We start from the raw sequence: 65,674 nt of genomic DNA, 5'->3' as shown, positions 1-65,674 counted from the left end.
CTATTCAATCAGTTCAATAATTCATTAAATGTCTCTTAGAACTCAAGAGCTTCTGTACTTACAACAATAGTTCTATTATAGCAAAAAGTTCTAAATCAAATCCATCCAAAGGGAGAAAGGAATAGATGAGGTCAGGAAGTGTCCCCATCAGGAAGCTTCCCTTGTCTTCAAGGATGGTTCACACTCCTGGCACATCAATGTGTAACAATATAAAGAATATTGTCAACCAGGCAAGATCACCTGTATTTGGTGTCCAGAATATTTATTGGAATTTTGTTACATAGGCATGATTGATTGAACCAAGGCCACATGATTGAACTCAAAAAGTCACCCTCCTAGTATCATGTGAGTCAAAACTCCAAACCTCTGATCACATGGTTGGTCTTACTGGTGTGGTCAGCCCCCATTCTGAGTCATCATATTAGTCTAAACTACCAGGTGTGGTTCCAGGGGGCCATAAGGAATAATAATGGACATTCCAAGGGTTTAGAAGCTGCTTCCAAAAAAATTTTTTTTTCCCCAGTAACTGGAGACATATACTGATCAAATTCTTTGTTTCACGCCTGATTTTCACATGTGGAATACTATGCAGCCATGAAATTTGTTGAAATAGATAATAATTATGATAATTATAATAATATGTATCATTTATTAAGCACTTATTCTGTGCCACACACTTTTACAAGTGAGATATATTTTTATGTGTGTATGTATATATGTATGTATTTCCTTTCTTTTCCTTGAAAGAAATTTGTAATGCATGTTTCAATATACAGACTGGAAACTAAGGTATATGGAGAATTAGTCCATGGTCTTCTGACTAGCAAGGGACAGATCACTGGAATATGCACTCACACATGGTAGCTACATCTCATTTCATTTAATGTTGGAATTCATGGATGTGAGGTGTGCCTTGAGAGTTCAGGGGAGGTAGTACATACCTGTCCAAGATAGATAAACAAAAGCTTATTAGTTTGGCAGACATTAAAGAAAAATTTTTACCAGAGTAAGAGTGTTTGATAGGAGGAAGGGGGGTGGTATCAAATACTGTTGAAATTAAATTGGTAAACTTTTCTTAGATGATTGGCAATGTGAATCAAAAAGTAAACCATGTGTGTCCCAACACGCAACACTTTGAGTTCTAGTAGATCACTCTCTGAGAACACCAAGTAAAACACCCAAACCCAACCCCAGCGTCGCCGAGTCAATTCTGACTCATAACGACACTAACAAGGGCTTTAATTCATTGCTGCACTGTCCATGAAGCTATGTCCATATATGACACTGGCAGGATAGAAGGGGAAAGGCTGGGAAATCTACACATTGACTCATGTTCCGCCAAATCTGGAACAACTTCCCCCCATCCTCCCAACCTTTTCAAGTGGGTGATAGTTCTAAGACTGGGCATTCTTGCGCTTGATGTTGTAGGAAGCAGTGACATTCAAGGGCATGGTTGTGGTCTTCACTGAGGAGGAGCTGAGGCTGCTGGACTCTGCCCAGAGAAAGTTGTATAAGATGTGATGGTCGAGAACTTCAGGAACCTGGTCTCTGTGGGTGAGAATAACAACCCTCAGGAGTGTCCCTAAAATGCTCAGATTTTCAAGGTTTCGAATGGTCATGGAGTGGTCACCTCAGTTTGGAGGACTGGCTGTCCTACCAAACATTTAAGAAGTAAAATAGAGTAGAAGGAAGGAGCACATTGCAGCCCAAACTCTGGCCAATTGCATGAGTGGTGTGAGAGCCAGTGGGAGAAAGGGGTCATTGGTTTAGAGGTAGATCGACCTATGCTTTAGTAATACATATTCATGCATACGTGTCTGGGTCTTGAAATAAATGGTATTACTTAAATATTGTCATCTTAGAGAAGTGTTTGAGAAACACTGCTTCTTATTACTTGATGAGTATGCAGTAGGAACCCAGATTTCCAGCAAATTGTACATTATGGTGTGTTCATTTTACATAGGTGACTTTGAGTGTTCACAGGCCTTCAACCCTTTAAACATCATATATGCCACTTGGAAAGGGCAAAAAGGCTTTTGATGATGAAGACACCAACCCAAAAAGAAAGGGATTCAATTCAGAATCAGCCACTGAGAATCCTTGCAGATTATTGTCCATCCGTTTTGCTTTCTACCTCTTCTATTGCCGTCGCCCTGACCCAAATTGCCAAACCTCTTTTCTGGATTATTGCAATTCCTATGTACTGATTGCCTACTTGCACCCTTCCTCTCCTAAATCCTGTTTGCCGTTTAGAGGTCAATGAGATCTGTGAGAAATATAAGTCCAATTAAGCCACTTCCATATTCCAATCCTTGATGGCTTCTTATGTTAGCTAGTAGGTGATTCGTAAACCAGAGTGAACAATGTGTTGCAGAACATTTGTGTCTTCGGGTGAACACCTAACCAAGTTCTACTTTCTTAGCTGCCCTTGCAGTGAGTGCATGATTGTGCATGTGCACTTGACTCACATCCTAGGGAAACATTTAAGCATCGTGGTTGTGATCATGCTGAATAATATACTTCAAATCTGAAGAGTGTGGGAAGAGATTTTCTCAGAAATCACAAATTTAATGTCACTAGAGAGTTTGCTCTAGAGAAAAGCCATACTGATGTGAAGAGTGTGGGAGGGGGTTCAGGTGGAGAGACAGTCTAGATAATCATCAGAGAGTCCACTCAAGGGAGAAACAAAATAAGCGTGGGTACTGTGTTAATACAGTCATACCTGAAGTCTTCATCAGTGTCCACGCTGGAGAGAAGCCATGCAAATGTGACATGTGTGATAAAGTCTTCCACTGGACGTCAAAACATCAGTATTGGTATAACATTCACAGAGAAGTAAAATCTTACAAATGTGAGACACATTGTAAACACTTCCAGTTAAGTTCATATCTGATAAGACATCAAAGAATCCATGATGATGATGTATTTTATGAAAGTGATGAGAGTAGAAAGAACATAAAGAATCTGCAGAGTAAAGAAATTTTATAAGATGATATTTTATAAAAATTCATTTGTAACCTGAATTTTGTAATCATCAGTTTTCATATGAGAGACAATATTTGTGTCATTAAAGTAAGTGTTTTAGCCATAGCTTACGAAATCCCTGTAGTCAAGAGATCGCACAACAAAAAACCCATTGTAAGTGATGCAGTAAGGCTTCAGCCAGAACCTTAAGAGTTACCAAATATCACTCAGGAGAAGGCTGGGACTTTCTTGATGAATCTACACAGCCATAAAATGAGTAGCAGTTCTGAGGTGTGCTCAGTACTTGTTTGTTAAAGAATGAAAAGGAAGAAATGTAAAACGTTTGAAAATTTTATCCAGAAGGAGAAAGAGGAAAAAAAAAATCCTGTGAAATGATCATTAGGTGCTATGTAGAAAACTATTTGGTACAATGATCCTCAATATTATTTTGATGTTAACCTAATTGGCTGCGGTCCTCCTCCCAGCCTCTGTTCTCAAGGCATGTTATTATTTGTGCCACCATCTAGTGCAATTTATCTATTTTCTCATGTTTTTGGTGTCACAGCTAAGAATCTATCGCTAGAAACTAGAACACAAAGTATTATCCCTATGTTTTATTTTGAGAATTTTGTGGATTTATTTTTTACATTTAATTTGTTGATGCATTTTCAGTTAATTTTCACGTGCGTTGTGAGGTACAGATTCAGCTTTATTGCTTTCCTTGTGGAAATCCAGGTATCTCTGTACCTTTTATTTAAAGAAAATATTCTTTCCCCCCTCTGTGGAAAGAGACGATGGAAAAGCTCAATATCATCAGTCAGAACAAGGCCAGGGGCCGACTGTGGAACAGACCATCAATTGCTCATATGCAAGTTCAAGCTGAAACTGAAGAAAATCAGAGCAAGTCCATGAGAGCCAAAATATGACCTTGAGTATATCCCACCTGAATTTAGAGACCATCTGAAGAACAGATTTGACACATTGAACACTGGTGACCGAAGACCGGAGGAGTTGTGGAATGACATCAAGGACATCATCCATGAAGAAAGCAAGAGGTCATTGAAAAGAAAGAAAAGGCCAAGATGGATGTCGGAGGAGACTCTGAAACTTGCTCTTGAACGTCGAGCAGCTAAAGCAAAAGGAAGTATTGATGAAGTAAAAGAACTGAACAGAAGATTTCAAAGGGCAGCTCAAGAAGACAAGGTAATGTATTATAATGACATGTACAAAGAGCTGGAAATGGAAAACCAAAAGGGAAGAACACGCTCGGTGTTTCTCAAGCTGAAAGAACTGAAGAAAAAAATCAAGCCCCAAGTTGCAATAGTGAAGGATTCTATGGGGAAAATATTAAATGATGCAGGAAGCATCAAAAGAAGATGGAAGGAATACACAGAGTCATTATACCAAAAAGAATTAGTCGATGTTCAACCATTTCAAGAGGTGGGATATGATCAAGAACTGATGGTACTGAAGGAAGAAGTCCAAGCTGCTCTGAAGGCATTGGCAAAAAACAAGGCTCCAGGGATTGATGGACTATCAATTGAGATGTTTCAACAAACAGATGCAGCGCTGGAGGTGCTCACTCATCTATGACAAGAAATATGGAAGACAGCTTCCTGGCCAACTGACTGGAAGAGGTCCATATTTATGCCTATTCCCAAGAAAGGTGATCCAGCCGAATGTGGAAATTATAGAACAATATCATTAATATCACACGCAAGCAAAATTTTGCTGAAGATCATTCAAAAATGGCTGCAGCAATACATCGGCAGGGAACTGCCAGAAATTCAGGCTGATTTCAGAAGAGGACGTGGGACCAGGGATATCACTGCTGATGTCAGATGGATCCTGGCTGAAAGCAGAGAATACCAGAAGGATGTTTACCTGTGTTTTATTGACTATGCAAAGGCATTCAACTGTGTGGATCACAACAAATTATGGATAAAGTTGCAAAGAATGGGAATTCCAGAACACTTAATTGTGCTCATGAGGAACCTTTACATAGATCAAAAGGCAGTTGTTCAGACAAAACAAGGGCATACTGATTGGTTTAAAGTCTAGAAAGGTGTGCGCCAGGGTTGTATTCTTTCACCATACCTATTCAATCTGTATGCTTAACAAATAATACGAGAAGCTGGACTATATGAAGAAGAACGGGGCATCAGGATTGGAGGAAGACTCATTAACAACCTGCATCATGCAGATGACACAACCTTGCTTGCTGAAAGTGAAGAGGACTTGAAGCACTTACTAATGAAGATCAAAGACCACAGCCTTCGGTATGGGTTGCACCTCAACATAAAGAAAACAAAAATCCTCACAACTGGACCAATGAGCAATATCATGGTAAGTGGAGAAAAGACTGAAGTTGTCAAGGATTTCGTTTGACTTGGATCCACTATCAACAGCCATAGAAGCAGCAGTCAAGAAATCAAAAGACACATTGCATTGGGTAAATCTGCTGCAAAGGACCTCTTTAAAGTGTTGAGGAGCAAAGATGTCACCCTGAAGACTAAGGTGCGACTGACCGAAGCCATGGTATTTTCAATCACATCATAGGCATGTGAAAGCTGGCCAATGAATAAGGAAGACCAAAGAAGAATTGATCCCTCTGAATTGCGACGTTGGCGAAGAATATTGAATATACCATGGACTGCCAGAAGAACGAATAAATCTGTCTTGGAAGAAGTACAACCAGAATGCTCCTTAGAAGCAAGGATGGCGAGACTGCGTCTTACATACTTTGGACATGTTGCCAGGAGGGATCAGTCGCTGCAGAGGATATCATGCTTGGCAAAGTACCAGGTCAGCAGAAAAGAGGAAGACCCTCAATGTGGTGGATTGTCACAGTGGCTGCAATAATGGGCTCAAGCATAACAATGATTGTAACGATGGCACAGGACTGGGCAGTGTTTTGTTCTGTTGTGCATAGGGTCGCTGTGAGTTGGAACCGACTCAACGGCACCTAACAACAACAACACAACATTCTGTCCCCCACTATATGTCTTAGCACTCTTGCTGAAAATCAGTTAACCACAGATGTATGAGTTTATTTCTGGACTATGAATTCTATCCCATTGACATGCAAGGCTATCATTTTTCCAGTGTCAGACTGTTTTGATTACTGTAGGCTTCCAGTATGTTTTGAAATTGGGAAATGTGAGTCCTACTTTCCGGTTCTTTTGAAAGATTGCTTTGCTATCAGGGCCCCTTGCAGGCTATGCAAATTTGAGGATTGACTTCCCATTTCTGTAGACAGCCTGTTAGAATTTTGATGGGGATTGCGTTTACAGATACTGGGAGTTAGAACTTCAACAATTCTCTTCGGAGGACACAATCAAATCATCACATCACTCAGTGGGGTAAATAATTGTCTTTTCAACAAATGTTGGCAGGACAACTAGATATCAACATGAAAAAGAATGAATTTGGGCTCTTACACCACACCGTATAAAAAAAAATTAACTCCGAATAGATGAAAAACATCATTGTAAGAGCTAAAATAATAGAACCCTTAGAAGAAATTATACAGGTAAATCTTCATGAGTTTGGATTTAGCAATGGCTTCTTACATATGACAGCAAAAGTAAAAGAAAAAATAGATACACTGAACTTTATCAAAATTAAACTTCTCTGTGCATGAAAATGAAAAGAGTATGATAAAGACAACCCACAGATTGGAAGGAAATGTTTGTGAATCATTTACCTGTTAATTTCCTAGTATTCAGAATATATAAAAAAATTCTTGCAACTCAACAACAAAAATGGTAATTAAAAATGGGCTAAGGACTAAAATACATATTTCCGTGAAGAAGATAAGTAATTGAAATGACAAGCAATTGAAAAGAAGCTCAATGTTATACGTCGTCATTAAAACCAAACTTGTTGCCGTTGAGTCGATTCCTACTCATAGCAACCCTATAGGACAGAGTAGAACCGCCCCATAGAGTTTCCAAGGAGCACTAGGGAAATGCAAATGAGAAATCACTTTATATCCACTAGGCTGGTATTATTAAATTTCATAATTGAAAATATGGAAAATAATAAGGGTTTAAGAGGATGTGCAGAAATTGGAAACTTCGTGTAAAATGGTACAGCCATTGTGGAAAACAGTGTGGTGGTTCCTTAAAAAACTAAAAATAGAACTACCATATATAAAACCAAAAATATGGTCCATTAATTCTGGTCCTAGATATATACCCCAAGGACTCGAAAGCAAAGACTTGGAAAGAGACTTGTACACCAATGTTCATTGCAGTACCATTCATAATAGCCTAAATGTGGAAAAAACCTAAATGTTTGTCAACAGATGAATAGATAAAAGGTGATACACAAATACAATAGAATACTACTTAGTCCACAGGAGAAATGAAGTCTTGATACGTCCTCCAATATGGATGGAGCTGGAAGACATTATGTTGAGTGAATTAAGCCAATCCTAAAAGGACAAATATTGTATGACCTCACTTACATAAAACGACGAGAAAAGGACAATGTATAGAGACCAAAGTTTATTAGTGATTACCAGGGATGGGAGGGAGGAGGACAAAGGGGGTTTACAGTGATGGAAAATTGCAATGATTAGGTAGAGTTGCACAGCCAATTATAGTAGTTGTCAATAAGTTGTACATCTGTAAAAACTTGAATTGACAAAAGCATGATAAATATATTTACAAAAACAATTTTAAAAAAAGAATGACTGTTAAGGCTGCTTATTTACAATCAAACACCCCAGGGGATTTGGTTCCTTGGTTTGGAGGTTTAGGGTCGTGGTTTCATGGAGCATCCCATTTAATTGATCTAATAATGTATTTTAAAAACCTGTTGTCGTTGAATCGATTTGGACTCATAGTGACCCTATAGGATAGAACAGAACTGCCCCACAGAGTTTCCAAGGAGTGCCTGGTGGATTTGAACTGCTGACCTTTTGGTTAGCAGCTGTAGCTCTTAACTACTACACCACCAGGGTTTAGTGCTTCTATTCTACCTTCTAATTCATTGTGTTGCACCTGAGTTCTTAAAAGCTTGCAAGCAGCCATCCAAGGCAGAACAATTGGCCTGTATTTACTTGGATCAACAGAGGAAGGAGAGTCAGAAATAGGACAAGGATATGGAATGTGTGTCTAATTGCCTCCAGGAACAACTGCCTTCTTTGCCACAAGACCAGAAGAATTGGAAGGTGCTGGCTACCATTACTGAACATTTTGATCAAAGATTCCATAGAAGAATCCTGATCAAAAGGACAGAATTTCAAATCCTCATGAACTTTAGACTTCCTGGAACCACGGAGGGTGGATGAACTCCTAAACTATTGCCCTGAGATAATCTTTAAACTGTGAACCAAAAAGATACCCTAAAGTCATCTTAGAACTGAACAATAGTTTAGCTTAACTAGTAAAAAATGTCTGCGTTGAGCATTATGCTCTTTTAAGAACTATCAATACTGAATCAAATTGACAACAGCAAGTCAAAAGATCAGATAGGAATCTTAGAGGGCAGTGTATGTTAATGTGGGAGGAGCAACTCAGAAAAGGAGGTTGTGAATGGTTGCACAACTAGAAGAATTAATCAATGTCACTAAATTGTACATGTAGAAACCGTTGAACTGGTGTATCTTTTCCTGTGTGTGTTCTCAACAACAACAACAAAATAGATAAAACTTAGGAAAAAATCTTAAGGGATAATAATAAGGATTGGCGAGGATGTGGAGAAATTGGAGCCTTCATCCACTGTAGATGGGAATGTAAAATGGTGTAGCTGCCTTGGAAAATAGTTTGTCAGTTCCTGTCTTAATTTCCTAGTTGGTGGCTTTGAAGAACAGAAATGTATTTTCTCACCGTTTAGGAGGCTAGAATTTTGAATTCAGTGTGTGGATCTAGGAGCTTGATCCTTCTTTGTCTATTCACCTTCCAGTAGCAGGCAATCCTTAGAGTTCCTGCACTTGTAAATCCATCTACCTCCATCTTCATCAGCTAGTGCCTATCTTCCCCTGTGTCTGGGTATGCCTGTGTCTGTGCTGCTCTTTATATAACTGAGAAGTCGTTGGGTTTAGGATCTACCCTGCACTGGTTTGACCTCAACTGATTGACGAGTTACATTACATTAGATGGCATCATGAAAGGCCTTTACATTACATCCACAGGAATAGCGGTTAGGATTTCAACAAGTATTTGGGGGACACAATTCAAACCATGACAGTTCCTCCAAAAGTTAAACCCCACAAAATTGATCTGAAAACAGATAAATACTTGTACACGAATGTTGATAGCAGCACTATTAACAATAGGTAAATGTGGAAACAACACAAATATCCTTCACTGGGTCAATGTTTAAACAAAATACAGTATATACATACAATTCAATATTTAACCATGAAGAGAAATGAAATACTAATACATGCTAAAATGTGGATAAACATTAAAAACATTATGCTAAGTTAAAGACTCTAGAAACAAGGTCATATATGATTCCATTTATATGCACTATCCATAATCGGTAAATCCATAAGTGTGGTAGCTACCATGGGAAACAGGAAGAGGGAAATGGGAAGTGACTGCTTAATGGATGCAGGGTTTTCTTTTGGGGGGGATATTTTGGAATTTAAGAGGTGGTTTTTCACAACATTGTGAATGTACTAAATGCCACTGAATTGTGGTTAATTTTATATGTGAGTTTCACCCTAATAAAAAAAAAAAATAGAAGAAAAAGACTGCATTAAATTTTTTCGCCAGATCAACCCTCTCCCAGAAAAAAACAAAATCAAATGATAAAAGACAAACTGGAAGAAATTTGTAATTTACTTAAAAGATAAAAAACTAAAACAGTTGCCATGGAGTAGAGTCACATAACAGATAAAGGGCTATGTGATAGTTACTGTTATGTGTCAACTTAGCTAGGCCGTAATTCTCAGTATTATGTAATTATCTCCCATTTTGTGACTGGATATAATTATCCTCCATTTTGTGATATAATGTAATGACCTCTATGATATGATCTGACGTGATCAGCCAATCAGTTGTAAGGGAAGTTTCATTGGGAGTGTGGCCTGCACCCAATATATATATGGACATTCTGGAAAAGCTTGTTTTCTTGCTCTGGACCTTGTCATCATCTGACCTCTGGTGTTTGGAACTTGCGCCAGCAGCTTGTCGTCTGACCTGGCCACTTTGGGATTTGCCAGCTCTGCAATCCTGTGAACCAGCAGCCTTTTTGTCTGGCCTGCTGATGTTGGGATTTGCCAGCTCTGTGGCTCTGTGAGGCAGCAGCCTGTTGTCTGCTCTCCTGACTTTGAGATTCATTGGTTTCTGCAGCCCTGGGAGCCTGCAGCCTGCTGTGTGACCTGCTGATTCTGGGTTTGTCAGCCCTACAACTACTGGATTCCAGAGAAACTTCCATTCAATGCCTAACCTACATACTTTGGGACTTGCCAGCCTCCGTAAATGCGTGAGCCATTTTTGTGAGATAAATCTCTCTCTCTCTACATCTCACTGGTTTTGTTTCTCTAGGGAACCCAGCCTAAGACAGGCTAATATTACTAATATATATTAAAGTAAAAACTTAGATATTGAAGGGGGGACAACAAACACCAATAGAAAAGTGAGCAACAAATATGCAGAAACACAAAATATAATCATGACCCTTGAAAATAGGTTCCAAGTCACTCGAAAACACAAATTAAAAATACAATGAGGTATCATTTCTCACCATTGGATTAAGAACACTTAAAAAGCTTAATATCACATTGTGGTTGGAAAATGTGAGCAAAAAATTACTCTCATACATTGCCAAGTGGAATGCAAATTGATTGATACAACCAATACAGAGAGGAATTTGAAAATGTGTAATGAAAGTACTTACATTTATAACATTTAACTCTGCAAACCTAGTTTTATGAATTTACTTTTAAGATGTATCTTCAACAGGGAGAAAATGTAAGCACACAACTTATTTATTGCAGCATCATTTGTAATGGGAAAATCTTGGAAGCAACTTCAAGCCCATTGTCATAGGTTGAACTCTGTCCCCCCAAAAATACGTGTCAAATTGATTAGGCCATGATTTCCAGTATTGTGTGGCTGTCCTCCATTTTATGATTGTAATTTTATGTTAAGAGGATTAGGGTGGGATTGTAACACCACCCTTACTCAGGTCACCTTCCTGATCCAGTATAAAGAGAGTTTCCCTGGGGTGTGGTCTGCATCACTTTTAAGACATAAAAAGAAAGGGAAGATGCAGAGAGTTGGAGACCTCATACCACCAAGAAACAGCACCAGAATCACAGCCTGTTCTTTGGACCCGGGGTCCCTGCGCCTGAGAAGACTGAGGACAAGGACCTTCTTCCAGAGCTGACAGACAGAGAAAGCCTTTCCCTGGAAGTGACACCTTGAATTTGGACTTTCAGCCTACTTTACTGTGAAGAAATAAATTTCTCTTTTTTAAAGCCATCCACTTGTGGTATTTCTGTTATGGCGGCACTAGATGACTAAGACACCCATAGATAGTTGCATTGTTACATAAACCATACAATGGAGTTTTATGCAGTTATAGAGAGAATGTACTTATATGGAGTGATTTTTCAGGCTATATTAAGTGAAAATAATCACTGTCAAAAGCATGCTACCTACCTGTTGTATAAGAACAAAAAAAAAAAAAAAAAGAAAAAGAAAATGCACATATACCAGATTATTTTCTGAAGAAAGAGCTATGGGGATAATAAATCAGACCAAGTCCACCAAACCCACTGCCGTCGAGTCGATTCCGACTCATAGTGACCCTGTAGGACAGAGTAGAACTGCCCCATGGAGTTTCCGAGGAGCGCCTGGCGGATTCGAACTGCTGACCCTTTGCTTAGCAGCCGTAGCACTTAACCACTACGCCACCAGGGTTTCCTAATAAAGCAGAAGATAATGAAATTGGTTGTATACAGCAGTTTGGCTAAGCAGGGAAGAGGCGCAGCAGGACTGAGAAAGGAGTGTAGGGGATGGACAGAGTGGGGCACTTCTCTAAAATCAAGAATGAGGATAAAGCAGTAAAACTAAAGTCACAGTAGCAAATTAACACATATGTACTTCAAATGAATAAAATAACCATCCTAAAGGGGGAATTTGGCATTGGTGAAGAATATCGAATATACCATGGACTGCCAAAAGAATGAACAAATCTGTTTTGCAAGAGGTACAGCCAGAATGCTCCTTAGAAGCAAGGATGACGAGACTTGGTCTCACATACTTCGGAGATATTATCAGTAGGGACCAGTCTCTGGAGAAGGACAACATGTTTGGTAAAGTAGAGGGTCAGCAAAAGAGAGGAAGACCCTCAATGAGATGGATTGACATGGTGGCTGCAATGATGGGCTCAAACATAGCAACGATTGTGAGGATGGTGAAGGACTGGGCAGCGTTTCGTTCTGTTGTACACAGGATCGCTGTGAGCTGGGATCGACTCAATGGCACCTAACAACAACAACAGCAGCAACAACAAAGGGGGAAGCAGAACAAATTTAAGGTCCTTTTAACTCAGTATTTTGACTATACGTCCTCATTGTGAAAACAAAAAGGCACATACTGAACTCTAGTTGGGTGGTATTTCAGAATGGAATGAGTTAGTAATTCTGAAACTGGTTTGTATTTTATGATTTAACAAATGAATATATATATATATTGGGTAATGGAGTTACAAATACAGAAAGGAGTATGCTGGATTGAATTTGGGTAAATCAGAATGAAAGCTATAGAAATTCAGATATGTGTCCATGTTGTTGTGTGTGTATATGTATACATCAGAGCTACATGTATTTGGTAGCTTTGACAGCTAAAAGGGTCTAAACCAATGACAACCCAGTAGCCATGATCACACCTAGCACACTGTTTTTGGTGCTAACTACATTTTCCTTCATTGAAACCAAGGCTCTTAGAAGGATTGGCTGATCTCAGGCTGAGGTAGGGCAAGACACGATGAGCCTGGGCCATATAGTATTAGAGTGTAAGTATTCGAAGAGCTCAAAGCATGATGAACGCAAGGCAAAATGACAGAGGAAGTTGCTTGAACAGGATTTCCCTAGCCAGATCTGAAACAATTTGAGTGTTATATGAATAATATTGGTAGTAAATGTGAATCCTTTAAATAAGAGTCATAAATTCATAGTGGCATAAACAAACAAGAGATGTGGAAAGCCCTCGGTTATAATAGAATGCCACCTAATACACATAGAATAAGTTGGAAAATCACCAGTTTTACATCCATAATAGTAATAATTTAGGCCAGAAATATCAATAAATGTTAAGGCACATAGATGAAAATTTGATGAAGAATATAATATAAATATACCCTGAAAGTATCTCCCCACAGAATTCATTGAAAGGGACTTTACAGTTGAGAATCCTGGAGGCTTAATCAACTGTTCAAATGTAACAGCACCAGTAATTGTAAACACTGACAGCTAATACATCCTGATAATGATGTCTTAAGAAAGACAATATCATTCCCATTAAATTCCTGCCAAAAATACATAATGTAAAATCTAATCATGAGGAAGTATCGGACAAGTTAAACTGAGGGATATCACACAAAATATTCAGCTTTACTCTTTAGGAATACCTTTTTTTAATGAGGAAAATAAAAGTTTCTTTAAATCTCCCAGTAGATGTTCTGTTATCTCAGTGGCTAGTTCTATTCATAGATGTCCCTGGGTGCAAAGAAGGTGGGAAGGTGCAATTTAGCTCTTCTGTGTAGTGGAGGCAAGTAAGAAAGAAGGGCTTTGTGATAAGCAGTTGGTTGACCAGCCTACAGTGTCTGTCCCAGATAAACATAGATCGATGCTGGTTACAGTTTCACTGAGAATAGTAAACCTACTACTCATCAGGTAGCATGCTGTCTTAGGCTAGGTTCCCTAGAGATGTAAAGCCAGTAAAGCGTACAAATATATAGAGAGATTTATGTCAAAGAAACAGCTCACGTGATTGTAGAGGCTGGAACATCCCAAGTCCGTGGATTGGATAGAGGCTTCTCTCAATTCATATAGCCTCAGGGGCTGGCAAACCCCAAATCGGCAGGTCGGAAAGCAGGGCTCTTACTCACAGACAGTGAATGTCAATGAATTCCATGATTGGCAGCCAAGACTGAAAGGCTTCTCCTGATTCAGGTAGCTGCAGGGGCTGATGATCCCAAGATCGGCAGGTAAACTGATGGCTCAAATCCTAAGAACCAGAGATCAGACAAACAGGAGGCAGCCGGCAGGATCCAAAGAGAGCAAAAAGCCCCAATGGCTGCTTATATTCGGATGCAGGCCACACCTCTAAGGAAACTCCCTTTAAACTGATTGGCTATTCATAGTAGTTTCCCTCATGGGAATGATCACATTTAAACACTGAGAATCATGGCCGAGCCAAGCTAACACAAGATCTTATCCATCACACATGCCAAGTATTTTTTCATTCACCCAAGAATAAGAGTATTCGAAAAAGTTGGGCTCATTACACATTACAGCACTGCTAGAGCTATTACAGAAATTGAGCTTTTGTGATTTTTTTCCAGTGATTTGGGAGCTGGGCTAAGGAAGCTGGGTTTCTGTCTCCACCGGATGTTGTCAAAAAGTGGGAGCAATTCTAAGATAGTGTACCTCTCTAAATGTTATCTATAGTGAGGACAGACTAGAGCAAAGATAAAGCTGTAATTGTACACAAGCAGTCATTCATTTAGCCAAGAGAAGAGGATATTTGGTATTTTGCGAAGGCATCTAAAAACCAAAATCCCATTGCCATTGAGTCGATTCCTATTTTGAGCAACGCTATAGGACAGAGTAGAGCTCTCCTGAGGATTTTCAAAGCTGTAAATCTTCACTGGAGCCTATTGCCACATTTTTCACTGTGCAAGGGCTAAACCCAAAACCAAACACATTGCAACTGTGTCGATTCCGACTCATAGTGACCCTATAGAACAGAGTAGAACTGCCCCATAGGGTTTCCAAGGAGCACCTGATGGGTTTGAACTGCTGACCTTTTGATTAGCAGTGGAACTCTTAACCACTAAACCACCAGGATTTCCAGGCAAAAGCTGGTGGGTTGGAAATGATGACCTAGCTCTTTAACCACTGTGCCACCAGGGCTCTCTTGTGAAGGTGCAGTGACCTTATTTTAGTCTGTGCTTAAATATTATGAAGTGGCCTTCTTTTGTCTCACTTTAGCATGGTCTTATAGAATCCTTGTCTGAAGTTGGTTTTCTGTGAGGTTGTTCATGTGCAATTAGATAATAATATGACCTACATGTGACCTCCAAGCCAGCTTTTGAATGTCAGAGGCTACTCTTTTTTTTTCTTTTTCAATCTGTTCAACACAGCGTTGTGCAGCCACTGATTGGGAGAAATTAGATTTTTTAGTGACTGACATTGGAAATTTTCTAGATTGTATTGAGCTTAGGAGGATAGAACACAACATGAGATCTTTATATGATTTCCTTTTTAAGAAAGAAATATTAGATAGGGAAATGTGTATTTTTGAAGAAAAAAGCATCTGATTAACTTCAAATAGTATTTAAAGTGAATTTTTTTTATCCTGCTTTATAGTATTTTTAATTCATTTCAACTTATATGTAAATACATCTATTATAATTACTAAATACACTGCAGATATTTTAGTCAAAATTTATGAAGGTAAAAATATGTTAGCACTAAGTCATCTTCTCTCACTTGCAGAATTATACTCATCATTCTCGCATCAAATCATAGGCTTTGGGGTTCAAGAATGACCGTAATGCCAACCTATTCAGCATTTACACTTGCTTGGAGATGTTGGATAATATATTAATTTCTCTGAAATTTGGTGTTTCCTCCTGCAAAGTGGGGAAGATGGCTTTTCTATGAGGTCAGTGTTTCCCCTTTGGTGATAACAAATAGTGGTTGTTTTCCCTGCCAAACTGGTGGTACCAAAGGGAGTTGATACCTTTGTTGCTCCTCAATGCTCCTGCAAACCATTCTAACTCTTCCATTCTTTAAACTGTAGCCTCATACTGTCAGATTATACCAATACTAATCAAGTATTGTTGTTGTGTGCCGTCCAATTTTCCACTCCTAGCAGTTCTACACTGTCTGTAGGGTCGCTATGAGTCGGAATTGACTCGACGGCACTGGGTTCACTGGGTTAGCGACACCAAGGAGTCAGAAATCTCGTCTGAAGTTGGTTTTTTGTGAGGTTATGCCCAGTTGGAAGCCCTGGTGGCGAAGTGGTTAAGAGTTCGGCTGCTAACCAAAAGATCAGCAGTTCGACCCACCAGCAGCTCCTCGGAAATCTTATGGGGCAGTTCTACTCTGTTCTATAGGGTCACTACGAGTCGATATCGCCTCGATGGCATAGGGTTTGAGCGACCCCATGTGATAGAGCAGAACTGCTCCATAGGGTTTCCTAGGCTGTGACTTTTATGGGAGCGGATCGCAGGTCTTTCTCCGCATAGCAAAACGGCTGCGTGGGTTTGAACCGCTAATCTTTGGAGAAGCAGATCAGAGCTCAAGCACTGCACACCCAGGGCTCCTTATATTGGGCGTTACCCTCCTCTTTTCGAACATTTACGAATCCCCGGAAACGGACATTCCCATTGAGTCCCGGCACTTCAGCCCAGGCAAGCAGGTGTGTGGAATTCTGGGAAATGTAGTCCAGAATCTGTGAGCATTTACGGGCACTTCCGCTCCAGGTACGGGAGATTTCTGCCATCTTTTTCCTCGTGGTGGGTATTCCGCCCTTCGTCTGGAGACAGTTCCAAGCTTCCTGGCCTTGCGTTTGTCACCTGCAACAACCAGGACGTTGATTTGGTGGAAAGAAGTTGAGGCGTAAGTTGAGGTTTGCAAGTCCAGGGCAGCGGTGATTTCCCCTCCTGGAGACTTTTCCTTTTGGGGCGATTCACGCGTCCCTGTGTTGGGGACGGACTCGGGTCGTGCCTCGTTTTATTTGAGGGTCCCTGGGGCTCTCATCCTCCCCAATTCGCTTTACTCCACCTTGCACATACGCTGCCAATTCCTCTGGGTGCAGCACTGGCGAGTTACTTCGCCTTTATGTCTCTGGTGCGCTTCTGTAAAAAGGGAATATTAGTAGTTTCGGGAAGGGGCCCAGAAGCACTGGTGGCGGGGTGGTGAAGCGCTGTGGCTGCTAACCGAAAGGTCGGCAGTTGGAATCCACCAGGCGCTTCTTGGAAACTGTGGGGCAGTTCTACTCTGTCGTGTAGGGTCGCTATGAGTCACAATCCAGTGGACGGCAAAGTGTTTGGTTTGTGAAGGGGCCCTGGTGGCGCCGTGTTAAATGCTCGGCTGCTAACCGAAAGGTAGGCAGTTCAAATCCACCGGCCACTCCTTGGGAGAGAAGACTTGGTGATCTGTCTGCTCTCATAATAGAATTGTTTTGAAGATTAAAAGAGGTAGTAAAATAAGTCTTAAGACACGTGACGAATGGTGGTTATCTCTTTGTTACCCATAAAAATCCCGTTGCGAGGACTTGTTGATTTCCACGCATGGCGGCCTTCTCTTTGTTAGTACTAGTATTTAATTTTCTGAGAAGCACTCCTATAGGGTCCTTTTTAATAAATAGGAAATTAAAGCCCAGATGGGCACAGTACTTAAAGTCTTCTTCACAAACGCCTCTGTGATAAAACATAGGTTAACCAAACCCTTGCTTAATGTTTGTGCAAAGAATTTAAGTTAACCGAAAAGTAAATTAGCCGTTGCTCTTGTTTCCTGAGGGGCCAGTTCTAAGCCTTTGGAATTTCATGAGCAGTTGAGGGGTTTTATTATTTTAAAAGGTCTAGACTATACCTGAGGAATTGTGCAAATGAATCTCCACTTAGTATCCTGCTGGCAGCTGTTCTCAGAAAGGAGGCGTTGTTCAAACAAAGGGATTAAGATTAGCCAGAGAACCTCATTGTAAAACCTGTAATCAGTGACAATGAATTGTAAATGTGGAGGTTGATGTATTGTGGAATGTGTTTATGTGTGTATTTTAACCACATTTAGAAAAAAAGAAACCTCATCGAGCGCTCCTGTTTTTCCTCAATAGAGGGGCCTTCCTCTGTGCATAGAGACTAACTGCTGGAATGAACTCTGTATGTTTTCATTTCTTTGTTCTTTATTTTTTTTAACTCTTTGAATCAGAGATACAGTCAGAGCACCTACTGCAGTGACTCTGTCCTTCCTTTCTTCTGAGTAGGACAGGAAGATGGATCTTCATGGATCCATTATGACCGCTTTTCTTTGGAAGGAAGAGATTGCTTCCAGCTGGTCAGGAAATGAAACCCATTGCCAATAAGTCAATTCCAACTCGTGGCCACTCTATAGGACAGAATACAACAGCCCTGTAGGGTTTTCAAGGAGCAACTGGTAGACTTGAACTGCTGCTCACCTTTTGGTTATCAGCTGAGCTCTTAACCACTGTGCCACAGGGCTCCAGCTTGTCAGAGTGAGGAGAATGAACAGTGATGTATAGAGGACAGTGGTGCAATCATTGTACTTCACAGTCTCCTTTCTTTCACCAGCCCCTACCTCTCCAAAAGGACTGCATGGAGGTGGAGGCAATGACTCCTTGGCTACTGGTAGGAGAGCCCCTGTGAGGAGGTCTTGGCGTTCTTCTTCCACAAAAATATTCATGTGTGTTGTAGAGTGTATAACATGTATTCTGGCATGGATTTTGATTTGTTGCTAAGTTCTATGCTAAGGGTTTTGTAGAAATTAGTACTGTCAAAGAGAAAAATTATTAACAACCACCTTGCTTTCATTTTAAGGTTTTCTTAGCCATGAAATCAAGTACTCACTGTAAAGAAATCCCCAACCAAATTTCATTCTGCCAGTGCCTTTTCTTTTATCCAGAGTTGCTGATGTTTTCTTTTCAGTTCCCAAACCAAGCTTACTAAGTTTGAATTTCAAAGGGCATAGCTGAAGCTGGGTGGAAGGCCTGAGACCACCTCCTGCCCTGATATCATTTGATCTCAGTGAAAGGAAAGGCCAGGGTTCAATCAGTTGAGATTGACCAATGGTTGATGTTCTGTTCCTCTCTCTTCTTTTCTCTTAATAAGCCTCATTGTAACTGACTTTTCGAGCCATTTACTCTTGGTGGAATCAAAATGATGTCTCTATATGCATATATAATAACTGCTCAGGGTGAACCTTATGTTTCAATTTCCTTGGATTTTGATTATTTTTAGCACTGCATGATTCCCTGCCAGGGCTCTGTGGTGTGGTACTGTTTTTTCTCTATTTTAAAGATGATTTATTTACCCTTCGAGCACTGGTGGTGCAGTGATTAAGAGCTAGGCTGCTAACCAAAAGTTCATAGTTCAAATCCACCAGTCACTCGTTCGAAACCATATAGGACAGTTCTTTTCTGTCCTACAGGTTCGCTATGAGTTGGAGTCAACTGGATGACAACAGGTTTTTGGTTTATTTGCCCATAGTCATCCAACTAGTAGGAGGTGGAGAAGGAGCTGGAAACTCAACAGTATGAGACCTGAGCACAAGGTCATCATCTCCTCAATATATTTTCCATGAGCCACAGAGAACTTGCTGGAATCAAATTGATTGTACCTTCAAAGCACAGCTGATGGCCTTGATGACTTCCCTGAGCTTTTAAAAACCATTCTCAACTATTTCATTTGATTCCAAAGAATGTTTTGTGTGTGTGTGTGTTTATATACTTTTTTTTTTTTTTCTCTCGAGAGACTTCATTACTATTTTATTAAAGGTCATTAGCAGAGGTTTACTTTTTCTACTCTGCGGATTCCTTGCCCCTCTTTCCGTGGATGCTGAGAGCTGAGCACTGGCATGGGCCGAGAAAAGACTGGCAAAGGCCATTAAGTCCTTATCTTCCTGGTGATGACCCGGAATTTCTCCTCCTAGCAGATGTTCTGTATGGACATCTCTGGTCCCGTCAGCTGAGTGGCCAGTTTGAGTTCCGGAGTAGAGCTGTCTCCCTTGTCGTGATTGATGGCTTCTGGGGGAAGAGAATGAGCTAGGAGTGATACTCCTTCCTCTGCTGCACGTTGGACCATAGGGAATCTGTGGACTTGTTCCGCTTATGTGGATCCATAGAGATACTCACGGTCTGGACCACCTGCTTGTGGGTGCCAGCCACCCTCAGCTCGTTCAAGCTGAACCTCCTGGCAGCTCAGACTTTGGTTTAATACTTCACCATGTGGTACTGCACTATGGGTGGATACATCAGGATGCAGGGTGCTGTGGGCTTTTCCTTGTTGGGCCTTCTGTCTGTGGATCTTCTGCACTGGCTGGTTGAACCTGTGGCCATGCGCCGCTGCCCATCCTTCTGGAAGCGGTGAGTCAGAACCATGCCATTCTGGCTGGGTGCCATGGTCGTCTAAGGCCCTCCTCCAAGTGAAATGGCCTAGTGGAAGAACTGTTTCATATTCCTATAAAACCATACTGTTTTGTGGAGACTTCAAAAAATAAATAAGCGTAGAAAGAAATATTTTTAAATACCTATTACTCTAGAATGACCAAAGACCAGATGAGTTGTAGAATGACATCAAGGAGATCATACATCAAGAAAGCAGGAGATCATTAAAAAGACAGGGAAGAAAGAAAAGACCAAAATGGTTGTCATAAGAGACTCTGAAACTTGCCGTTGAATATCTAGTAGCTAAAGCCAAACGAAAAAATGATGATGAAGTAAAAGAGCTGAACAGAAGATTTCTAAGGGCAGCTCGAGACGACAAAGTAAGGTATTATAATGACATGTGCAAAGAGCTGGAGATAGACAACCAAAAGGGAAGAACGCTCTCGGCATCTCTCAAGCTAAAAGAACTGAGGAAGCAATTCAATCCTCAAGTTGTAATACTGAAGGATTTTATGGGGAGACTATTAAACGATGTAGGAAACATCAAAAGAAGGTGAAAGGAATATACAGAGTCATTACACCAAAAAGAACTGGTCTATGATCAGCCATTTCAAAAGGTAGCATATGATTAGGAACCAGTGGTATTGAAGGAAGGAGTCCAAGCTGCACTTAAGACATTGGTGAAAGACAAGGCTCCTGGAATTGACTGAATATCAATTGAGATCTTTCAACAAACATATGCAGTGCTGGAAGTGCTCACTCCCCTATGCCAAAAAATTTGGAAGACAGCAACTTGGCCAACTGACTGGAAGAGATCCATATTTATGCCTATTCCTAAGAAAGGTGATCCAACCAAATGTGGAAATTATCGAATGATATCATTAATATCACATGCCAATAGAATTTTGCTGAAGATCATTCAAAAGCGCCTGCAGCAGTATACCGACAAGGAACTGCCAGTAATTCGAGCTGAATTTAGAAGAGGACCTGGAACCAGAGGTATCATTGCTGATGTCAGATGGATCCTGGCTAAAAGCAGAAAATACCAGGAAGATGTTTACCTGGTTTATTGACTATGCTAAAGTATTCCACTATGTGGATCATAACAAATTATGAATAACACTGCAAAGAATGGGAATTTCGGAACACTTAATTGTGCTCATGAGGAATGTACATGGATCAAGAGGTGGTCGTTCGAACAGAACAAGGGGATACCACATGGTTTTTAAAGTCAGGAAAGGTGTGCGTCACGGTTGTATCCTTTCACCATACCCATTCAATCTGTATGCTGAGCAAACAGTCCAAGAAGCTGGACTGTATGAAGAAGAATGGAGCATCAGGATTGGTGGAAGACTGATTAACAACCTACATTATGCAGATGGCACAACCTTGCTTGCTGCAAGTGAAGAGGTCTTGAAGCACTTACTGATGAAGATCTAAGGCCACAGCCTTCATTACAGATTATACCTCAACATAAAAAAAAATCCTAACAACTGGACCAATAAGCAACATCTTGATAACTGGAGAAAAGATTGAGGTTGTCAAGGATTTCATTCCACTCGGACCCACAATCAACACCCATGGAAGCAGCAATCAAGAAATCAAAAGACACATTGCATTGGGCAAATCCACTGCAAAAAGATCTCTTTAAAGTGTTGAAAAGTAAAGATGTCACCTGAAGACTATAGTGCACCTGGCCCAATCCCTGGTGTTTTCAGTTACTTCATATGCATGCGAAAACTGGACAGTGAATATGGAAGACCGAAGAAGAATTGATGCTTTTGAATTGTGGTCTTGGTGAATAATATTGACTATACCATGGACTTCCAAAAGAACGAACAAATCTGTCTTGGAACAGGTACAAGCAGAATGCTCCTTAGAAGCAAGAATGGCGAAACTATGTCTCACATACTTTGGTCCTGTTATCAGGAGAGATCAGTGCCTGGAGAAGGACATGAAGCTTGGTAAAGTAGAGGGTCAGCGAAAAAGAGCAAGATCCTCAACAAGATGGATTGACACAGTGGCTGCAACAATGGGCTGAAGCATAACCATTGTGAGGATGATGCAGGACCAGGCTGTGTTTCATTCTGTTGTACACAGGGTCACCGTGAGTCCAGACTGACTAGATGGCACCTAATAACAAGAACAACATACTAGATTCTTTTAAATGTTACACTAGATAATCATAGTTAATACTGTTATCTGTTAGATAATAGTAGGTAACACTGAATAAAGTACTGTTATGTAATCCACAATCCATATTTAAATGTGTTGTCTTGTCCCAAAATAAGTTTTCTATTAAGGTTTTCCTCTCAGTTCAAGGTTGAATTTACACATTATCTTTATTCCTCATGTTTCTGTACACTCGAATCATTCTAGAATGATTCCTCAATAGGTTTTTGTTTTTTTTTGAAAAGTGTTGGCAGTTGATTTTGGGAAAGGCCTTAATTTGGCGGTTATCTGCTCTTTTTCATGTTTCAGTTCAGATGACATATTATTGGCAGTGATACCACAGAAGCGGCAAGGTGTCCTTCCAGCGCAGCACGTCAAGAGGCCAGCGATGTGAGTTTGTCCCGGTATTGGTGATCTCATCTCTGTTCACATGGCTTAGGTGAGAATTCTCTTTTGAAAAGTTACTATTTTATCTTTTGTAGATAATAAATTTTGGGGAGGTACATTTATTATTGGCATTCTATTGTTACGATCAACTTCTCCTGTGTTTGTTTATTCATTCAGATATAAACTTTATATCATTTTGGACTCAGAACCCACTTTTCAGTTTTAGTCTTTTATGATTAATGCTTCTATAAGCATACGTATGCAAGTCTTAATATGGACAAGTCTTTAAGAGGAAATGTGCTTTCATTCTCCTGGGTAGATACCTAGGCAGGGAATTGCTAGGTTGAGTGGTGTTTTCGTGTTTAACTATTTGTGAAATCGCCAAACTGGTTTCCAGAGGGACTTCATTAAACTGTTGTTTCCAGAATACTATATTTTTTTAATTAAAATTACAAATGAATTATTTTATTCCTATTATGTTGATTTATTTTGTTCCTATATGTTTCAATTATTTTTATCAAGGAAGTGAAGCTTAATTGAAAACATTCAGGGATACTAAAAGATTTGCCATCATTTGTGTTGCACTTTTTTATGTCCATAAAAAGTCCTTTTTAGGACTTTTTTGTTTAAAGACAAAAATTCACTTGTTTTCTTACCTTTTAGAAAATAATTTGTCTACGCCAATTTAAAGATTAAGGCAACGATATTAGGGCGCACAGTAAAGCCCATTTAACATACTTTCACATGGGACCTTCACTTGACAGCAGTCACATCAGAAGTCCACATATCTGACCATGTTACTTTGGTAGAAATTAAATCTGTAAGGGTAATTGCCTCCTACAGAATATCATGTGATTTCCTATAGCTGCAAAGAGATAAGAACCTTGCTAGAGTTCTAATAGCGTTCCACCTTGCAACAGTCCTGTCCGTAGTGACTCTGTTCCTTCCAGTTTTACAGATGACAGATATGAAGCAATGAGTTGTTACTAATTTGCCCAAGGTGACACTGAGAAGTCAGACCAGGATATCAATGCACATGTGTGTATATTGACCCCAGAGCTGATTCTTATTCAGTGTATTTAACTGTCTGAAATGCTGTCGTACCAGAATCGTAGTGGCTACCTTGAGTACTGCAGGGCAACACTGGTGATGGGGCCACTCTGTGTAGCTGTGCAGAGTGTTCACTGAACCCGGACTGAAAGAGGCTAAGGTCATCTGGAGACCACATCGTGCTCTGTACATCAAGCCGTGTGCAGCTGCAGCCACCCAAAGGGCCTCTTGGCTAATTCACATTAAGCCTCTATGAAGATGAGTGACATCCCTGGCCACCTTTTTATGTCTTCTTTCTGCTTCCGTAGTTCGGCATTCCCAGGACTGCGTATCTCAGGACTCTACATCACCAGAAATAGGAAGAAAAATGAGCACATTCGTGGTGAGTGGGGCTTACCTTTTTGCTCTTAAAATTCCTTCTCAGTACTGAAGGAGAACCACAGCCATTTGCGAACCTGTTGCTTGCTGGGTACTTGCGTTGTATCTTTTTGGCTGACTTTGGATTTGTTTTTAGTCTTATTATTTGTTTATTTTTTGAAAATGTAACAGTAATAGAATAGGGGAAAAAAAAACCCAAACCCATTGCTATCAAGTCGATTCCAAATCATAGCCACCCTGTAGGACAAAAGAAGGAATTAAAAAACCAAACCCACTGCCGTTGAGTTGATTCTGACTCATAGCAGCCCTATAGGACAAAGTAGAACGGCCTCATAGGGTTTCCAAGGAGTGCCTGGCGGATTTGAACTGCCGACCTCTTGGTTAGCAGCCGTAGCACTTAACCACTACCCCACCAGGGTTTCTGAATGAGTAATTCTCACACTTTACTAATCCTTTATTCACTGATCAGCTGTTCTTATTTCCTCATATCCTTTTCCACTTTCGATTTTATAAATTATATTCATAATATGCATCTAATTTTAAATTGTCCATTTTTCATTTACTATTGTGAAACAGTTTTTTGTTGTTACATCATTTTCCAACTGAATTGTTACTTTTATATTTTTAACTGCTTCCTACTATTAGACATTTAAGTGGCCTAGTAATTTTGTTGTTTTATAATGATATTTTATTGTATTTTTGGTGAAGGTTTACACAGTAATTTATGTTTCTATTCAATAATTTCTACACAAATTGACCTGTAAAATTGGTTACATTCTTCACCATGTGAGCATATTCTCAGTATTTGTGTTTTGGTTGTTCCCTTTCCATAAATCACTTTCCCTGCCCAGTTACTTTCTCATCTTTGTTTTAAAGTAATCGTTGATCATTTGGCCTCATATGGACAATTTTTTTTTAAGGAACATAGTACTCATGGATAATATTCTATATTTTGTGAGTCATTCTTTTATTCAGCTAAAAGGTGATCTTTGGGGCTAATTTCCAGTTCAAGGTTTAAAGAATATCTCAGGAAGTCTTCAAGTCTCAACCTGTCCAGTAAGTCTTTTTTTTTTTTTTTTGAATTTGAGATTGTGTTCCCCATTTTTCTCCTATTCTATCAGGGCCCCTCTACTGTGGCCCTGAATAGAAGAATCAGGGCACTGTCTAGTTTTTCTGGTCTTGGAGTGGATGAGGCTGTGACTCTTGAATACTGTCAGTTCTGTACATTAGTTTCCTCTTTGAGTCTTTGGTTTGCTTCTTTCTCTTTTGCTTCAGACAAATAGAGACCAACAGTTGTATCTTAGATGTCCAGGAATCGTATTGTTTTAAATAAGACTATAATGAGATTGTTCTTGTATAAAATATTTTTCCCTTAAACTCAATTCTGAAAAAATTCTTCTCTTCAGCCAATGTACCACATGTCAAAAGTACTTTTTCCTGTGTTACGCTGGGTATTTGGTAGATAGACTATATAAATATGGTACAATGCAACAAGGCCTACTTGCTCTTTCACACCAATATTGTTGGTTGTTATCACAAAGGGGGACCTAGGTTGTGCTTTCCCATGCCAGAGTCATTCTCTGTGTTTTATTTTTTCTTCATACTTTATTTTGTTTCCTCAACATATTACCTTAGTTTACAATTTCCCAGTGTAGGATTTACCAGGCACTTGCATTCTGTCACTGCATTTACAGGGGATTAAGATAAAATGATATTCTGTGTTTTTTAGAACTGATAAATATACACCATCAATTCCATGGTGCAAATGACATGTACCTGGAGTTAACCCAAACTTCAAAGGTTACTACAGCAGTCCTCCCCAAGACTGCTGTGATTTCAGACACCCACTACAAACTCTGCAACACCCTCACTTCAGACCAAGTAACTCTAAATACGGGGATTTTCACTACTCCGTCAGGTTTGATAATTTGTTAAAATACCTCACAGAACTCAAGAAATATTTTACTTACAATAATGGTTCTACTATAGGAAAAAAGTTCCAAATCCAGTCAAAGGTGGAGAGGCGTAGGCCGAGGTCAGGAATTGTCCGCTTCAGGAAGTTTCCCTTCTCCACAAGGACAGTTCACAGCCCTGACACATCAGTGTGTAACAATACAAAGAATTTTGTCCACCAGAAAAAATCACCTGTGTTTGGTGTATGTAGTGTTGTTGAGATTTTATTACATACGCGTGAATCAAGGCCACATGATGGAACTCAAAAGCAAGCCACACCCCCATCCTGGAAGTTGGGCTGGTATCATGTGAGTCAAAGCTCCAAACATCTGATCACATGGTGGTCTCTCTGGTGTGGCCAGCCCCCATCCTGAGTCATCTTATAAACTACCAATGTGCTACCAATGGAATCATCACGAATAACAAAGATGCTCTAATAACTGAAGAAATTCCAAGGGCTTAAAGGCTTCCTCCCAGGAACCAGAAGCAAAGGCCAACCAAATTCTATGGGTAACATCTGGATTTCAAGCCTGGGATACTCTGCAGCCATGAAATGGGTTGAAATAGATGACAATTACTATACTAATTCTAATAGTATTGTTGTTAGGTGCCATCAGGTCGATTCCAACTCATAGTTAGCCTGTGTCCAACTGAAGGAAACACTGCCTGGTCACGCACCATCCTCAGAATTGTTACGCTTGAGTTCACTGTTGCAGCCGCTGTGTCAGTCCATCTTGTTGAGAATCTTCCTTTTTTTCACAGACCCTCGACTAATACCAAGCATGATATCCTTCTCCAGGGTCTGATCCCTCCTGACAACATGTCCAAAGTGCGTGGGACGAACTACTCCCATCCTTGCTTCTGAGAAGCATTCCGGCAGTACTTCTTCCAAGACAAATTTATTTGTTCATTCTTCTGGCCATCCGTGATGTAGTCAACATTCTTTGCCAGCACTACAATTCAAAGGCCTCAATTCCTCTTCAGTCTTCCTTATTCATTGTCCAGTTTTCACATGCGTGTGAAGCCACTGAAAACACCATGGCTTGATGAGGGGCACCTTTGTCTTTAGAGTGACATCTTTGCCTTTTAACAATTTAAAGAGATCTTTCACAGCAGATTTGCCCAGCGCAATGCATCATTTGATTTCTTGACAGCTGCTTCCATGGACGTTGACTGTGGACCCAAGTAAAATGAAATCCTGGACAACATCACTGCTTTCTCTGTTTATCATCATGTTGCTTATCGGTATGGTTGCAATTTTTATTTTCCTTATGTTGAGGTTTAATCCACACTGAAGGCTGTGATCTTTGATCTTCATCGTTAAGTGCTTCCAGTGCCCCTCACTTTCAGAAAGCAAGATTGTATCAGCTGCATATTGCAGGTTGTTAATGAGTCTTCCTCCCATCTTGATGCCCTGCTCTTCATGTAGTTTAACTTCTGGGATTATTTCCTCAACATACAGATGAATAAGTACGTTGAAAGGATGCATCCCTGACCCACGCCTTTCCTGACTTTAAACCACGCAGTGTCCTCTTGTTCTGTTCGAATGACTGCCACTTGTCTATGTACAGGTTCCTCATGAGCACAATTAAGTGTTCTGGGATTCTCATTCTTCGCAGCGTTATCCATTTTTGTTACAATCCACACAGTCGAAACATGGGTAAACATCTTTCTGGTATTCTCTGCTTTCAGCCATGATCCATCTGCCATCGGCAGTGATATCCCTCTTTCCACATCCTCTTCTGAATCTGGCTTGAATTTCTGACAGTTCCCTGTTGATGTACTGCTGCGACCGCTTTTGAATCCTCTTCAGCAAAATTTTACTTGTGTGCAGTAGTTAATGATACTGTTTGATAATTTCCTCATTTTGCTGGATCACCTTTCTTAGGAGTAGACACACACATGGATCTTTTCCAGTCAGCTGGCCAAGTAACTCTTGCAAATTTCTTCACATAGACGAGTGAACACCTCCAGTGCTACATCTGTTTGGTGAAACATCTTAATTGCTGTTCCATCGATGCATGGAACCTTGTTTTTCGCCAGTGCCTTCAGTGCAGCTTGGAGTTCTTCCTTCAGTACCATCGGTTCTTGATCGTATACTGTCTCCTGAAATGATTGAACATCAACCAATTCTTTTTGCCACAGTGACTGTGTATTCCTTCCATCTTCTTTTGATGCTTCCCACTTCATTTTTTTCCCTGTAGAATCCTGCAGTGTTGCAACCCGGGGCTTGAGTTTTTTCTTCAGTTCTTTCAGCTTTAGAAATGCCAAGAGTGTTCTTCCCGTATGGTTTTCTAACTCCAGGTTTTTGTATATTTCATTATAATACTTTGCTTCTTGAGCCGCCCTTTGAAATCTTCAGCTCTTACTTCATCATTTCAGAGTCTCTTCTGACATCCATTTTGTTTTTTTTTCTTTTCCTGTCTTTTTAATGACCTGTTGCTTTCTTCAGGTATGATGTCCTTGATTTTGTTCCACAACTTATCTCGTCTTCCATCATTAGTGTTCAGTGCATCAAATCTATTTTTGAAATGGTCTCTACATTCAGGTGGGATATGCTCAAAGCATACTTTGGCTCTCATGGGCTTGTTTTAATTTTCTTTAGCTTCAGCTGGAACTTGCGTATGAGCAACTGATAATCTGTTTCACAGTCCTTCTCTGACCTTGTTGTGACTGATGGTATTGGCTGTATTGAGCTTTTCCATTGTCTCCTTGCATAAATGTAGTCCATTTGATTCCTGTATGTTCCATTTAGTGAGGTCCACATGTATAGTTGTCATTTTTGTTGTTGAGAAAAGATATTTGCAATGAAGAAGACGTTGATCTTGTGAAATTTTATGATTCGTACTCCACTATTTTTTCTATCACGAAGGCCATTTTTTCCAACTACCAATCCTTTTTGTTTCCAACTTTTGTATACCAATCGCCAGTAATTATCAATGTGTCTTATTTGTATGTTTGATCAATTTCAGACTGTAGAAGTTGGTAAAAAATACTCAGTTTCTTCATCTTTGGCTTTACTGGTTGGTGTGTAAATTTGAATAGTGTCTGTTTATTGTACTGTGGTGGCTTCTGTGTTGCTGTGATACTGCTGGAAGCTTTGCTGCTGATATTTCAAAAGCATCAGGGTCACCTTTGGTGTACAGGTTTCGGTGGAGCTTCCAGAATAAGACAGACTAGGAAGAAGGCCCCAGCAGTCTACTTTCAAAAAAAACTGGCCGGCGAAAACCTCATGAGTAGCAGCGGAACACTGTATGATATAATGCCAGAAGTTGAGCCCCCCAGGTTGGAAGGCACTCAAAAGACGACCAGGGCACAGCTGTCTCCTCAAAGTACAGTTGACCTTAATGACGTGAATGGAGTCAGCTTTCGGGACCTTCATTTGCTGATGTGGCTTGACTGAAAACGAGAAGAAACAGCTGCAAACGTCCATTAATAATCAGAACGTGTAACGTATGAATTACAAATCTGGGAAATTTGGAAGTAATCAAAAATGAAATGGAACTCAAACATTGATATCCTAGGCATTAGTGAGCTGAAATGGACTGGTATTGGCCATATTTGAATTGGAGAATCATGTCGTCTACTGTGTCGGGAATGACAAAGAGGAATGGCATCACGTTCATCATCTGATAGAACATTTCAAGATCTACCTTGAAGTACAGTGCTGTCAGCAACAGGATAATAGCCATATGCCTATAAGGAAGATCAGTTAATATGACTGATAGTAATAGCTATTGTTGATTAAGCAGTTATTCTGTCTTACGCACTTAGAAGTGGTGTGGCATGTGTGTCTGTGTATATGCATACATGTATGTTTGTTTCCTTGTTTATTTTGGAAAGAAACTTGCTGAACAAACCATTGAACCATTATACAACAAGGAAACTAAGATAAATATGGGAAGTTCATGGTCACCTGGTTAGTAATGTACAGATCACTGGAGTATGCACTCAGGCATGGTAGCTACAGATCGGTCCACTGAGTGTTGGAATTCATGAATGAGTTGTGTGCCTTGAGAGTTGAAAGGATATACTCCCTACTTGTTCAAAACAGGATGCCAAAACCTTACTAGTTTTGTAAATGTTAAAAAAAATTCTACCAGAGTCAGTGTATGTGGTTAGGTAATGATGGGTGCTAACAAATTATATAGAAAATAGATGGACCATCTTTTCTGAGGCAGTTGGTAATACGAATCAAAAAGTAAACCATGTGTGTCCCAACATGCAGCATTTAGAGTTCTAGCATTTACTCTGAGGACACCAAGTAAAAATACCAGGGCTTTCATTCGTTGCTGTAGTCTGGTTGAAGCTAAGGAAAATCTGTATATGGTAGTGGCAGGATAGAAGGGGAAGGAGTGTGAAATCTACACAATGACTCGCATTCCCCAAAATCTGGAACAGCTTCCCCCCATACTTCCAACTTTTTCAGGTGGACAATAGTCCTAAGACTGACTACCCTTGTGCTTGATGTTGCAGAAATCGTTGTCATTCAAGGACGTGGCTGTGGTCTTCACTGAGGAGGAGCTGGGGCTGCTAGACCCTGCCCAGAAGAAGCTGTACCAAGATGTGATGGTTGAGAACTTCAGGAACCTGGTGTCAGTGGGTGAGGACAGCCTCTCTGGAGAGTCTTTATCTCCTCAGATTTTCAAGGTTTTGAATGGTCTTGGGTTAGCCACCTGTGCTTGAGGAACTGACTCGTACCAACAACTTTAAGAAATAAAACACAGTAGAAAATACCAAGTTTCCTTAGGAAAGGAGCACACTGCAGCACAAATTCTTCCCGACTGCGTGTGTGATGTGAGCGCCAGTAGGAGGAGATTTAATGAAAGTAGACAATTGGTTTAGAAGTAGGTCAACCTATGTGTGAGTAATACATATTAATGCATATGTGTCTGGGTCTTGAAATCTATGGAATTTCTTGAAGTACGTCATTTTAGAAGAAACGTCAAAACAGTGGTTCTGATTATGAGTATACAGTGGGAACACAAATTTCCAGTCAGTTTCCCCAGTACTGTGTTCATTTTAAAAAGGTTACCTTTACTGTTCACAGCCCTCCAACCCTTTAAACATGGTTTATCGTGCTTCTAACCAAAACCAAACCCATTCCCATTGAATTGATTTCGACTCATGGCGACCCTGTAGGACAGTAGAACTGCCCTGTGGGCTTTCCAAGGCTTCAGTCTTTGAGAAAGCAGATTGCCACATCTTTCTCCCGTGGAGCAGTTGGTGGGTTCGAACTGGTGACCTTAACCACTGCAGCACCAGGGCTCCTATATGTCACTTAGAAAGGGTGGGGAAACGCTTTCAGTGATGAAGACAGCAATCCAAAGAGAAGGGAGTTTCTGTCAGAAACAGGCACTGGGAATCCTTGTAGATTATTGTCCATTTATTTTACTTTCTGCCTTCCCTTTTCCCGCCACCCTGATCCAAACTGTTAAACCTCTCTCCTGGATTATTATAACAACCTTTGTACTGATTGCCCCACTTGAAATCTTCTCCGCCTAAATTCTCTTTGCCATGTAGTCGTCAAAGTGACCTATGGGAAATATAAGTAAAATTAAGTAATTCGTCTACTCAGAACACTTGGTGGCTTTTTATGTTTCTTAGAGTGCTTCTTAGAGTTTTACTTGGTCTGGTCTTTAGGCCCTACTCCCTCTATGAACTCACTGTCTTACCTTTCTCCTCTTGCTCGGTGTCTACTTGCCACATTGCCCTCCTTGTTTCTCAGATCTGTCACAGATGTTGTATTAGTCTCTTAACTGATGCTAAAAATAATTAACTACAAACTTAGTAGTTTAAAACAAGACAAACCAATTAGCTCACATTTCTGTAGGTCAGAAGTCCCACATGGGGCTCGTTGTGCTAAAAATCAAGATGTCAGCCAGGCTACCTTATTTTCTGGAGAAATAAGGAGAATGTAGTGAAAATCTATTTCCGTGCCTTTTCCAACTTCTAGAAGCTGCCAGATTTCTTGGCACATGGGCCCAGTCCCTTAGCAAAGACACCAAGATTGCATCATTTTGACCATTCTTCCGTGGTCCCATTTTCCTCTTAATCTCCTGCCTTGCTCCTCTGTCACTTTTAAGGATCAGTTTGAATACATTGAGCCCACCAAATATTTTATGATAATCTTCCTAATTGAAGGTTAGCTGATAAGGAACTTAAATTTCATCTGTCAGATTATGTCCCTTTGCCAGGTAACCTAACTTATTCTCAGTTTTGGGAATTGGGATTTGGAAATCTTTGTGGGACCATGATTCTGCCTACTGGACTCCTCTGCCCCAGACCTCTTTACTTGCTCTCTCTCTACCTGGAATACTTCTTCAAATAACATCTTCTTGGCTCTTCTCCTTAATTCATTCAGATCTCTGCTGTGTCTTGATATCAGAAGAGAAGCCTTGTCTGTCTACCGTATTTAAAATGCCACCCTTTCTTTACTCTCCTGTCTTATTTTGTTCCATCTGTTTTTGTTTATCATCTGTTACTCTTATTGGAATGTTATCTCCAAGAGTGAAGAATTTTTGTCCATTTTGTTTATTGCTGACTTCTCAAGGCTTCGAATTGTCCTCGTACATGGCAGGTAGCTGTATGTAGCTGTTGACTTTAGGAATTGAGTTAACGTACAGAGGGACCTCTCTGTCTTTCTGATTGAAGGAGATAGCTAATTGGTCATGCACAAACCAGAGTGAATGAGGCTGTCGCAGAACAATTTGTCTTCTGATGAACGCCTCCCAAAGTTCTACTCTCTTGGCTGCCCTTGTGGTGAGTGCGTGTGTATGCACACGTGTGCGCACTTGTCCGACTCCCAGGAAAACACTTAAGCGTTGTGGTTGTGACTGTGCTGAGTAATATGCTTTCCATGTGGCTTTCCTGGAACCTTCCATGGGGAGGGGCATAATCGTTTCTGGAATGAAATAGTACGTTTTTATATGAGGATTCTGATGTCTACTGAGACAGGCCCTCCAAGAAGAAAAACAAATCTCTCTTTCCTGAGGTCTTAGACAACAACCAGGCAGGCTTAATGTCCCTTGAAAGATTTGACAGCTGCAGCCCCTTTGCTCCTCCAAAGTCCACATCCACATCACTATCCCTGGGTTTCCCCTTCTTTGTGCTAGAGGGGGCCAACTAAAGATGAGAGGAACATGGGTCACACAGCTCAGCGTGGCTTATATTTCTGATCATTTCAGTGTTCCATTAGAATGTTTTGCTAATTAAGTACTTAATGACTTCCTAATCGAAACTATTCCAACATTTCGAGCATAAGCCATAATCAGAAAGGTTTCATTTGTTACAACCAGTGCAAACATTTCTTGTTTGTGTAGATTTACGTATGACTTAAGAAAGCATTTCCTATAATGACATTTTTTTTGCCTTATGATTATGCCTTGATATATATTTTTTAATGTTTATTACAACTTTTTAATGTATTTTATAGCACACTAATTTTTTTTTTTTTTTTTAATGGACTGCAGAGTTCAGTTTGAAAAACTGTTGTGAGTGGTCAGTTTCTCTACATCCACAGATTTTTAATACTCTGTTTTCTAAGAGACAGCCCAAAAGGAACCTGTGCATAGGCCCTCACACTTGTTTTTCACTGAAGTGATTTGTTGTTACCTTGGATTTTGTCCTTGGCAGCATCACTTTGATGGACCCCTGTCTCTGGTATAGCCTTTCAATTTCCCAGCAAAACTAAAATTTCCTGCTCCTTTCCTATTGTACAGTTTATTCAGAAACGCCTTTGTATTTCTATGACTTAAATGTTAACAAAACGTCAAACATTTATTTATTCATTCAGCATTCACTTGTTGATTGTCTACCATGTGCCATGCACTCTTCTGGACATGGTTATAAAGCAGGAAATGGTGTAAATGCTTGTTGTTATTGATACTGCATTGTAGTTAGAAAGACAAAAGAAGTGAAAATGACCTAGAGATTATGTCATATGGTAATAAGTACTGTGTATAGTTTTTTTTTTTTTTTTTTATAGTTTTATTGTCTAGGTGGAAGGAAATTGCCAGTGGTGAATTGGCCATCAACGGGGTTTGTTATTTTACAATGAATGCATTGATAGACTTACAGTTGAGCAGAGACCTCAAATAAGTAAGGAACCATCCATGGAAGTATTTCATCTGGGTAGAGTTTCAGGCCTACTGTAACTATAGGGTCGCTATGAGTCGACATCGACTCGACAGCAACGGGTTTGGTTTTTTGGTTTTGTAACTCCCTTTATACGATTGGCTTTCAAAAAATTCCACTGTGCCTGTTCTTTTCATTCTTCCCAGCTCTGTGTCTGTCATCAAACATTAGCTTCTCTTGGTTCACTTTTTTTCCTGGAGATTATGAAGTTGTATCAGGTTGCACAATAGGGTATGTTATCATTTCAGTTTTTTTTCCCCTTTGTCCTCATGGAGGACTCAGCAGGAGCTAAAGGAGCAGTCTGTGCTTATATGATGTGTTTTAGTCATTAAGAGATGATGTAATTTTCTCCTAAATCTGGAAGCCATTTTCAAGGCCTCTCAGTTCCTTAGACATTGGGGCAATTTTCCATGAAATAACCCAAGATGGGGTTCTACAAAAACTGATCTAATGTCTGCTGACACAAATGAGGAAGCCCTGGTGGAGTAGTGGTTAAGTGCTACCGCTGCTAACCAAGAGGTCAGTTCGAATCCGCCAGGCGCTCCTTGGAAACTCTACAGGGCAGTTCTACTCTGTCCTATGGGGCTGCTGTGAGTCGGAATCGACTCTACAGCACAAATGAAGCAGCTTTTAATTGACTGTTCCTATAGGGAGAAAAGTGACATTCTCCTCTGTAAAAATTTCCTTAGAGGGTATTGTTATGCCATTTAATTGAGTAATTAACAAAACATAATCTGAAAGTATGCAATCTTTTGATTGTTATTGCTTTCCTTAAACTGCTTATATACATTAAAAGGAAATTTTAATGTAGTGAAAATATACCCAACAAAACATACACGTTGTTGATTCATTTTTATTTTCAACATGATTTTTCTAACTACATAATTTACTATCCAAGATTCTACACTACCTGAAATTGAATAAAAAATAGCAAGAGGTTAACAATTTCTTACTATCAATTTTATTTTTTAAATTAAGGCTTTGATTTCTACGTTGTACCTCACATAGTGGATTTGGGTGTGTTGGGTCTTATTAATGCCTACTGGATCGGAGAACAGTGAACTTAGTCTTGGTTTTGACGGTATGTAAACCAGAACACATGATATGCAGTGGAAAAGATCAACTGAACTTTCTCAGGGCTCAGTAATATCTCATTCCCCTAAGTGTGAAATCTTAAAAATTCTCAACAAATCTTTCACCTGTCTATGTCTGAATTCTCTGTCCTTACAGGAGGCAAGAACCCAAGGCAGGTGGAGACTATTCCACAAGCAGGAGCACACGAGGAGCTTTCCAGCTCACATATCTGGCAACAAATTGCAAGTTACCTAACCAGGCGTGGATATTCTATGATAAATGGTTCTCAGTTCTACATACAAAGTCATTCGCCTCTTCCGGTTGCAGGAGGACTATCTGGTACTCAGAGAGGAGAGAAAACTTACCAGTATAACGAGTGTACAGAAACCTGTAGTGAAGTCCCCAGCGTTGGTATTTATCACCGATTATATTCAGAAGAGAAGTTTTACACATGTAGTGTGTGTGGAAGAAGCTTCCGTTATATATCAGGTCTTCATGATCATCAGAGAGTTCACATGGGAAAAAACTACTATATGCTTGATGAGTGTGGTAAGGAAATTAGTCAGAGTTCACATCTGCAAACTCATCTGAATGTGCATGCTGTACAGAACCCACACAAATGTGAGGAATGTGGGAAATGCTTCAGGCATAGAGCAACTCTTAATGTTCATTGCAAAGGCCACACAGGAACAAAACCATACAATTATGAGGAATTTGGGAGGGATTTTGTGTATCCCTCGCATTTACAGGTGCATCAGAGAATCCACACTGGAGAGAAACCATTCAGATGTGATATATGTGGTAAGAACTTTCATCGTAGAACAGCACTTAATGTTCATTACATAGTACATACAGAAGAGAAACCTTACAAATGTGAGGAGTGTGGAAAGGGCTTCAAGGCTGCTTCATACCTTCTGATCCATCAGAGAGTCCACAGTGGAGAAAAACCATTCAAATGTGAAGAGTGTGGGAAGGCCATCGCTTCTAAACGAAATCTTGATGTTCATTACAGAATCCACAAAGGAGAGAAATCCTACAGTTGTGAGGAATGTGGAAGGTGCTTCAGGCAGGCTGTACAACTTTTCACCCATCAGCGAGTCCACAGTGGAGAAAAACCGTTCAAATGTGAAGAGTGTGGGAAGTACTTCAGAAGTACATCAAATCTCCGAACTCATCATAAAATCCACACAGGAGAGAAATCCTTTAATTGTGAGAAGTGTGGGAAGGGCTTCAGGCAGTCTGCACATCTTCAGGTCCATCAGATAGTCCACACTGGAAAAAAACCATTCAGATGTGAAGAGTGTGGGAAGTACTTCAGTTTAAGATCAAGTCTTCAAATTCATCGTAGAATCCACACAGGAGAAAAATCCTATAATTGTGAAGAATGTGGGAAAGTCTTTAGGCAGGCTCAACATCTTTTGAGACATCAGAGAGCCCACCGTGGAGAAAAACCTTTCAAATGTGAAGAGTGTGGAAAGAGTTTTGGTAGCAGTTCAAACCTTAAATGCCATCAACGAGTTCATAATGAAAAAAAGCCATACAAATGTGAAGAGTGCGGGAAGGGCGTCTCTAGTAGACAAACGCTTCACATTCATTACAGAATACACAAAGGAGAAAAACCCTACAATTGTGAGGAATGTGGAAAGTGCTTCAGGAAGTCTGCACAACTTACGACCCATCGGAGAATCCATAGTGGAGAAAAACCACTCAAGTGTGAAGAGTGTGGGAAGTACTTCAGAAGTTCATCAGGTCGCCGAGCTCATCGTAGAATCCACACAGGAGAGAAATCCTTTAATTGTGGGAAGTGTGGGAAGGGCTTCAGGCAGGCTGCACATCTTATGATCCATCAGAGAGGCCACAATGGAGAAAAGCCATTTGAATGTCAAGAGTGTGGGAAGGGCTTCATTACTAGAACAGATCTTCAAATTCATTATAGACTCCACACAGGAGAGAAACCCTATAATTGTGAGGAATGTGGGAAGTGCTTCAGGCAGGCTGGACAGCTTTTGATCCATCAGAGAGTCCACAGTGGAGAAAAACCATTGAAATGTGAAAAGTGTGGGAAGAGATTCCGTCAGAACGCACACCTTAAAGTGCATCAACGGGTCCATAGTAAAGAACACCCATACAGATGTGAAGAATGTGGGAAGTACTTCAGACATAGATCAAATCTTCAAACCCATCGTAGAATCCACACAGGCAAGGAATTCTTTAATTGTGTCTCGGGGTCATACTTTTGCGGTTTCTCCAGTCTTTGTCAGACCAGTAAGTCTTGTTTTTTTTTTGTGAGTTAGGATTTTGTTCTATATTTTTCTTCAGCTCTGTCCTGTACCCTCTAATGTGATTTTGTGATCCCTGTCAGAGCAGTTGGTGATGGTAGCTAGGCACCATCTGGTTGTGTGGAACTCAGTCTGATGTAAGCTGTGGTAGTTGTGAACATTTTCTTTATGAACTAGGTTGTGCCAGCAGTGCTAGATGTCCCCTGAGACTATGGTCCCCAGCCCAATGTCCAGTAACTTGGTTCCTCAGGGAGTTTGGATATGTCTGTGGAGCTTCCATGACCTTCCCTTGGTCAAGTTATGTTGACTTCCCCAGTATTATGTACTCTGTTACCCTTCACCAAAGTTACCACATATCTTTTGTGTAGTTAGTGTTTTGGCCTCCCTTCCCTTTTAACCATCAAAGATTGTTTTTTTCTGCATGTAAACCTTTTCATGAGTTTTTATAAGAGTGGTCTCATGCATTATTTGTCCTTTTGTCATTAACTTATTTCATTCAGCGTAGTGCCCTCCAGATTCATCCATGTTGTGAGATGTTGCACAGTTTAATCCATGTTCTTTATTGTTGGGTAGATTTCCATTGTCTGTATGTACCCTTGTTTGTCCATTTATCTGTTGATGGGCACTTAGGTTGTTTCCATTTTTTTTGCTATTGTGAATAATGCTGCAGTGGACATGGCTGCGCATGTGTCTGTCTGTGTGGTGGCTCTTATTTCTCTAGGACATATTCCTAGGAGTATGATTGCTTGATTGTGTGGTATTTCTATTTCTGGCTTTTTAAGGAACACCGTATCATTTTCCAAAATGGTTGTACCAGCTTACATTCCCACCAGCAGTGCGTAAGAGTTCCAATCTCCCCACAGCCTCTCCAACATTGCTAATTTTCTGTTTATGCCAGTAATGTCAGGGTGAGATGGTATCACATTGTGTTTTGATTTGCATTTTTCTAATGGCTCGTGATTGTAAGAATTTCCTCATGTGTCTGTCAGTGCCTGAATGTCGCTTTTGGTGAAGGGTCTGTCGTATCCTTTACCCATTTTTTTAACTGGATTATTTGTCTTTTTGTTATAGAGGTGTTAGATTTTCCTATAGATTTTAGAGATTAGACCTTTGTTGAATTTGTAATAGCCAAAAATTTTTTCCCTGTCTGTAGGCTCTCTTTTTACTCTTTTGGTGAAGTGTTTTGATGAGCAAGAGTGTTTACTTTTTAGAAGATCACAGTAATCTAGCTTATCTTCTGGTGTTTGTGTTTTGTTAGTTAAGGTTTGTATCCTATTTATGCTGTGTATTAGGGCCTCTGGTGTTGATCTATGATCTTTATAGTTTTAGGTTTTATATTTAGGCTTTTGATTCATTTCAAATTAGGTTTTGCATATGGTGTGAGGTGTGGGTTTCATTTTTTGACAGGTAGACATCCAGTTTTGCCTGCACCATTTTTTAAAAAGACCATGTTTTCCCCATTTAATGAACTTTGAGCCTTTCTCAAAGATCAGGTGACTGTAGGTGGATGGGCTTACATCTGAGTTTTCAATTCTGTCCCATCAGTCAATGTATGTGTCATTGTGCTAGCCAGTACCAGGCTGTTTTGACTACCTTAGCTGTATAGTAGGTTCTGAGGTCAGGTAGTGTGAGTCCGCCTCCTTAGTTTCTGAGACCTGTTTCCTTTCCATATAAATAATTAGTTTTTCTGTCTCATTAAATAATGCTGTTAGTATTTAGATTAGCATTGTATTGTATTTGTAGATTGCCTTGAGTAAAATTGACATTTCACAAGGTTGAGTATACCTATCCATGAGCACGGTATGTTTTTCCATTTATGTAGGTCTCTTTTGGTTTCTCACAGAAATGTAGTTTTCTTTGTATAGGTCTCTTATGTCCCTTGTTAGATTTATTCCTATGTATTTTTTTTCCTCCAGGGGCTATTATAAATGCTATTGGTTTCCTGATATCCTTTTTGTAGTCTTTATTCATGTATAGGAATCCAAGCGATTTTTTATGTTTATCTTGTATCTTGCCACTCTCCTGAATCTTCTAATAGTTTCAGTAGTTGCCTTGTGGAGTCTTTTGGGTTTTTTATGATAGTATTATATCATCTGCAAATAGGGATGGATTTACTTCTTCCTTACCAATTTGGATGCTCTTTGTTTCTTTTTCTTGCCTTATTGCTCTAGGTAGGACTTCCAGCACAGTGTTAAATAGGAGTGGTAATAAAGGGCATCCTTGTTTTTTACCTTTTCTCCAGGGGAATGTTTTGAGCCTCTCTCTTTGGGGCTGATGTTAGCTGTTGGTTTTGTATAAAAAGATACCCTTTATTATGTTGAGGAATTTCCCTTCCATACCTATTTTATTGACAGTTTTTTTTTTTTTAATCAGGAATGGGTGTTAGACTTTATCGAATGCTTTTTCTGCACCAGTTGAGATGCTCATGTTATTCTTTCCTTTTGTTTTATTTGTGTGGTTGATTTGCATTGATTGATTTTCTAGTGTTGAACCATCCCTGCATACCTGGTACGAATCCCATTTGGTTAGGGTGTATTATTTTTTTGGGTATAGTGCTAAATTCTGTTGGCTAGAATTTTGTTGAGAATTTTTACATGTATATTCATGACAGGTATTGATCTGTAATTTTCTTTTTAAGTGATGTCTTTGACTGCTTTTGGTATGACAGTTATGCTGGCTCTATAGAATGGATTCAGAAGTATCTCTTCCTTTTCTGTGTTCTGAAATAGTTGGAGCAATACTGGTGTGAGCTCTTCCCTGAATATTTGGTAGAATTCTCCTGTGAAGTTATCTGTGCCACAGCTTTTTTTGTTGTTGACAGTTTTTTTTTATTACCTTTTGAATCTTCCCTTGTTATGGATCAGTTCAGATTTTCAACCAGAAGGTCGTCTGTTGTTTTATTTTGGCCCCTTTCTGGAACCATCCTGTCCTGTTCTTTATATGTTTTGATATTGTCTGCTGTCTCAGGGACACTCAGGAGTTATTTTCTTCATTTTTTGGTTGTAGATTTATTTTGTCCTACTTTTTTGTTTTATTCAGTTATATCTGCTGGGCAGGCTGAGTGTGTTTTGTTGCTTGCCCATCTGTGGGCACGATACTTACCACTACCATGTCTAGGTGGGAGTGGCTGGTCGCTCAGCTATGATGCAGTAGCACAGGTCCAGCTGGGACGGGGGTGGGAGTGGGAGGATGTGTGGGGTGGAGACCGGGGGCCTGTCAGTGCCACTCAGGAGCACAGCATTCAGGTCAGAGTGAAGATAGGCAGAAGGGAAAGGAGACAATGTGATGTGTGGAGTGAAATTGGTGAGAGAAAGAAGAGAGAGAAACAAGCTGAAAAAAGCAAAAGGAAAAAAAGTAAATAAAATTGTGACAAGGTAGGATTTGGTGGGTGGGCAAACCCAGGGGCAGAACTAGGAAGGCCGTGTGTCATTGGCTCTGTAACTGAGCAGTGTCGTTTGGCCTTTCCAGAAGGGACATGGGTGGCACATGGGAGTAGGTGGGCAAGAGAAAGGAAATGAAATAAGGGAAAGAGAGAAGAAACAAAAATCAACAACAAAAACAAAATACGGTACTGAGTGAGCCAGCTGTTGGGGTTGGGGTGGATTTGGGGTGGCAGCGAGCTGATGTCTGTCTCGCCAGGTAGCATGGTACAGCCCATCAGGAAGGGGCAGAGGCAGCGCATGGCCTAGGTGGGAAGGACAAGGAATAGGGAGAACGGGAAAGATAAAGAAAAATAAAAAACATGGTGCTGACCATGCTGGCTTGTGGAGATGGTGCAGACCCAGGGAGGTTGTGTGTCAGAGGCTCTAGCTGAGTGGTACAACACAGCCTGTTGAGAAGGGGCAGTGGCACACAGAGCTAGGTGGGTGGGAGAAAGGAAAGGAAGACAGAGAAGAAACAGCTACAACAGTAACAAAGAAACAAAAATAAAATGATGCTGTGGGAGCTAGTCAGTGATGTTGGTGTGGACTTGGGGAGGCTGTGTACAAGTGATTCTCAAGCCTAGTGGTGCAGTGTGACCCTTTAAGAAGGTGTGGAGGTGCCATACAGTGCTCGCTGGGTGGAAGAAATGAAGGAAGGGAGAGAGAGAGAGGAGAACCAGGGGAAAAAAAACTAAAAAATGGTGGCACTGAGGGAGCTGGATGGTGGTGGTAATGTAGACCCAGAGACGCCCTGTGCCGGTGGCTCTGTAGCCGGGTGGTGCAGTAAGGTCCTTTGAGAAGGAGTGGGTACTATGCTAGGTGGGTGGGAGACAGGAAGGAAAGTGGGGGAGAGAGAATAAACAAAAAAAGAAAGAACAAAAATATATGTCGCTGAGGGAGCTGCCTGGTGAGGGTGGTATGAACCCAGGGAGACTGTGTGCTAGTGGTTTTCTAGCCAAGCTGTGCAGCATGGGCATTCAAAAATGGGTGGGGTCAGTAAGGAGTGCGATCTGCACACGGGACTAGGTGGACGGGAGAAAGGAAGGAAGGAATAGAGAGAGAAGAAACAAAACAAAAACTATTGTGCTGATAGAGCTGGCCAGCGGAGGTGGCAGGGACCCTGGGAGTCCATGTGCCAGTGGATCTCTGGTTGAGCAGTGCAATGGTGCCCATCAAGAAGGCGGGGTGGGAGGCAGTGCACGGGGTTATGTAGACAGGAGAAAGGAGAGGAAGGAAGGTGGAGAGAAGAAACCAAAACCAAGAAAATAAATACATATGGTGCTCAAGCAGGTGGGAGTGGGGTGGACCCAGGCAGCAGTGAGCTGGTGTCTGTCCAGCCAAGTGACTATGGCCCGTTAGAAAGTTGCAGAAGCCACACAGAGGGAAGAAGGGAAGTGTTGGGAAAGTGTGTATCCCTAGTTACCAGGTGCTCTGTTTACTTTTGGGAGCCCCATGAGGTACTTCATGTGTGTTCCTTGTTGTCTGTAGTCCAAGGTGGCTAATCTGTGCTGTATTTGCTGGTAGGGGACCTCTAGTCTGTAGCTCTCCTTGTTCTCTGTTACTTTATTGTCCCGTTTGGTGGTTGACAGTTCTTTATCCCTTCATTTGACACCTAGGGTTCCAGGACTGAGGTCTGTATGGGTCTTATTTAGTTTTTCAGGTCTTTGCTGCAGAGGAACAGCATGATGCTTTTGTCTGTAGTGCCATGTTGAAAATCATATGTGCTGGTGATAAGTTTTCTGAAAGTTATAGTAGTGGTAAGAACATCAGAAAATCCTCAGAGGAAAAAATTCTACAAAATGAAGGGTTTTAAAAACTTATTTGAAACCTGAATTCTTGTAATCCTCAGGTCTCATAGAAGAGAAAAGATTAAAACCTAATTACCAGTGAAGTACATATTGGAGAACTTTGTAAGTGGTGCAGTAAGGGCTTCAGTTAGAAATTTGGAATTTATGACATATCACTCAAGACATAGGCCTTGTGAAGGATGAGATTTTTTCTGGTCTTTAACAAATGGGCATGCCAAGATTGATATCCACAAGAGTGTAAGCTCCAGGAGTGCAGAAAGTTTGCTGATGAGTTTTTGTAGGTATGCTCAATGTTTATTTGTTAAATCAAAAAGACACAATGTATAATATTTGAAAATTTTATCTAGAAAGGATATAAGTAAAAATGAATATTTAAGGAAAGAAACATTTGTTTAAATGTGGAAAACCACTCAGTCTATAATCTGCAATATTAATAGGATCACAAAGGAGGCCTGGTTGTGCAATGGTTAAGAGAGAGGCTGCTAAACAGAAGGTTGGTGGTTTGCATCCACCAGTTGCTCTGCGGGTAAAAAGCCCCGGTGAGCTGCTCCCATAAAGATCTTAGCCTAAGATTTCCTGTGGGGCGGTTCTACCGTGTTCTGTAGGGTCACTATGAGTCGATACCGACTCAACAGCATACAACAGCAACGACCTATTGCAGTTAGCTCTTGTCCTCTCCATAGCCTCTTTTTTCAAGTTGAGTCTTACTATCTGGGGCTTTGTGTACTACTGTTCAATCAGTTGTATACAGTACAAATTGAACTTTCTTTTGTGATTTTTTTTCTGGCAGTACAGACTGGAAAGTTGTTAACCAAGTAACAAGCAATTGAATGTGTATTCAGTGGTGTTAAAGCAGGGCTTTTCCGTGGTATTTTGGAAGTATCAGAAGTAGTTACTTGTAAAAATGATGTGGCATCAGTGCTTCTCTTCTGACTCCAAAAGGCGGAAAGATAATCACCATCATCGTCAGGCCAAGGCAGATTCATACAAGGTGGAAGTCAGACATACCCCCGCTCTCCAACCTTTTTACTAATTCTGACACCAGCTGTCCCTTGCATGGCACATTCTAGCTCTCTGCTGGGTTGATAATTCATTATAAGGACCACACAGAACTCACAGACCATACTCAAGATTGTGGTGTTTATTGGGACACTGTTTACAATTCATGATGAGGATAAACTTGGAAGTAACAGGAACAACTCAGGATACAGCTCTTCGATTAGGTCAGCTGCATCTTGGCTATTGCCACTGCACCCCCATTCTCTGCCCTGCTTGGCGAGTATTACAAAGCTCTTCATTTCTGCCAACATGTACCCAGAGGTACCCCACTCTGCCAACAAACCTGTCTGAAGGTGCTCAGCTCTCTCTTCATGGACCAGCCTGCCCACATTAGGGGCCTCACTCTGGGGGCCAGGAAGCCCACTGGACATCTTGCTGTCATGTCCTGGTTCTGCTGCCTCCATCTTACTTACTGCTGCTTCTTGCCATCTTATACTGTCTCTAGTGTTACAGCCTCTCTCTATCCTACGCCTAGAATGTTCTCAGTTCAGTAATCTTGGGTCCAAAATACACACTTGGCTCCAGGCCCCTCCTCTTCATGGTAGTGAAGTTTCAACCACCCTCCCCCCCCCCCCAACTTGTGGGATTGGTTTCTTTTAAGCCTAGCAGGATGATAAATCCGATCAATCCCTTGCAAGGGTTCCATGTACCTTATTTGCATGGTCCCAACCCCCACAATGATTTCATGTACCTTATTTCCATGAACAAAACTATCCAATCCCAGAGGTGGACCACAGGCACCTTATTTGCACAGTTCCACATAGACATTTTGTGAGAGTTACAAGACCATGCCTAGAAGGGCCATATAAAGTAATTCATTACACTACATTACCAATTTCATTTTTTTTGTCAACATATAATTGGTTATTGATACCTGAGTTTCTGCATTTTCATCCGCGTTTGATATGATTGTCTTCTAATTGCTGTAGAGTTTTTGTGTGTGTGTGTGTGACCAAAATTTCTAAGGAGCTATACTGTATTTGAAGGACATTAACACTGAGAAATACTCTCCTCCATGTTCTTCCCACACACTGTGAAGAGTACCCAAAGCAAACAAATTTGTGAGTTTTCATAATTATAACAAAACTATTCATTATTGGGACAGGACTGACATTCATTTTTCTATCGATAGTTTTTGGAAAGGAGCATGTATCGAGATACAGGCTTCTCTTTGATCTGGAAACCATATGATTAAATGAATGCTTTAATGATATCACTGAGTTATTTTCAAATGGAAATATTCATCTACAGAATTTGAGTTTTGTAATATCCTGAAGATATTAAAATGAGTTACCTTGTTCAAGAGTGTGGTCATAGGTCATGTACTCTAAAAAGCAGAAGCCGGAGCCTAGTACTAGACGGAGTCCAATTCAAAACTATGGGAGCCATTTTAGTTGGAGTAAAGTGCCTCAGTTTCAGAGTGCTCTTTAACACTTCCCATTTTGATCATGAATTTTGAGGATATTTCTTAATCACCATTGTAATAGAGTTTTGTTCTGCATGGACTTCTCATTGGATTGCTCTTTTTTTTTTTTCTTTCAATTTTTATTGTGCTTTAAGTGAAAGATGACAAATCAACTCAGTCTCTGATACAAAAATTTATATGCCCCTTGCTGTACACTCCTAATTGCTCTCTCCCTAATAAGACAGCACCCTCCTTCCTGCCACTCTTTTTGTGTCCATTTGGCCAGCTTCTGGCCCCCTCTGCCCTCTCATTTCCACTTCAGACGAGATACCAACATAGTCTGATGTGTCTACTTGATCGAAGAAGGTGATTCTTCAGTATCATTTTCTATTCCATAGTCCAGTCCAATTCCTGACTGAACAGTTGGCTTTGGGAGTGGTTACTGTCTTGGGCTAACAGACTGTCTGGGGACCATGACCTCCGGAGTCCCTCTACGCTCAGACCATTAAGTCTGGTCTTTTTAGGAGAATTTGGGGTCTGCCTCCCACTCCTCTGCACTCCCTCAGGGATTCTCTGTTGTGTTCCCTGTTAGGGCAGTCATTGGTGGTAGCCCAACACCATCTAGTTCTCAGGCTGATGTAGTTTCTGGTTTATGTGGGCCTTTTGGTCTCTTGGACTCATCATTTAGCTTGTGTCTTCGGTGTTCTTCATTCTCCCTTTGATCCAGGTGTGTTGAGACCAATTGATGCATCTTAGATGGCTGCTTTATAATGTTTAGGACCCCAGACTCCACTCTCCAAAGCGGGATGCCGTGTGTTTTCTTAATAGATCTTATGATGCCAATTGACTTAGATGTCCCCTGAAACCATGGTCCCCAAACCCCTGCCCCTGCTACGCTGGACCTTGAAGCAGTTTATTCAGGAAATTTACTTGCTTTTGGTTTAGTCCAGTTGTGTTGACCTCTCTTGTATTGTGTGTTGTCTTTCCCTTCACCTAAAATAAAACTTAACTACTATCTAATTAGTGAAAACCTTTCTCCCTCCCTCCCTCCTCTCGTAACCATCAAAGAATATTTTCTTCTCTGTTTAAACTATTTCTCCAGTTTTTATAAAAACCCACTGCCATCAAGTTGATTCTGACTCATAGCAACCCTATAGGACAGAGTAGAACTGCCCCCACAGAGTCTGCAAGGAGCACCTGGCAGATTTGAACTGCCAACATCTTGGTTCGCAGCTGTAGCACTTAACCACTATGCCACCAGGGTTTCCAGTAGTTCTTATGATAGTGGTATTATACAATATTTGTCGTTTTGGAACTAATTTCAGTCAGCATAATGCCTTCCAGATTCCTCCATATTATGGAATGTTTCACAGATTTATCACTGTTCTTTTTTTTTTTTTTAATTTTTGTTGTGCTCTAAGTGAAAGTTTACAAATCAAGTCTGTCTCTCATACAAAAATTTATACACACCTTGCTATAAACTCCTAATTGCTCTCCCCGCAATGAGACAACACACCCCTTCCCTCCACTCTCTATCCTTGTGTCCTTTGGCCAGCTCCTGATCTCCTCCACCCTCCTATCTCTACTCCAGACAGGAGATGCCGACATAGTCTCATGTGTCTACTTGATCCAAGAAGCCGGTTCTTCACCAGTAACATTTCCCATGCCATATTCTGGTCCAATCCTGGTCTGAAGAGTTGCCTTTGGGTATGGTTCCTGTCTTGGGCTATCAGACGGTCTGGAGACCATGACCTCCAGGATCCTTCTATCCACAGTCTGACCATTAAGTCTGGTCTTTTTTCAAGAATTTGGTGTCTTCTTCCCGCTGTTCTCCTCCCTCAGGGATTCTCTATTGTGTTCCCTGTCAGGGCAGTCATCAGTTGTGGCTGGGCACCATCTAGTTCTTCTGGTCTCAGGCTGGTGTAGTCTCTGGTTTCTGTGGCCCTTTCTGTCTCTTGTGTCTTTGGTGTTCTTAATTCTCCTTTGCTCTAGGTGGGTTGAGATCAATTGATGCATCTTAGATGGCTGCTTGCTAGTGTTTAAGACCCCAGACACCATTCTCCAAAGTGGGATGAGAAACGTTTTCTTCATAGATTTTATTATGCCAAATGACTTAGATGTCCCCTGAAACCATGGTCCCCAAAACCCTCCCCTGCTATGCTGGCCTTTAAAGCATTCGGTTTATTAAGGAAACTTCTTTGCTTTTGGCTTAGTCCACTTGTGCTGTCCAGCTCTCTTTTTTGATAGTTGTTTGCTTGATACATTTTTTTCCATCCTTTGAGTTTTAGTTTGTTTGTGTCTCTCAGTCTAAGGTGTGTCTGTTGTAGGCAGCGTTTAGATGGATCGTGTTTTTTTTATCCATTCTACCACTCTCTGTCCCTTTATTGGTGCATTTTGTCCGTTTACATTCAGCATACTTATAGGTGGGTATGAGTTTGGTGCAGTCATTTTGAGGTCCTTTTTTGTGTTGACAGTTTCTTTTTACCCCCTTAATTTTTAGTGCTGAGTAGTTTATATATTGTCTTTTCCTCTTATTTGTTGTTGATTTTGTTGCTGCTGAGTCTCTGTTTTTTTCTTGTGTTTTATTTTGATGTGTAAGATAGTTTGTGGTAACTTTAATATTTACCTCTATTTTTCTAAGTTTGAACCTGACTTTTATTTCTTTATATCGCCTTTTCTTCTTCTCTGTATGAAAGATCTATGGCATTTCTTAGTCCCTCTTTATTGGTTTGATGTTGTCTTCTTTTATATAATAACATTGCTGTTTCCCTGTTTTGAGCGTTTTTGTATCTTGATTTATTTTTGTGATTTTCCTATCTGAGTTGGCATCTGATTGCTCTGTCCAGTGTTCTAGTCTTGGGTTGATTCCTGATGTTACTGATTTTCTAACCAAAGAACTCCCTTTAGTATTTCTTGTGGTTTTGGTTTGGTTTTTATGAATTCTCTAATCTGTTTATCTGGAAATGTCTTAATTTCACCTTCATATTTGAGAGACAGTTTTGCTGAGTATATGATTCTTGGCTGGCAATTTTTTCCTTCAATGCTTTATATAAGTCATCCCATTGTCTTCTTGCCTGCATGGTTTCTGCCAAGTAGTCCGAGCTTATTGACTCTCCTTTGTAGGTGACTTTTCATTTATCCTTACCGCCTCTTAAAATTCTCTCTTTGTCTTTGGTTTTGGCCGGTTTGATTAGAATATGCCTTGGTGACTTCCTTTTAACATCTACTTTATGTGGAGCTCGATGAACATCTTCCAGTTTGAGCAGTTATACAGGTCTCCAGGTGACAGCAGCATGTACTTTCAGTGGTACAGTACCTTACCACTAAACCCTACATGAGAAAAATGTCGGTGGTGCATATATATGTGCTGCTGTTCATGAATTAATAAAGATTCTACTAAATGTGGGACAAGCACATCTAGATATTTTCCCATAACAAGGCCAACAGTGGCTTCATCCAACCTGGCAATAGGCGCGACTGCTTTCAAGGAAGGTGAATAGACCCTATAGTTACAGAATCTAATTGGAGCTTGTAATATCCAGTAGGTTTATGCTGATTTCCATGTGACTGAGTAAGGATTCCTAAGGCATTTCTGTTTCTTTCATGAATAAATAATGAAAAAGGTTTGTCACAGGTAGGCAGTCTTAAACCCAAGGGATTGCTTAGCGTCCTCTTAAGTTCATGGAAACCTTTTTGCTCATGAGTCCATTGAAGAGGCTCTGAGCTCTCTGTTTTGAACAAATCGAGAGTGGTTGAGCAAGGAAAAGTCTGAAATCCAGTTGTGGCAGTAGCTAAATAGGCCCAATATCTCTGAGCTTTTTTTTTTTTTTTTTTTGGCAGGAGATGGCTATACATAGTTTGAAGTCTTTGTGTATCTAGTTGGATCCCCTGTGAAGTTAGAATATGGCCCAAGTGTTTAACTTCAGTTTTAACAAATTGAAGTTTATCCTCAGACGCTTTGTGGTCTCTAGCAGCCAAACCATTAAGAAAATACATAGAATGTCTTTAGAGTCTGAGGGATTTCTGGAACTAAGTAGCAAATCAACAACATATTGAATGAGGACAGACTTACTTGGAAACATTAGATCCCCTAGATCAGCTTTTAAGACTTGGGAGAAATATCTGAGACATTCAGTAAAGGTCTGAGGCATGATGGGCCAGGTATATTGGTGTCTGTCCCTGGTGAAGGAAAATCAACATTGACTGTCAGAGTGGACTGGGATACAAAAAAAAAAGCACCACGGACGTCTACTGTGGTAAAAACCTGAGCCTCAGCAGGTATTTAAGACAACAAAAATGAGGATTTGGAACTACCAGAAATTGGGAATCACCAGATGATTGATGGCCCTAAGATCTTGAAGGACTTTCCAACTATTTCCATTAGTTTCTTAACTGGAATATTTGGATATTTCATCAGCTAATGCAAGGTCTTATTAGCCCTTAATTAATTCCTTAACTGTAGTTGTTAACCTTTGAATTGCCTCCTGTCTTACAGGGTATTGAAAAATCCTGAGAAGTGGTTTTGTTGGGTCGATTTGAACCCTAATTGGTTGTGCACTGTGGGTTCTTCCCACATCTGTGGAGGAAGGAGCCCATAAGGTTGAGAAAACAGATGATAACAATGGGTGCTCTTTTTCTAAAGGAGAAGTATCCTTATCCATTGCCACCGGCACTAAGTGATATACAAGGTCAATTTTGTGCCTCTCCTGATCCAGCTAGCTTATGGATTAACTGATACAGATGATACAGACCAGGTGGTTCAACCTGAATTAAAATATGGAATTCTTTAAATATTGAGCATTCTGGGTGGGTTTTGGGAACTCCTTAGCTATTTCTCTAAATTCACCTTTAGACCAGGGAGAGAAAGTAATTACAGGGGATTTGTTCTCTCATCCTTCAACTAGATTGACCTTAAAGGGCATCTGAGACACTGGAGGTGGTTTAGGGTCAAGAGGAACATCATTATTTGCAAACAGCATTTCAGATAGACCAGGATCCTTTTTGGGATACAGAGTTGTTATTAGGTGCCGTTGAGTCAGTTCCAACTCATAACAACCTTGTGTACGACAGAATGAAACACTACCCAGTCCTGCGCTATCCTCACAGTCTTTGCTATGTTCGATTCAGCTCATTGCTGCAGCCACTATGTCAGTTCATCTTGTTGAGGGTCTTTCTCTTTTTTGCTGAGCATCTGTTTTACCAAGCATGATGTCCTTATCCAAGGACTGGCCCCTTCTGATAACATGTTTAAAGTGCGTAAGATTAAGTCTTGCCATCCTTGCTTCTAAGGAGCATTCTGGCCGTACTTCTTCCAAGACAGATTTGATCATTCTATTGGCAGTCAGTGGTACACTCAGTACTCTTTGTTGTTAACACCATAATTCAAAGGCATGAATTATTGAGGATTCCTTATTGATTGTCCATGCAGGAATTACAAAGATAGAGGAGGAGCTGAGGAGTCAGAAGGAGTGGACTCACGCACTGTCTTATGTTTTTCCTCAAGAGACTTGTTAATCTTGGTTAATTTGGATAATGTGTCTTATATAGAAACCAATTTTGAAACATTTACAAGTTTAGGAGCTTCTAAATACTAATCAAAATACGCACCAAAAATCTTTTGTTTACTTCTGTAGTTTTCTAATTTAGATCTCAGGTATACCAATTTTACCACTGTCAGTCGAACCCAAAAGTAGCCACTGGTTAGACAAACTGTCTTTGGTCATGCCATGAACATGACTGAGACCCGTAAGTCTTGGACATGTAACATCTGAGAAGTCCGGTAGGGAAGTCAGTATGCTACCACTCAGCAGAACCCATGACTACACAAAAGACAGAGACAAGTATCTGCAGGCACAAACCAAAATCTGAATAAAACCAAGCTGACTTGTAATGTTACGGAGCTCAAGATCCAAGGGGACTCACCAAATGTCCGCTAAGGTGCCTCGTTGAGATGGAGCCTAGTGGGCTCAGAGGGATCCTTCACCTATGTTGTACAAGGGCTTTGAGACCGTAGGTTGGTTGCGCCTGTCCTGCTTCTGACACCAAAAATCCAAAACCCATTTCTGTCCAGTCAATTCCTGTTAATTGCGACCCTATAGGACAGAGTAGACCTGCCCCATAGGGTTTCCAGAGAGCAGCTGGTGGATTCAAACTGCTGACCTTTTGGTTAGCAGCCAAATGCTTAACCATTGCACCATCAGGCCTCTTCTGACACCAAGTAATTGTTAAAAACACCAAAATAGATTTTCTGTTAAAAAAAGTTTTTTAATTCAAATTCAAAGATTTGCAGATTAAGAAGCAACAAAAGAAGAGCTCAAAATGGCATTTCAAAGAGGGAGCATAGTGTAGGTCTTTGATACACAGTTTTGCAATACTTTGTACAGATTGGTTTTCTAAGACTCATTTTTCAAGAATTTCTGTTGGCTGGGGTACTAACTTAGGCACAGTTTCCTGCTTTCTGGCACTGGTTCCATCTGTTTTCTACAACATGCTGGGTACCCACCTCAGAATGTTGCAGAACAAGTTACTTTGGTCAAGCGTGCCCTCACGGGTCATGTACTCTAAAAGGTAGAAGCAGAGGCCTAAGATAAAATGGAGTCCCATTCACACCTGTGTCAGACATTTTATGTTAAGCTCCTCAGTTTTAGAGTGCTCTTACACAGGGCCTTATACAAATTAATACATTTAGCCATACTGTGGCTGTGTGAAGTGGTACTGCTACTTTTCCTGTTATAAAGAGGAGGAGGCACAGGAAGCATAAACCCTTGTCACTGCTTGGTAGGAGGTATAAAGCTAGATTTCGAACCTAAGCAGTCCGAGTTTATTGAGTCCATAATTTCAGTGTATTCTTGAGCCATAGGGAACTGAATGTAATCAAGTCACTGATTCAAAATAATATTCTGTATTCTTATAGAATTGAGAATGCAGGAACATACTATGGAAAAAATTTTATTACCCTTAACTCCAGAATGTAAAGACAGACACCGTTAAGGTTCTAACTTGTTTCTTTTTAGTGGTTCTTTGTGTATTTTGGATATTTATGTGTACATGTTTTAGAAAATTGGTGTCATACCCTCTATAATGTTTTCTCCTGAAATTTTTTTTAATATGGAAATTTCCAAACTTGTCAAAAAAGAATAGGCATATAATATTACTATTTGGATTGCTATGACTATATCCTGAGTTTTTTAGTCTTAATTTTTTTAAATATGGTTTCAAATCTTTAGAAAAGTTGCAATAAGTGTATTGAGGAATTCTCAAATACTCTTTTCCCAAAATCACCAGTTGTTTACATTTTACCTCTTGGCTTTGTTGCTACTTACCAGCCAAGTACTACTAGGAAGATACCTGTAATCACAGATTACCTTAGCATGCTGCAGCAAGGAAACCCAACATGCCAGAAAATCATAGGTATCTTGCTATGAGGTAGTAAGGAGGGGCGTGTTATAAGTTTTTAGCATAACATACTAGTTACTATTAGTTGTTACTCTAGATAACATTAGTTAATACTTCTATTACTGTAGATAACATTAATTAATACTTTTACCTATTAGGTAATATATTACAAAACAAAATGTTATATAATGCCCATTGCATAATAAAATTCATTCTGATATTTCAGTAAACTATAACCGTTTTCCTCCAGATCCAGGGTTCAGCTTCACGTATTCCCTACCCTGGTGGCAAAGTGGTTAAAAATTCTGATGCTAACCAAAAGGTCAGCAGTTCACATCTACCAGGCAATCTTTGGAAACCCTGTGGGGCAGATCTACTCTGTCCTATACGGCCACTGTCGGTCGGAATTGACTTGATGGCATACAACGACAGCAAATTAGTTGTCGTGTTTCTGTAGTCTCCTTTAATTTGCAGTGATGCCTTGGTCTTTATTTGTCCTTTTTGTTCTTGACATATGTACAGTATGCATATATTAAAAAAGCAAAGAGCCTGTTGTTGCAGCCACTGTGTCAGTCCATCTCACTGAGGATCTTTTTCACTGACCCTGCACTTTACCAAGCATGATGTCCTTCTCCAGGGACTGATCCCTTCTGATAACATGTCCAAAGTACTTGAGATGTAGTCTCTGCATCCTTGCCTCTAAGGAACATTCTGGTTGTATTTCTCCCAAGACATATTTGTTTATTCTTTTGGCAGTACATGGTATATTCAATATTCTTCCCCAATACCACAATTAAAAGGTATCAGTTCTTTGGTCTTCCCTATGCATTGTCCAGATTTCACCTGAATATGAGGCAATGTAAAGTGCCATGGCTTGGGTTGGGGGCACCTTAGTCTTCAAGGTGACATCTTTGCTTTTCAACACTTTAAGGAGGTCTTTTGCAACAGATTTCCCCAGTGCAATGCATCATTTGATTTCTTGACTGCTACTTCCATGGGTGTTGATTGTGGACCCAAATAAAATGAAATTCTTGACAACTTCAATCTTTTTTCCCTTCATCATGATGTTGCTTATTGGTTCCATTGTTTTTTTGTTTTTTGTTTTTTTTAATTTATATTGAGGTGTAATCCATACTGAAGGCTATGGTCTTTGATCCTCATCAGAAAGTGCTTCAAGTCCTCATCACTTCAGCAAACAAGATTGTCTCATCTGCATAACAGAGGTTGTTAATGAATCTTCCTCCAACCCTGATGCCCTGTTCTTTATATAATCCACTTTCTCGGATTATTTGCTCAGCACACAGATTGAGAAGGTATGGTGAAAGGATACAGCCCTGTCACACAACTTTCTTGATTTTCAACCGTGCAGTATCCTCTTGTTCGGTTCGAACAACTGCCTCTTGATCTATGTACAGGTTCCTCATGAGCACAGTTAAATGTTCTGGAATCCCCATTCTTCTGTTACCCATAATTTGTTATGACCCACACAGTCAAATGCCTTTGCATAGTCAATGAAACACAGGTAAACGTCTTTCTGGTATTCTCAGCCAGGATCCATCTGACATCAGCAATGATATCCCTGGTTCCACATCCTCTTCTGAATCTGGCTTGAATTTTTTGTCAGTGTACTGCTGCAGCCACTTTTAAATGATCTTCAGCAAAATTTTACTTGTGTGTGATATTAATGATATTTTTTAGTATTTTCCACATTCATTTTGATCACCTTTCTTGGGAACAGGAGTAAATAAGGATCTCTTCCAATCAGTTCCACATTTCTTGTTACAGGCTAGTGAGCACTTCCAGCACTGCATCTGGTTGCTGAAACATTTCATTTGGTATTCCATAAATTCCTGGAGCCTTATTTTTCGCCAGTGCCTTCGGTACAGCTCGGAATTCTTCCTTAAGTACCATCGGTTCCTGATCATATGCCACCTCCTGAAGTGGTTGAACATCAACCAATTCTTTTTGGTATAGTGACTGTGTGTATTCCTTCTGTCTTCTTTTGGATCTTCCTGCATCATTTAATATTTTCCCCATAGAATCTTTCAGTATTGCAACTTGAGGCTTCAATTTTTTCTTCAGTTCTTTCAGTTTGAGAAATGTCGAACGTGTTCTTCTGTTTCAGTTTTCTATCTCCAGGTCTTTGTGCCTGTCATATAATACTTTGTCTTCTTGACCCACCCTTTGAAATCTTCTGTTCAACTCTTTTACTTCATCATTTCTTCCATTTGCTATAGCCAATTTATGATCAAGAGCAAGTTTCAGAGTCTCCTCTGACATTCATTTTGGTCTTTTTCTTTCCTGTCTTTTTAATGATCTCTAGCTTTCTTTGTATACGAAGATGTCATTCCACAACTCGTCTGATCTTTGGTCATTAGTGTTCAATGCATCAAGTCTATTCTTGAGATGGTCTCTAAATTCAGGTGGGATGGTCTCTAAATTCAGGTGGGATATACTCAAGGTCGTATTTTGGCTCTCATGGAATTGTTCTAGTATTCTTTCAGCTTCAAATTTAACTTGCATATGAGCAACTGATGGTTTGTTCTGTAGTCAGCTCATGACCTTGTTCTGACTGATGATACGGAGCTTTTCCGTAGTCTCTTTCCACAGATGTAGTTGATTTGATTCCTGTATATTCCATCTGGTGAGGTCCATGTGTACAGCCGCCGTTTATGTTGGTGAAAAAAGGTATTTGCAACGAAGAAGTCATTGGTCTTGCAAAATTCTGTCATGTAATCTCCAGCATTGTTCCTATCACCGAGGCATATTTTCCAACTAATGATCTTTCTTCATTTCCAGCTTTCACATTTCAATCACCTGTAATTGTCAGTGCATCCCAGTTGCATTTTCGATCAGTTTCAGACTGCAAAATTTGGTGAAAATTTTCAGTTTCATTTTTGGCCTTAGTGGTTGGTGCGTAAATTTGAATAGTCGTATTAACTGGTCTTCCTTGTAGGTGTAGGGATATTGTCCTATCACTAACAACCTTGTACTTCAGGATAGATCTTGAAATGTTCTTTTTGACGATAAATGCAACGCCATTCCTTATGATTGTCCAGTTCAAAATGGCCAATACTTGTGCACTTCAGCTCACTAATGTCTAGGATATCGATGTTTATGCATTGCATTTCATATTTGAATATTTCCAGTTTTCCTGTATTCATACTTCCTACATTCCATGTTCCGATTATTAGTGGATGTTTGCAGCTGTTTCTTCTCATTTTGAGTCATGTCACATCAGCAAATGAAGGTCCGGAAAGCTTGATTTCATCCACGTTATTTAGGTCGACTCTACTTTGAGGAGGCAGCTCTTCCCCCAGTTACCTTTTGAGTGCCCTCCATCCTAGGGGCTCATCTTCCGGCACTATACCAGACAATGTTCTGCTGGTATCCATAAGGTTTTCACCAGCTAATTCTTTTCAGAAGTAGACTGCCAGGCTCTTCTTCCAGTCTTAGTCTGGAAGCTCAGCTGAAACCTGTCCATCATGGGTGACCCTGCTGGTATGACCAGCCTCTTGGTTAGCAGCCATAGCACTTAACCACTACGCCACCAGTGTTTCCACCAGTGACACAGCTTCCAGCATTATAACAACATGCAAGCCCCCAAAGTTGGACAAACTGACAGACATGTGGTAGATAGCTATTGATAATAATGAGGAAACTGAGGCCTAGATGGACATGGTGTTTAAGCCTTCCTTTCCAGACCCCTCTGTGATAAGATAGATGTTAATCGTAACGTCATTGAAATTTTTCACACCACCACCAAAAGTAAATTAGTCTTTACCCTTGTGTCCTTAGAGGACAGTTCTAGCCTTTTGAAATTTCCTCAGCAGTTGAGGTGCTTTGTTGTTTTAAAACCTGCAAACTATACCTGAAAAATTGTGCAGTCCAGACACCACTTAGTGTCCTATGCCAGCTGATCTTAGAAAGAGGGCATGGTTTAAGCAGTCAGGTTAAGATTAGCCAAAGGACTGTTTTCTATTGTATTTCTTCACGTTCTTCACATAAATTGTAGAACATGTGGCATGTACTGTGGCATGAGGTAAAATTTAATTGCTAAGTTCCTTGCCAAAGGTTTTATACAAATTAATACATTATACTGCACCATGGTTTTGTGTTACTGCCATTTTCCCCTATTTTAAAGATGAGGTGTTATTTACCCATAGTCGCTCAACTAGTGGGAGGTAGAGCTAAGGTTGGAACTTCGACAGTCTGAGTCCAAAGCCCAAGTTCATAATGTCTGAGATACATTCTCCACGAGCCACAGAGAGCTGGCTGGAATCGAATTGATTGTTTTTAGCCTTAAAAGCAAGGTTAATGGGCTTGAACTTTTCCATGAGTTTTTATAAAACATTCTCAACTTCCTCATTTCATTTTATTCCTAATAATGTTTGGTATTCTTATAAAACCAAATGATTGTAGAGAATTCAGAAAATACAAAAATATTCATAGAAAAAAAGTTTAATTACCTCTGACTCCAAAGTGTAAAGACAGCAACTGTAAAGCTTGAAATATATTTCTGTATAGTGGTTCTTTGTGGGTATTTATATACTTAACTGATATATAAACATTTACCAATACTGAAATTGTGTTTTCCATAATGTTTTTCCTTTTTATTTATTTATTTTATTGTGGTTTAGGTGAAAGTTTACAGCTGAACTTTATTTCTGATACAAAAATTTATGTACATACCATTTTGTGACATCGGTTATAGCCCCCACAATCTGATAGCACACTCCTCCTTTCCACCCTGGGTTTCCTATGTCTATTCGACCAGTTCCTGTCTTTTCTTGCCCTCTCACCCTGCCTCCCAACATGAGCCACCCTTTTGGTCTCTTGTATCTGATTGAACTAAGAAGCACACTCCTCACGTGTATTTTTTTTTGTTTGTTTTATAGTCCAGTCTAATGTTTGTCTGCGCAGTAGGCTTCGGGAATGGTTTCAGTTCTCTGTTAACAGTGGGTGTAGGGGCCATTGTTTTGGGGATTCCTCCAGTCTCTTTTAGACCGTTAAGTCTGGTCTTTTTATGTGAATTTGAGTTCTGCTTCACGCTTTTCTCCCTCTCTGTCCGGGACTCTGTTGTGTTCCCTGTCATGGCAGTCATTGGTAGTGGCCAGGCATCATCTAGTTATTCTGGTCTCAAGCTGGTGGAGTTTCTGATTCATGTGGTCCTTTAGTCTCTCGGACTGATATTTTCCTTGTGTCTTTGGTGCCCTTCATTCTCCTTTGCTCCAGGTGGGATGGGACCAATTGAGGCATCCTAGATGGCTGCTCAAAAGCTTTTTAAGACCACAGACACCACTCACCAAAGTGAGATGCAGAACATTTTTTTAATAAACTTTATTATACCAATTGACCTAGATATCCTCTTATCTTTTTCAGCTATGGAAATTTCCACACACCTCTAAGAAAGAATAGACTAAGGAACTGCTATATATTATCATCTTCGTCATTATTATCTTCCTCACTGTTGTTATTTCTACAAGTACTTTCTAAGTTTTTGCATTTTTCTTACTTTTGAAATAAATATTGTGTTAAATGATGTATTTCACTGGGCAAATCTGCTGAAAAAAACCGTTTTAAAGCGTTAAAAAGCAAAGATATCACTTTGAGGACTAAGGTGCGCCTGACCCAAGCTATGGTATATTCACTTGCCTCATACGCATGTGAAGGATAGACAAGGAAAAGAAAGACCGGAGGAGAATTGATTTCCTGGAATTATGCTGTTGGCAAAGAATATTGAATATACCATGGACTTCGAGAAGAATGAACAAGTGTGTCTTGGAAGAAGTACAGCCAGAGTGCTCCTTGGTAGTGAGGATGGCATGACTGCATCTCACATACATTTGACATGTTGTTACCGGAAGCAGGGCCCGCCTGGTATGGCTTCCTATCTGTTAAAGCACATTGAAGTGAGGAGAAAGGGAGAGTGTTCACTGCATGTACATGAACAAGGACCAGAAAGAACTTTTCTCAGATTCTGCTCTCTGAACAAAGGGAAGCAAAGCCTTTTATACCATCGCTCACAAGGAAGTACATACAAACATGAACTACGTACGCTATCTTGGCACATAGGCACAGTAAGATAAATTTGCATTTTTTTCTTTAGTATGTATAGAAAATACAGATAAGTCCGGCCGTGGGTGGAGATTTTACTATTATAATGAGACTTAGGTTACTTTAGGATACTTTTGAAGCTAGTAAACTGGTTTTGACTGATTTAAGGCAGAAATTGAGTTACAGGCAGTGCTTAGTGTCTTGATGACAATGGACAGCAGAAGCAGGACGCTTGTGGTCTTGCTTAATGGTAGGTGAGCAGGTTCTAGCTGTGCTCGCTATAAGTGTTATCAGGAGGACCAGTCTCTGGTCATTTTTGATGGGGAAGAGCATAAGCAAAAAAGAGGAAGACTCTAAACAAAATGAATTGACACAGTGGCTGTAAGAATGGGCTCAAACATAGCAATTATTGCGAGGATAGCACAGGACTGGGCAGGATTTTGTTCTGTTGTACATAGGTTCACTATGAGTCGGAGCCAACCTGACAGCACCTAACAACAACAGTAACGTCTTTTAGGTGAAAGTTTCAACAGCAAATTAGGTTTCAATTTAACAATTTTTATACATATTTTTTGGTGATATTGGTTACAGTTTTCCCAGTATAAGCATTTTCATTATATCTGTTCTGTTTGTTCTGTTTCCATTGTTCTAGTTTCTCTTCCCCTCATTACCTCCCCATCTTTAAGGGGGAGTTATGTTAATGAGTGTCTTAGGCTGGGTTCTCTAGAGAAGCATAACCAGTAAAGCATATATACAGACAGAGAGAGAGAAATTTATATCAAGGAAATGGCTCATGTGTTTTTTAGAGGCTGTAATGTCCCAAGTCCATGAGGAAAGAGGATTCTCCTGATTCATGTAGCCACAGGGGCTGGCGATCCCCAGATCGGCAGGCCAAAGAGCAGGGCTGTATCAGGCTGTGAAGATTCATGAATCTCAAGACTGGCAGGCAAGCCACTAGCTCAAGTCCCAAGAACCAGAGGTCAGACTAACAGGAGCCAGCTGCAGGACCTAGAAGAAGCAATAGGCCCAGCAGGCTGAGCAGGAAAAAGCTAGGTGGCAGAGGGTGGAGAGATGAAGGCTAAGGCGGGTGGTGAGCAGCCACAGGCCCTGTCCCTGCTGGTACCATAGCACATCTCATCATGGGGGTGGTCATGTGTCAGATTTCAACAGGGAAGTGATTACAACATTATACAACTACCAAAACACTGAGAATCATGGCCCAGGCAAGTTGACACACAACCTTAACCATCACAGTGAGGCAGGGCTTAATCTACAAGATTAGGCTGTGTCTTCAGTCCATCTCTTTTGAGATATAAGCGAGAGAAGCAAGCAGAGAGACGGGTACCTCATACCACCAAGAAAGTAGTGCCAGGAGCAGTGTGTCCTTTGGACCGGAGGTCCGTGTGTTGAGAACCTACCAGACCAGGAGAATACTGATGGCAAGAACCGTTCCCCAGAGCCAACAGAAGAAGCCTTCCCCTGGAGGTGGCAACCTGAATTTGGACTCTAGCCCCCTAGACTGTGAAATAATAAAGTTCGCTTTTTTAAACCCAACCACTTGTGGTATTTCTGTTATAGCAGCACTTGATAACTAAAACAGGTAATCTCCAGCACTGATTTTTCTTTAATGTTTTATTTTGTATAATTTCAGACCTTCAGAAAAGTTGCAAAAAGAGTGTAAGGAATTCTCGTATACTAATTACCCTGATGAACCAGCTGTTTACATTTTGGTTATTTCCTTTGTGCCCATCAGCCAAGTCCCATCAGGAATGGACTCGTAATCAAAGATAGATTACTTTAGCTTGCTGCAGCAACGGAATCACACAGTGGGGAATCGTGGAATGACTTTATAAGAGGTAGTTCTGAGGGTTTTTTTTTTTTTTTAATAGGGCTCTAGCATAATATATTCTTGCGAGTTGCCTTAGAGTTTGCCCAAACTCATCATGTTCCCATGCACAATGGAACGAAACACTACCTGGTCCTGTGCCAATTCCTGATCTGTTGTGGATCTGATAATGTTCTATGTGATCCCCAGGGCTTTCGTTGCCTAATTTTCAGAAGTAGATCATTAGACCTTTCTTTTTAGTCAGTCACAGTCTACAAAGTCTTGTGAAACCAGTTCAGCATCATAGCAACACACGGGCCACCACTGATAGCCATGGTCCGTGAGGTGCATTACCTGGAGATCAAACCCAGGTCTACTGCATGGTAGGCGAAAATTCTACCGTTAAACCACTAGTTCCTCATAACATTATACTAGATGATTTTAAATGTCAATTTAATATTAAATGTTAAAAGTAACTAATATTATCCTTTAGAAAATAGTGGATACCACATTGGATAACATACTGTTACCTAATGCACAGTCCATATTTAATATTTTTTTTCTTGTCCCAGAGTAAGAGTTGTATATATAAAAGTCTTCCTCCCAGTTCAGGGTCTAATTTATGTATTTCCTATATATGTCATGTTTCTGTATTCTCCATTCATCTAGAATGATGCTTCAATATTTGCCCTTTTTGTTCCTTCTGTTTTTGAGAAGTATGGACTAGTGTTTTAGAGACAAACCTTCATTTGGTATTTATATGGTAATTTTCATGTTTCAATATGAATTATGCTTATTGGCAGGGATATCACAGAAGTGATCACATGTCCTTTCACTACAATATATCTGGAGGCCAAAGATGTCAGTTTGTCCCAGTATTGGTGATCTCAGCTTTCTTCATTTGGCTAAGGTGATGTCTGTCAGATTTTTCCACTGTGAAGTTACTATTTCATCTTTTGTAGTTAATAAATATGAGGGAGGAACATTTATTACTGGGCATTCTATTGTAAAGACCAGCTTCCTCTTCTCCCTATTTATTTATTCATCAAGATTATACATTTCATATCCATATGGACTCAGAATCCGATCTTGTTAATTTAAGTGAAACAATTATTTTTTACCAGCTTTGTTTAAATATATTTTACATATCATAGAATCCAGCCATTTCAGATGTACAGTTCAACGATTTGTAGTAACTACTGAGTGGTGCCCCAGTCACAAAACCCCTTGTGCCCATTTACAGTTAAATCCCATCATCTCCCTAAGCCCCAGGTAACCACTAACCTATTTTCTGTCTCTGTACATTTCCCTATTCTGGAAATGCCATACAACTGGGATCATACAATACATACTGTTTTCTGAGTGGCTTTTTTACTTACCATGAGTTCAGGGTTGATCCATTTTGTAGCGTGTATATCTTTCATTCCTTTGTATTGCGGAACAGTATTCCATTGTATGGATAGGCCACATTGTCCAGTCAGGTGGCCTGAATAGGTTTTCTGTTTTGGGCTTTTATGATTAATGCTGCTGGGAACATACACTTAGAAGTCTTTATATGGACAAGTCTTTATGTGGACATGTGTTTTCATTTCTCTTGGGGAGACACTGACTTGGAATTGCTAGTTTGAGTGATAGTTTCATGTTTAATTTTTTTGCTAAACTGCCAAACTGTTCTTTAAAGTAGCTGCATCAAACTACTTTTTCCACATTCTTGTGTTTTTAAATAAAAGCTGCGCAAGGGAATTTTAAAATTGAGGTGCCTTTATAATCTGAAGGGGCCAACTTGAGGTTTGGGCAAAAAAATAAAGGAGTTGGGAACAACTCCTTTATTGCTGGTTCTGTTTTCAGCATAGGAACAGCCATCCTCCTTGCGTACCTTATCATGATACTGAGAAAAAGTTCTCTCCCTGTGATAATGTAAAACAGTTCTGACAGGCTGTTTCTAAGGGATGAATGTCCAGTAATGATTACTTAACAACAGTGCAGTTTGCCTAAGGGTGGAATGTCCAGTAATAATTATGTAACTATCCTGCAAACCCTCCTCCCTGGGCACATCACTTTATGATTACCACACTGTAACCAGTCTAAGAAAGACATGTATATCCTTTTAAGCCAATCTCCTTGAGAGCTTCCATCACAGGAAGTGCTGCCTCATGAGTTCCCTCCACAGGAAGTCCTGCCTTAAAATGATCTACTACCCATCAAATAATGTCTTTTGATGACTTTAGCCTGTAATTACTAATCAAGTAATATATTTCGATGATCTAGGTGTGTAAATACCAGTCAAGTAATGTACTTCATATTTCTCATTCGCCCCTGATAAAATATCACTGAAACATCGTCATCTTAAAGTGTTAGATTTCACCGCGTGAAACTCAGTCTCTTCCCAACTTGAGCCATCTCTTTACTTACAATAAATCTTTCAATTTTACTGCAATCAGAGCACAGGTGTTTACTCTTATACAGAACTAAAAACTAATGTTTTTCTTTTCTCCCAGTGTGTTGATCTATTTTTCTCCTCCATGTTTTAGTTTGTTTCAAAGTAATACACAACTTTAGTTTAAAATATTCAAGGGTACTAGAAGACATCCCAGGCATTTGTGATGCACCTTTTTATTTTTATGTTGATAAAAGTACTCTTTAGGTCCTTTCTGCTTAATGACAGAAATTTCACTTGTTTTAACACCTTTTAGAAAATAGTTGCCAGTGCCAATTTAAATATTGTTAAGGCACCAGTTTATTAATGAAGAAATTTGAGCCCGTTTAACAGATTTATCATAGCTTACATGTGACCTTCACTGAACAGACAAATCACATCCGAACTCCATCTATCTTACTGTGTTCCCGTGGTAGAAATCACATTTATAGGACAGTTGCATATTCCAGAATATCATGTTTTCTGTAGCTGCGAAGGATTAAGAACCCTGGTCGTGTTCTAAGAGCTTGCCAACTTGCAGCAATCCTGTCAATGAGTACTCTTTTACTTCCTGCTCCACAGATGACAGAATTGAGGTGAAGAGATGTTATTAATTTGCCCAACAGAACACAGCTAGTGAGTAGCTGTGCCAGGATTTGAACCCACATATTTTTTGGCCCCAGAACTGACTCTCATTCTATATATTATCTCAGTAACTATCGTACCAGAATCAGAATTGCTGCCTTGGGGCCAAATGGTAACACTGGTAGTGGGACCCCTGTGTGTAGCTATGCAGAGTGTTCACTGAACCACAATTCAAACGGGTCAAGGACATCTGGAGACCATGTAATGCTGTTTATCAAGCCCTGTGCAGCTGCAGCAGAACACAGTGCCCCTTGGCTAATTTCACAATAAGTGTCCACAAAGGTGAGTGACATCACTGTCCTCTCCTTCCCTATGCTGGCATTCCCAGGACTCTGCGTATCTCACAATTCCTTTTATCATCAGAAGTAGAGAGTTAAATGACCATTCTCAAGGTGACTGGGGCTTACATTTTCGCTCTTAAAATTTCTTCTCACTACTCAGATTGCACATGGTTTCCTCTTTCTTGCAAAGCCTCCAGGAGAACATTTGAGAACCTGTTCTTTGCCAGGTACTTGCTTTGTACGTTTCTTGGGTTACTTTGGATTTGTATTTAGTTTTTGTTTTATCATTCTTTTTTCGCCTCAAAAATCAGGGTTAAAAAATGAATTAGACGTCATTTCTCACTAATAAGCTGTATTTTCTCATAATCTTTGCCTCACGTGCCTTTTAAATATATTTCTATTCATGATATTTAAATTATCTTTTTTTCATTTAATTTTGTAAAACATTCATTTTTTGGTGGCTACATCAATTTCCAGTGGAATTTATGGGCTTTTTAAAATTTATAACTGCTGCTTATTCATAGCAACTTAAGTGTCTTAGGAGTTTGATGTTTAAAATAAGACTTCAGTGAGATCGTTGTATAAAATGTTTTCCCCTAAAAATCAATTCTGAAAAAATTCTTCTCTTCAGCCAGTGTACCACATGTCCAAAGTACTTTTTCATGTGGTACAATGACTGTTTGATAGAATAATCAAGCATAGCATAGCACAACGTAACGTACCCGCTGCTTCACACCAGTATGGCTGGATGTTAACACATAGGAAGACCTCTATTCTCCTTTCTCATGCAAGAGTCATTCCTAGTGTGTGTGTTATTTGCTGATCTATATTTTTTATTCCTGTTTTAACTAGTTTTCTCAAAGCAATACACCTTCGTTTAAAACATTCCAGGATACTAGGTTTGCCAGGCACTTGTGTTCTGTCATTACATTTACTCCTCAGAGCAACTTAGTGTGTGCTTGGTCTTATCTTCATTTTAAACATATGAAATATGAAAATCCTGCTCAGGTTCCCAAAGGAAAGCAAGGGTCAGAAGTGTCAGGCATTTTGTTCAAGTAAAAGAGGGAGTCAAGAGAAAAGAAAGCATTCTCTTTCAGCAGACCCACAGCCAGTAGGTTGGGTGCATGAGGTGGCTCCTGAGTGATGATTTCCACAGGTTCCACTGTTCCTCCCAAGGCTCCTCCTCACTGTGCTCCTTTTCTCTTCCCAATGTCCACATCCTCTAATGCACAGATGCTCACAAATCCTGCCAGCCAGACAAGTACATTCATTAGCCCAGTTGTTGTATGACAACAGGCACATCACACAGTGTTACAAGAAAAAGTAACAACTTGGTATGGTAATAATTACAGTATATAGAAAAAAAGAGAGGTTTATTGTGGAACTAGTGGAATCCCAGGCTAAAGGAAATCATAAGAATATAGACAAAAGACATGAACAGACAAATTTAAAAGATGAAATAGAAATGGCCAATGAATACATTAAAAGATGAATGTATAACTGATTAAATGAAAATTATGAAAATAAAGTTTTTTCCTAATTAGATGACCCTAACAGTAGAACTATTTTCTACCTGCTTTTCCATCTTATGTAGAGTCAGTGATACTTACACTCACTTAAAGATGAGTAAAGAAAAAATCTGCCATCGTA

At 40.1% G+C, this 65,674-nt stretch overlaps 1 protein-coding gene and 1 pseudogene across 1 annotated transcript; one reads left to right on the top strand and one right to left on the bottom strand.

Moving 5' to 3' along the window:
* Positions 1–16,632: 16,632 nt before the first annotated feature.
* LOC126085093 (zinc finger protein 234-like) lies at positions 16,633–39,010 on the top strand. Its single transcript, XM_049900095.1, has 5 exons — positions 16,633–16,780; positions 22,764–22,893; positions 24,200–24,273; positions 30,699–30,825; positions 35,589–39,010. The coding sequence occupies exons 3-5, from the start codon at positions 24,259–24,261 to the stop codon at positions 37,724–37,726; spliced, it is 2,280 nt and encodes a 759-aa protein (XP_049756052.1). The 5' UTR covers positions 16,633–16,780; positions 22,764–22,893; positions 24,200–24,258; the 3' UTR covers positions 37,727–39,010.
* On the bottom strand, positions 19,698–20,297 carry LOC126085116 (60S ribosomal protein L13-like; annotated as a pseudogene).
* Positions 39,011–65,674: the final 26,664 nt, after the last annotated feature.

This window comes from Elephas maximus, chromosome 11 (assembly GCF_024166365.1).
Source record: "Elephas maximus indicus isolate mEleMax1 chromosome 11, mEleMax1 primary haplotype, whole genome shotgun sequence".
NCBI lineage: Eukaryota > Metazoa > Chordata > Mammalia > Proboscidea > Elephantidae > Elephas > Elephas maximus.
This window is presented reverse-complemented; position numbering and strand designations above follow the sequence as displayed.

Bases quoted from the DNA above. Each gene is read 5' to 3' on its own strand.
- LOC126085093 (XM_049900095.1), top strand. The intron at 30,826-35,588 runs GTGAGGACAGCC...CTGTCCTTACAG, and splicing joins CAGGAACCTGGTGTCAGTGG to GAGGCAAGAACCCAAGGCAG.